Source organism: Mus caroli, unplaced genomic scaffold (genome assembly GCF_978045245.1).
Source record: "Mus caroli unplaced genomic scaffold, Mus_caroli_1 scaffold_6, whole genome shotgun sequence".
NCBI lineage: Eukaryota > Metazoa > Chordata > Mammalia > Rodentia > Muridae > Mus > Mus caroli.
In genome coordinates this window covers 75961326-76033414 of record NW_028227261.1, presented here as the reverse complement: position 1 = coordinate 76033414, position 72089 = coordinate 75961326, and positions in this window count along the sequence as shown.

The window sequence follows — 72089 nt, the reverse complement described above, 5'->3', positions numbered from 1 at the left end:
GCTTGTGCTAGAAGATCAAGAATCCACAAATTGGACCTCATAAAATTGCGAAGCTTCTATAAACTAAAAGATACTGTCAAGACAAAAAGGCCACCAACAGATTGGGAAAAGATTTTTAACAATCCTAAATTGGATAGGGGACTAATATCCAATATATACATAGAACTCAAGAAGCTGGACTCCAGAAATTCAAATAACCCCATTAAAAATGGGGTAAAAAAGAAATATCAACTGAGGAATACTGAAGGGCTGAGAAGCACTTGAAAAAATGTTCAACATCCTTAATCATCAGGGAAATGCAAATCAAAACAACCATGATATTCCACCTCAACACCAGTCAGAATGGCTAAGATCAAAAATTTAGGAGACAGTAGATGCTGGCAAGGATGTGGAGAAAGAGGAACACTCCTCCATGGCTGGTGGGATTGCAAGCTTGTACAACCACTCTGGAAATCAGTCTGGAGGTTCCTCAGAAAATTGGACATAGTAGAACTGGAAGATACAGCAACACCTCTCCTGGGCATATACCCAGAAGATGTTCCAACTGGTAATAAGGACACATGCTCCACTGTGTTCATAACAGCCTTATTTATAATAGTCAGAGCTGGAAAGAACCCAGATGTCCCTCAACAGAGGAATGGATACAGAAAATGTGGTACATTTACACAATGGAATACTACTCAGCTATTAAAAGAATGAATTTATGAAATTCCTAGGCAAATGGATGGACCTGGAGGGCATCATCCTGAGTGAGGTAACCCAATCACAAAAGAAATCACACAATATGTACTCACTAATAAGTGGATATTAGCCCAGAAACTCAGAATACCCAAGATACAATTTGCAAAACACAAGAAAATCTAGAAGAAAGAAGACCAACGCGTGAATATTTCATTCCTCCCTAGAACAGGGAATAAAATACCCGTGGAAAGAGTTACAGAGACAAATTTTGGAGCTGAAATGAAAGGATAAACCATCCAGAGACTTCCCCACCCAGGAGTCCATCCCATAATCAGCCACCAAACGCAGATACTATTGCATATGCCAGCAAGATTTTGCTGAAAGGACCCTAATATAGGTGTCTCATGTGAGGCTATGCCAGTGACTGGCAAATACATAAGTGGATTCTCACAGTCTATTGGATGAAACACAGGGCCTCCCTCCATTGGAGGAGCTAGAGAATGTTCCCAAGGAGCTGAAGGGATCTGCAACCCTATAGGTGGAACAACAATATGAACTAACCAGTATCCCCAGAGCTCATGTCTCTAGCTGCATAGGTAGCAGAAGATGGCCTAATTGGCCATCATTGGGAAGAGAGGCCTCTTGGTCTTGTAAACTTTATATGCCCCAGTACAGGGGAACACCAGGGCCAAGAAGTGGGAGTGTGTGATTAGGGGAGGAGGGAGGGGGGGAGGTATAAGGGGACTTTCAGGATAGCAATTGAAATGTAAATGAAGAAAATATCTAATAAAAAATTGAAAAAGGAAAATATAAATTAAAGGAATCCTGAGAAATAAAAATCTTATGTAAGAAATGAAACATACAGTATGAAAGCATCACCAAGGAAAAAGGTCAAGTAACATATAAAGGCAAACCTATCTGAATTACACTCAAATTCTCTACAGTCTCTAAAACACAGAAGTGCCTGGGATATGTCTTACAGAATCTAAGATATCACAGATGCCAATCCATACTACTACACCCAACAAAAATTAATATTTCAGGACAAAATGAAGTATAAACAATATCTACCTGAAAAGCCAGCCCTACAGAAGATACTAGAAAGAAAACTCCAACCCAAGGAGGTTAGCTACACCCAAAAAGCACAGGAAATAAAATATTTCACACCACCAAAACACCCTGACCCAATACACACTGTACCAAAACAAACATCAGAAGAACAGGAATTAACAATTAGTGGTCTTTAATATCTCTCAACATAATGGACTCAAGTACCCCAATGAAAGGATAGAGAGTATCAGAATGGATGTGAAAATAGGATCCATCTTTCTGTTTCATATAAGAAACACACTTCAACATCAAAGATGTACATAACCAAGGAGTAAAGGGCTGGAAAACATTAGTTTAGATTTTCTAAACAAATGTAACCAAGAAGTATGCTGATGTGCCCATTCTAATATCCAATAAAATAGACTTCAAATAAAAAATAATCAAATCAAATGGAGGACACTTCACACTAATCAGTGGAATAATCACACATGATGACATCTAAATTCTCAATATCTATACTCCAAATGCCAGGATACCCTCATTTATAAAACAAACATTAGTAAAACTTTTATCATACATTGAATCCTACACATTAGTAATGGAAGACTTCAAGACCCCACTTGTGCCAAAGAGCAGGTCATCTAGACTGAAACTAAACAGAGAAACAATGGAACTAACAGACTCAAATGGACCTAACATATGGACCTACAGAACGTTTCACTACAACACAAAAGAATATAACTTCTTTTCAGAACCTCATGGAAGCTTCTCCAAAGTTGACTGTATTTGTGGTCACAAAACAAGTATTAACAGATACAAGCAATTAAAAATAATCCCCTGTATCTTATCTGACCAGCATGGACAAAGCAGGACGTCAACAAAAACAGAAACAACAGAAAGTCTACAGACTCATGGAAACTGAACAAATTTCTACTCAATGACTACTGGGTCAAGGGAGAAATAAGAAAAACAAAATTAATCCTTTCCAGAACTCAATGAATATGAAGGCACAGCATACCCAAACTTATGGAACCCAATGAAAACAGTGCTGAAAGAAAAGTTTGTAGCAGTCTTCACAAAGAAGTTGGAGAGTTTTCATACTAACAATTAAAAAGTACACCTGAAAGTGCTAGAAGAAAAAGAAGTAAACAAATCCAAGGAAGGTAAATTCCAGCAACTAAACTCAGGACTAAATTTGAAACAAAGAATACAATAAATCTGGTATAAGTGATAGTAGGGAATATGCTTGATCACATTAGCACAGGTAATAACAACTCAGGCACTAATATCAACAGTTAATAACCTGGACTTTATAAAGCTTCTATATGGAAAGGCACATCATCAATAGGACCAAATGTCAACCTACAGAATGGAAAAAGATTTTCACCATCATTACATCTGAAATTCAAAATTTATATAGAACAGAAAAAACTCAACATCATCAAACCAAATAACTCAATTTAAAAACATGATATAGATATAGAGAATTCACCACATATGAATCTTTTAAGGGACAAGAAGAACTTATAGAAATGTTCAACATCCATAGTCATCATGAAAAGTCAAATCAAAACAATGGAGAGAATCCATCTTACCCCACAAACAATGAGTAAGCTTTTGGAAAGTCAACAAACCAACCAACAAACAAACAAAAAAAACAGGATAGCAAAAACAATTCTTTTTTTTTATTAGGTATTTTCCTCATTTACATTTTCAATGCTATCCCAAAAGTCCCCCATACGCATCCCCCCAATCTCCTACCCACCCACTCCCCCTGTTTGGCCCTGGGGTTCCCCTGTACTGGGGCATATAAAGTTTGCAAGTCCATGGAGGAGCTAGAGAAATTACCCAAGGAGCTAAAGGGAACTGCAACCCTATAGGTGGAACAACAATATGAACTAACCAGTACCCCGGAGCTCTTGTCTCTAGCTGCATATGTAGCAAAAAAATTCTTAACAATGAAAGAGCAGCTGCAGGAATCCCCATCCCTGATCTCAAGCTTTACTACTGAGCATTAGTGAAAAGAACTGCATGGTATTGGTACAGAGACAGAAATGTTGATCAATGGAATAGAATTGAAGGACCAGAAATAATACTAAATACATAGACACTTGAGCTTTGACAAAGATGCCAAAAACATTCAATAGAAAAAAAAAAAGAAAGCATCTTCAATAAATGGTGCTGTTCAAAAAAAAAATAATAATAATAAAGGACCCAATTTGTCATCTTGCACAAAGCTCAAGTCTAAGTGGATCAAAACCAAACATAAAATCAGAATCTAGTAGATTAGAAAGTGGTAAAGAGCCTTGAATTCATTGGCACAGGGGGGAAATTCCTAAACAGAACTCCAGTGGCTTTTGTTCTAAGATCAAGAATTGATGAATGGGACCTCATGAAACTGGAAAGCTTCTGTAAGGCAAAGGACATAGTCAATAATGCAAATAAGCAAACTACAGATTAGGGAAAAAAATCTTCACTAACCCCACATCTGATTGAGAGCTAATATCTAAAATATATAAAGAATTCAAGAAGCTAACAGCCAAAACCCAAACAACCCAATCAAAAAATGGGATTATAGAAATAAACCAATAATTCACAACAGAGGAATCCCGAATGGCTGAGAAGCACCTAAAGAAATGTTCAAAGATCTTAGTGATCAGAGAAATGCAAATCAAAATGACCCTGAGATTCAGGCTTACACCAATCAGAATGGCTAAAGTTAAAAACTCAGGTGACAGCAGATGCTGATGAAGAGGTTAGGGGGTTGAGGATATCTTCATTGAGACAAGGGAGTGGGGAGGAGGAATGGATTGTGGAACAGTAGGAGGGTGGCTGTGGGGTTGGGGTTATGATAAAATCTGGAACGTAAAAATAGTGAATAAAAAAATTAAAAGAAAAAATTCAATCAACAGCTTAGGCTGAAAAAGATGGAGCATCCATTGTTTGTAGGAGTGTAAATGTGTATACCAGCTTGGAAATCAATTGTATAGTTTTTCAGATAATTAGGAATAATTCTCACTCAATATTTAGCTATACTTTCTAGGCATATAGCCAAAAAAGCTTTATAATATAACAAAGCCTTATTATTTTATTTTTTTCTATTTACTTTACATCCAGAACACTGCACCCAATTTGGTCACTTCCTACAGCAATCTGACCATCTTCTGCCATCCCCTTCTTTGACTATGTTCATAGCAGGTTTATTTGTAATAGCCAGAAACTGGAAATAATCTAGATGTCCCTCAACAAAACAATTAATAAAGAAAATGTGGTACATTTACACAGTGGAGAATTGCTCAGTTATTAATAACAGTGACATTACTAAGTGTGCAAGGAAATGAATAGAAATTTAAAATATCACCTTGAGTGGGATAACCCAGACACAGTATGATAAACATGGTATATACTCACTTATAAGTGGATTTAAATAATAAAATACAGAAAAACCATACTAGAAATCATAGACTTTGAGAAGCAAACTTACATGGAAGACCTTCACTGAGAAGGGGAAATAAATTATATATCAGGATATATGGAGAGAGTTGACTGGTTCAGAGATGGGTTGGAGATGGGAAAAGGAGAGATGAGGTGTAGGGGGAAAGGGAGAGAGTGTTGGGAAATACAATTGAACTGCAGAGCCCTCTCTGGTATGAGTTATACTATTAGATGTAGAAGAATTTTAAGCAAGCAATGTGGCTGCTCTGGGAAGGCAAGACATGCAAAGATATTGTTCATCTGGGATGCATATATACTACATAGCAATAATCCATATGGCTGGAATACAGACATGACTTTATTACATACTTTTGTAGAAATACAAACTTGTACACAATTTGGAAATCACCCCAAACAATGATGCTTAATTGGGAGCAAACAAAGTGATGAGTCAGAGAAAGATGTGACAGTATGAGCCATAAATTGAGTATGCTCACATCTAATGAGAACAGATAGGAAAGAAAGGGTACTTAAGAGCAGTAAGGGAGAAAGGATTGAGTCAGTTTAGTTTGGAAAGTTCAGTTTGTTCCAATTCAGTTCAGTACAGTTGCGCTAAGTTCAGTTTTGTCCAGTCAAGTTCAGTTCAGAACAGTTCAGTTAACTGGAGTTCAGAGAATCAGTCTTTCCAAGCAGATTAATTCAGTCAAAGTTGAAAGATACTAATTTCATCAGTCAGCTTGGATGGGCTCATGAGCCAGAAGAATTGAGTTGAACTAACCAGTCACAGTTCAGAGAGAGAGCTAGAAAGTTTGAGTTTATTCAGTAGTAAGTTATAACTATGGATCAATGACTAAGATCCTTGAAAGATACCTTATATATGTATAAATATTTCGGCTAATAGCTTTGCTTTAATTCTGTTATCTCATGATTCAATTATCCCATTTAAACTAGTCTAAATCATACCACATACCACATGACTAGTTACCTCATATTCTTATGATCATCTTCTTCAGAGTTCAAGGAGAAACATCCCTACATCTGACTCTACCTCAGAAATCTTTCTAGATTGAGCAGTGTCTCAGCTCTTCCTTCTAGCAGAGCACCCAATTGCAGTGCAAGGCAATGTAGTCTAGCATCTCAGCATTTTGCCTGCCCAGCCCAAATTCCACATTCTAGAGGAGGGTCAAAACTCAGAAACAGCATCTGATGCCTACAAGTTGAGGCATGGCCACCTGATGCATTCCCCAGATGGCAACCCACACAGGCCCATACTGGAACTCTGGATTAATCAAGAATCTCTATTTATAGTCTATTGATGCCTCTTTGGAGAACCATTAGTCTTTGTGGCCCTGTGGGAGGAAATATGCCACAGGTTGTGAGTTATTAAGGGCTCATGCCATATTTTGTGCTTACAGTTCAAGTCCTGACTGAATGCTAATGATCTGCTCTACTTGCTATGCCTACCACCGGTTGTTTTCTGCTCTGTCCTCACAGACACTAAACCTCTGGATGTGCAACACCATGTACTGTTCTACAAATTGTCTTGGCTGTGATCTTTCACAAAAACAATGAATACACAATTAGTACAGTATCAAGAATAGTACACTAATTCAAAACAATCTAATCAAAATTTTAATGACATTCTTCACAGATCTCCAAAAAGAAACATCTAAAATTTTATTTGGAAACAGACCACAGCTATAAAAAACAATCCTAAGTATAAACAACACTATATTACCAGGGAAAACTCAAATTATGCTACAAAGCCACAATGACCCAGACATATATGAACATAGAACTATAGTAAAAATGATAAAAATTAAATGCTCATAACTATGACTAATTTTTTACAAAGGAGCTAAAAACAAAATTTGCAGGAAAGCCAAGACAGCTTATTTAAAAACTGAGCTTCTAAACTGCCTCTATTTAAGATCATATTCCCATATTAGTTAAGACACTTATACTATAAGTACAATCACCATGTTTTTAGTATCACACTTTATATTTTAAATATATTGATAAATATGGGTACAGTAAAGTGTGTATCGTGTTCAGATGTCCTTTATTTAGATCTCTCTCTTATTAGTTATGAGGGTATATGTGTGTGTTTGTGTGCACATTATATGCACAGGTGTTAGCAGTGTTATTACATGGGTGTACAAATGCATGTGAAAATGATGTGTGATTCGTCGGTGTTATTCCTCAGGTCTATGCATCTTACTTTGTTTTTTTGTTTTTTGTTTTTGTTTTGTTTTTTTGATATATCACCTACTGGGTCTTGGTAAACAAATTAATCTAATATATGTTTCTTTAACTGTTACCCCTTTAAAACTAATTTGCCTTTGTTTATTTCCATAGAGTGCTTTATATGTGAATTGTTAACAAACCTCTCTCATATTATTCAGAATTGTCTCCTTTGGCATAATAGTGAGTCACACTGCTGTTGCACAACTCTTATCAGTGAGCTTAGCCAATTTTTTTTCAAAGGTGTAACAGAAAAGTTCACAGAGAGCTCCTTTTGCAGTGTATGAAGGAAACCAAGAAACACCTACTTCCTTCTTGAACACCATTTTTAATTTTGTTACAGTAAGCGGCTCTCTTCAGTAATATATTTAAGCTTTCAGTATGTTTCTAAATAATCTAATTTTTATATACTATGCATAAATCGTAGTCCTTTCACCAATGTCTTATTCTGTTTTCTTTTAGCAATGTACAGACAATGATTAATTTCCAAAGACTGTTAAATACAAACCTTACCATGGAGGAAATAAAATGCTGCTCATGAGAGTTGAGGGCTGACAAGTTTACACAGACTTTTAAGATGACACCACATGTAAACCTACAACAAGCACTGTACAGAAAGTGTAGAATGTTGGCTCATATATTCCATTTTACTTTGATGAATGGTATCAAGACCCAGCTGCATTTCAGGTTTTAAAGCTGATACTATTACCTGCAAATACAAGAATGCTAATGCATTTTCAAATAAGAAATCAATATGGAAAAAAACCACAAATATTTTACTCATTGAGTTTTGTAAAGTAAAATATATACAAAGTTTTACTTCATTATTACCTTATGTGGACATACGATGAAATTTTTACTTCTCCATTAGAGGGAAATAGCACCACATGTCATGTGTGTAAGAAGTTGTTTATCTTTTCTAAGAATATATTTATAGTAATGTTAGTGTTGCAAAATTATTGCAAGCACGCTTTAATTATGTATATATGTGTTTGTATATGTATGACTGTGAGGCTTAGCCTGCACCCAGAGACCAAAATACTTAATGAGTACATGAAATTAAACTGGCATTGTATGGTGTGGCAAATGCCTTTAGCCACGGATCCATTTCTCCAGCTACAAATCTTTGTAATTTAATAAGTATCTATTTAACAGAAATCTAATATAAGACCTTATTCCTTATCTGCATTTTTCAAATTAAATACTTAAATCTCCTATTAGTAAACAACCCTAAAGTTGAGCATCCTTTGCTGGAAGTTGTTCAATGGCATAAGAAAATGCCATCTGGCTGTGAAGCTGTGTGCCTTTACCTTCATCACTTAGGAGGTGATGGAGGCAGGTTTCTTTGAGTTTTAGTATTATGTCATTCTTCCTTCCTTGATCATCTCTTGTTCCTCGTTACCTGTCTCTTGAGGTCATTTGCTCTTCTGTCTCATCCCTTTCTAGTTTCATGTCACAAGGACAAGCATGTGATTAACATACAACATTAGTTCAATCTTATTTAGTTTAACCTCATGACATTCAATTCCATCTGCTTCTTTCAAATGACCAAATTCTATTTCTTTTTATGGGTGAATAATGCTTGAGTATATACATAGTTCACATTGTTCTTAATTTGTTCATCTCTTGAAGGCAGTCCAGGTTGGTTCTATAGGTTTGTTTTAAACAGTGTGATAAGACCATCGTAAGGCAAATTTATTGGTGGTAATTGACTTCAAATCTTTATAGGAACTGACCCAGAAGTAGCATAGGTGGATCATAAGTAATACCTATTTTTAAATTTTTGAAGTATTATCCTAGTAATTTCAATACTAAACCTGAATAAAACTTAAAAATGGAAATGTTATGAATTTAGAAATATTAATATATAAACATAATTTAATTGTTCTGTTTTTATTAATTATTTTATTTATTTTTATGCCAAATGTTTCCCCCTCTCAGACCGACTCTCAGAATTCTTCTCCACTTCCCCCTCCTCATCACCTCTGAGAGGGTGCCCCGGTAGTATTCTCTTACCATTTGGCACCAAGACTCTGAAGATTAGATACATTTTTTCCCATTGAGGCCAGACAAGGCAGCCCTCTGTTACATATGTGCTGGGTGGCTGCTGCTCAGAACAGCCTATGTAAGCTATTTGCTGGTGGCTCAGTTTCTGGGAGTACCCAGGAGTCCAGGTTAGTTGATAGTTTGTCTTCCTTTGGGGTTGTCATCGCCTTCAGCTCCTTCAATTTTCCCCTTAATTCTGCTATACAGGTCCTCAACCTCTGTTCAATTCTTGGCTGTGAGTATCTGCATCTGTCCCAGCAGATACATATTTTTTTCTTATTAATGAAAAACATTAAGAAAATTACATGAGTGTTTGATTGGGTAGAAAATGTGTTAGAAGTTAAAGGTGATTGCTGTCAAGACTAGCAAACACAGTTCATTCTCCGGGACATAGAGCGTGAAAAGGGAAAAATCAACTCCACCATGTTAACTTGTGTAAGCTCAATGTATACATCAGAATACATGCACACACATACTACACACATGTATGGATTCATATACCACAGATAACTGTAAATTATTAAATAAATTAAATAAACAAAGAAGTAAAACTAAAGTCATCAACCAGTTAGCAAAAATTAAATTAAGACTAAAATACCATAGAAAGTGTTATAGAAAGAAAATAAGTGTTATAAAAAAGACAGAAAATAATGAAGCTTTGGGGCAACATCATGTACACATGAAGTTTATGAAGATGGTTGACCTTGGAGGATTTTGTGTTTTAGACTGCTTCTGAGCTTAGAGATAATACAAATGATAGCTGATTGTGAGAGATGTCTTCAGTTTACTGTTGTCTTTGCCTATCAGGAGCCTGTACTGTCTGTACTAGGTTATGTCCCTTATGGAGTCAGTATGTTCTCCTAACATCCCAACTTCCCAATTTTTAAGAATTTAATGTTTTAACCAAATTGTAACCCTTTGTTGCATTTTGACAGAGAGAAGTAGTCATAGAACTCATTCTACAGGAAGACCAGATTCAATATTTTTAATATCTGATTTTCACCATGAACCTTACTGCATGGGTGAGGCTGGAAGTAACAAGTTTCCACTGGAGAGTTGGACCTTTCTGCATTTACTGAAACTAACAGAGGAGAAAGTGGGGAAGAGCCTCGAACACATGCGCACAGGGAAAAGTTCCTGAGTAGAACATCAAGGGCTTATGCTCTAAGATCAAAAAATCGACCAATGGGACCTCAAAAATGCAAAGCTTCTGTAAGTCAAAGGACACATTTGTAACAGATGAGTAGGTTGGTATTCGTGTTGGTCCCCTTAGAAATGGAGCAGTGCCTGTCTATGACTCTGCTCCTGACCTTTGGATCCTTTCCCCCTAGTTTTACAGCCTGGTTGGGCCTCAGTAGGAGAAAGGGAGGGGGTATTGTGTGGTAGAGATTTCTTAGGATGAGACTTGGAGGAAGAACAATTTCACTCATTCTCCCGACACAATTTCATTTGTTCATTAAACAAACAAAACTGTTGAGACTAATACTAGGGCTAAAATGTGTTTGTAGAACACTTGGATTGTCTATAAGAGACCCTGGATTCAGTTCAGCACCTTCTGACTGTTCCACATTCCATAGCCTACCCCAGCCCCATCTCCACAAGGATGTCTCCCCCACATCCCACTCCACCAGACTTCCCCACTCCTTAGGTTCTCCAGTCTGTTGAGGGTTAGGTGGATCTTTTCTGAATAAACTCAGACTCGGCAGTCCTCTGCTGTATATGTGTTGGGGGCCTGATATCACCTGACGCATGATGCCTGGTTTATGGTCCAATGTCTGAGAGATCTCAGGGGTCCAGGTAAATTGAGATGGCTGGTCCTCCTACAGGGTGGCCCTCTTCCTCAGCTTCTTCTAGCTGTTTCCTAGTTCAACCACAGGGGTCACGAACTTTTGTCCGTTGGGTGGTTATAAATATCTGGATCTGAATCTTTAAGCTTCTTGTTGAGTCTTTTAGAGGACAGTCATGATAGACCTCTTTTTGTGAGAACACCATAGCCTCAGTAATAGTGTCTGGTCTTGGGTGCCTCCCCTTGAGCTGGATCCCACTTTGGGATTGTTGCTGGATCTCCTTTTTTCCAGGCTTTGGAAATTTCCAGGTTTAGGATTGTCGTAGTCAGGGTTTCTATTCCTGCACAAACATCATGACCAAGAAACAAGTTGGGGAGCAAAGGGTTATTTGGCTTTCACTTCCATACTGCTGTCCATCACCAAGGAAGTCAGGACTGGAACTCAAGCAGGTCAGGAAGCAGGAACTGATGCAGTGGCCATGAAGGGATATTCTTTACTGGCTTGCTTCCACTGGCTGGCTCAGCTTGCTTTCTTATAGAAACAAGACTACCAGCCCAGAGATTGTCCCACCCACAAGGGGCCTTTTCCCCTTGATCATTAATTGAGAAAATGCCTTACAGTTGGATCTCATGGAGGCATTTCCTCAACTGAAGCTCCTTTCTCTGTGATAACTCCAGCTGTGTCAAGTTGACACAACACTAGCCAGTACAAGGATCTATTCTCATTTTTATACATACAAACTGCCAGTTAGACAAGAACCATTTATTGCAGATTCTTTTTCCATTGTATACTTTTGGCTTCTTTGTCAAAGATCAAGTGCCCACATGTGGTTTTGTTTCTGGGTCTTCAAACTTTATCTAAATTTTTATTTTTATTTGTTATATTTGATACATATTGTTCTGACTTTTTATACCCTAGAAATCCTTTGGTTATATATTTTGATCTCCAGTTTATTGTTTTATTGGATTCCTGAGTCTGCAAAAAAGTGGGGTCTCAGAGTCTATATCTGCTTCTTATGGCTTTGGGGTTTCTTTTCCTTCTGTTTGTTTGTTTCATCATAGTTTAATATGATAATTTAGTTTATTTTAGTATATTATATGATTTTATATTATATTAGAAGCGTATTTGTTTTTAAATGAGAGACAGAGATGAGGTCGATCTGGGTGGGTAGAAAGAAAGGGATAAACTGGGAGGAACAGACAGAAGAGAAACAGTAATCCCAATATATTCTGTGAGAAAAAGAATTTTTTTAAAGAAATAATTGTTATATACCTGGTTTTGAAATATAAACAATTTTATCCAATTGGAGTTATGTTTTATACAAGGTGATAAGAAAACACACTTTTATGGATTATCTCTTTGCACACATATAAATATATATAGATTGTTGATTTATTCTTTTAATCTAGCTATTTTATTCTTGCACTAACACATGTAAGACATTTGCATTGATCATTTAATCACCAGCCAGCACTTGCTCACTTAGACTATAACATACCATGATAACCAGACTGAACCAAATATATAGTCAAATATTTCCTAAAGTTTTACAAAGGGATATATGTAATTCCTTTAATTACATGTAAGTCGACATGCTCTACTTAGTTCCTCAGTTATATTGCTTTAATATTCATCTAATTCATTCTATGATATCATTCATTTTATATCATCTTCTTAGCATTTGTTTGTAAAATACACAATTGGATATTAAAACTGGCTTACTCTTTAGTCCCAGGAAGACTAAGACACTCATGTTCTGCTTGAAATGTATTTTCTATGAAACATCCATTTCTGTTTCATATCCTGAGAAGTGCATTCAGATGACATCCCATGTACTGTCCTGATTGTTTTGAACACCTTTATTCAGTGTTACTATTTTTGTGCAGAGTTGTACCAGTGAAATTTCTGTTGCTGTCATTAAAAATCATGATCAAAAGTAACTTGGGGAAGACAGGATTTACTTCATCTTATATTTCTAGGTAAGAGGTCATCACTAAAGGAAATCTATAAAAGAAATATGAGGCAGGGACTGAAGTTGAGGCCCTGAAGAAACAATGCTTCTTAGCTTGCTCCTCTTCACAATTAGCTTATGTTGCTTTCTTATTCAACCAAGGACTCTGCCCTGTAATGGATCCGCTAGAGTGAGCTGAGACTTCCTATATCAATCATTAATCTAAAAAAGCCTACAGACTTGCTTATATGCCAATCGGATGCAAGCTTTCTCCCAGTTGGGGTTCATTGCATTATGACTAGGAGCTTACTTTTAAATTATCACTAGATTTTCCCCTTATGTTGCACAATTATGATAGTCACTTTTAACCCCCAAATTACATGTAACTCTGTCTCTCAGTCTTTTTCTGTATGTATGTATGATGTATGTATGTATGCAGTAGTTTTGTTGCATATATCCCTCTTTTTCTAGAGTATTTCAAAGATATCCCTGATTTACAACTCTGGATATTTATTCGACTAATATGGTTATGACTTCTCCTTCTAGATCCTTTTGATGTGTTTTGCTTTGTTTTGTTTTGTTTACAAAATCAGCATATCTTCAACACCTATAGATTTCATTCTTACCTTTAAACGTACATTGTGAATAAGATTGCATAATATAAATGTAAAAATTTGACATAATGATGTTTAAAAATAACTAATAACTTTGTTTTACATTTATTAAAATTAATCATTAAAGCCAGAAAACGGTAAATTAGTAAATAAAACAAATAACAAAACCAGTATCCTATGTGAGTTATAAGTAAAAAATCTGAACAAAACTGATAATCAAATATTATAAGCAATTCTTCAAAGAACACCCCAAAACTGCATAATAGTAATTCTTCTCAAGTATATGATAAGTATTCTTAAGCTGACAATACACACTAAGCCACTGATATCTGATGCAATAAGATTTTAGTTAGTTGAATTATTGAGAATTTGATAAAATCAAATTTGGCAACAAAGAAACTATGAAAAATCAGGATATCTAAAAACTAGGAGACATTCTTGTGCTTAGTATCCATTTATTTATTTATTTACACTCCCTATTGTCATCTGAAAAGAGGAACAATGAATGGAGAAATCACTACAATCAGATTAATTATAGGCAAGCATGTGATAACACTTCTTTAACCAAAGCTGTGGGGATTCCAGGCTCCTGTGCAGTACCACTCTTATCATGTGAGATGGGTTTCTTCAAGAAAGCAAGTTGATGAAGTCAAAAGGAAGAAATCAGTAGGCAGCATTTGTCCAAGGCTCTGCTTTATATCTTTTCTCCAGGTTCCTACCCTGAGTTTCTGTTCAGGTTTCCACTTAGGATAGATTGTAATGGTAATATAAAATAATCCCTCTTCACCACATTTTACTCACATCATCAGAAAGATAAATAGGACAATTTACCTCAATATTCAATAAAGAAATTGTTTAAGTGAAGAGACTTTGAAAGCTGAATATGAATGCCACTTAGAGTGATTTGTCCATGAAACTGTAGTTTTAATACCAACAAGCATGTGGCCTAGGGTGTGGGACTCATGCTTACAACCAATATTTAGGAGGAATATACAGGATGGCCAGGTGTTAAAAGTTAGCACTCTAAACTTTAAAAGTATTTTGAGCCAGTCAGGGATACTTAAAACTCTGTCTCAAAAAAAAAAAAAATATATATATATATATGTGTGTGTGTGTGTGTGTGTGTGTGTGTGTGTGTGTGTGTGTGTAATATGATTTAGTTCCAAAGAAAGATGAAATCATTGAATTTTCAAGAATATTTGATGGAACTAGGAAATTATAAACAAGTAGTTAACTCAGACCTAAAGGTCAAAACCATATGCTTTCAATATCAAGTACTGAATCTCCTTCAAAACTTTTTTTTTAAATTACCTTAGAGCACAATTGGAAGCAAGGAAACTAAAAAAGTTACTTTCTTCTGAGGGAACAGATTAGAAGTGGACCAAGAGTCTTAAAATACTGGGAACTGAAATGCTTCCGAAAGGATATGAATTGGAGTTATGAAAGTTCAAAGGGATGAAGGGAGAGCTAACTTAAAGGAAAGGGGAATGAAAAGACATGCCAAAGTCAACCATGTTAAAACAAAACTCTAACAAACAAGCATTGAAGAGTAGGGCTGGGTACAACTGCCCTTCCAAAAGAACCTAGTTCACTAGGCAGCATGCACAGGCCAGTTCCCAATCCACTGCAACTCGTCTCAGTCTCAGGAGAGGGATTTGACTCCCTCTCTGGCTAATATATGCACTTGACACACACATGGTGCAAGGTATACATGGACACAAAATATAGATAACATAATAAGTATGCTTTCAATGGAAGTGTAGTAGAAAAATATGAACTGAAAAAGAAAGAATGAGGAGTACTAAAAGTTCGATTAAAGGATTATGGACTGGAGGACAGGGAAATGGAGAAGAGTAATAGGATGTGGTAGAAAGTTGATTACCAGTAAAAAAAGAGAAGTTTTGTTTTGTTTTTTAAAATCCCATGGAAACCTACTAGTTATCAAGTAAAATTTCAAAATACAATCTTATTTAAAAAAATGTTCCAATGGAATAATCTAGATGAGTGGATAACGTCACTAACAACATACAGGATACTAACTGAAAATTGCAAAACAACAAAGGAATTCTCAAGCTGTGACTTGTTAGTTAGAAGGCCCAGAGGACTCGAGAGCAGCATAGGATATTGAAATATCCCTTTGCTATTCAACATAACACCATTGAAAGATCCTACTGCTGGAGGCATCACACACTATGGCTATTTGATATAGAGCCAGCAGTCTCCAAATGACCAGAAAATTTTCTCCCAGCCTAGAAGCATTCATAATGCTGGAAGTTGTCATTAAGGTTACTAGAGGAGAAAAAATACCAATGGATTTACACATCAGTGGACCTTGCATACTGAAAAATGATTTGCCAGGCAACATATTCCTACTGATCCAATAGCACCATTTTTGTTATTGGTAGATAATCACACTGATTTTTTTTAAGACATAACCCATAGGAAAGAATTTCATGTCTATACTGTACAATGAAACTTACTATTGTTATTTTATTAAATAACCATGCTGTCAAATTGTTTTCTAAAGATGTAAGTTTCTCCATATGGACCTTAGCTTCCCAAAATCTTGGTTAGAAGAGCTTTAGCAGTGAGCAGGACCCAATGAAGGGATGAATAGCACTTTTGTAGAGTTGTGAAATAAAGGTCAGTTGATTTAATAATGCTATTGCTCAAAGAATTTAATGAGATGGTTACTCTTGCTAAAGTTTGTTCTGTTATAGAAGTGATCCACATGAGGAATGGTTTAATGAACAGAGTGGAAAAAATACTATCATGATTTCCTTTTGTATGGTGATATGATTATCCTAATGAAACAGCTGTATGTGAGGCAAAAGCAAACAAAACAAAACAAAACCCCTCACATTGACTTAGCTAGGCAGATATGAAAAATCCAGTAGAAATAAAACATTTCACATTATAGATAGCTTCGTTATACACGGTAACAATATTTTCATGACTATAATCAATGAATGATATATAAACTGGCTGCAAAACTAAAGGGAAATTTGATGGCAATTTCATATTGGTTCTGTTAACATTGCTTTTTAATTTATTAAACACAGGTTTGAACTTCGGTTTACAGTAATGAATAGTCATAATGATGGTAGTTGTTCTTATTTCTGTCAAATAGCACTGTGATCTTTATTTCCACTGTAGACTCAAATAGGGTAATAAATTATAAAATATATTCAGTTTAAATAAAAACATAAATGAAATGCCCTTAATGTAAACTGTATCTCAAAAGTCAATACTATCCAAACCTAATCATTTTAGTCAAAAATTATTTCAAATCCACATGGAAATAATACTTGGATATATTGGCTTATTTGCAATATATTGTTAATTAGTTAACTTTTTCTTTCCTTTTCAATTGTATGAAGTAGACAATTTAATATAATAGTAGATTCCCTAGCATGTTCTTATTGCACAACAGCAGTATATAACACAGGTTTCTTTCGAAGTGTTGAAACTTTATAATGCATTATTCAATTCTATGTTCTTGAAATACCTGCATTGGTGTCAGTTTTCCCACTTAGTTTTCATTGTTTTTGCAAAATACATCTATGGATTACTAGCCACCTAGGTCTGGAAAATAGGTATTGTTAAGAATATTCGATTTATGTTACTATTTCTCCAGGAATTTTAACCTTCAGTTACCTCATACTAGTGTTTAAATCTATTACTTTAATTATCCCAAATTGTTCTGTGTGATAAATAGTATTTAGTGAAAAATAAAAGGTGGCAATTTACAGGCATTATGTGTTATAAAATAGCATAAACTTTAATTAGGTTTTATGTGTCTCTCCTGTAGAGAACAATAAGTGTACTTGCTGTGATCATTTTAAGTATGCTATACAAATCTCCCACTCTGGGCTTCTTGATGTACTTCTTGGAAGCCAGTCTTCTTGTTATTGGCCTTTCTTTACTGACAATGGCTTTATTTTGGGATATGCTTTGATGTATTTAATTTTACTTCTGTAAATTCCAAATACTTGGCTGGAATTTAAACTATGCATTGCTCACCCTACATCAATTCTTATTATCTAGCTGACCAAACATTGTAGACATTTTTTAAATTAGTCAAGTATATGCAAATTTATTTATTTATTTATTTATTTATTTATTTATTTATTTATTTTGAAGAAAACCTCTGAATCACCCAGTCAGAAGTTGTCTATAAGTAACAATATGAGCTCTTGACTAATTGCATACAAGTATTCCAGTACCCAAGTCTAATTATGGACATTTTATAAGTTTATGATCCCAATTAAAAATCACTTGCTAAACCCAGTCCACATGAATTTCTATGGAATTCTGCCTCTTGGTAAGGAAAAATGATTCCTCTACATCTTTCTACACTCCAGTTCAACCTTTCCTTGTACCCAATCTGCATTACACTCTGACTGCTCTTCAATTAAGAGAACAGTTATCCTCTAACTGGGACTCAAAGCAAATACTTGGCTGGAATTTAAACTATGCATTGCTCACCCTACATCAGAGAAGATCCTTCTTGCACTAGATAGTAATCAACACAGAATCTTATAATTAGAAGAGGTGCAGAAGGCAAGGTTTGCCAGCATGCAGTATGGACTGAATGTATTTTTACCAGTGATGTCAGTTATGGTACTGTCTTTAGGTGCCTAGGTGCATGGGAAATAATCACAAAAGACTTAACACAGCAGAATATATGCATCTTTACAAAGCAAATGTCTAAAAATAATCAGACACTTAAAATTTAAGAAAGATAATTTGAGGAATTTTATAGTAAATGCTATTATTCTCTGAAAAAATAATATTTAATGAAAATAAAGAAATGCACTCCCTACACACTAATAAAAAAATGCCCTAAATCTGAATCTTATGTAAGTACTTTCTTAGTTGAATTTCTTTCCTTTCAGATAACACTAGCTTGTGCCAAATTGAAAAGAAATTAGCCAGGGCAAAAGAAACAACAAAATATCATGCTTACGTTCAAGCCATTCTCTGTTTTTTAACCTTTTCATTCCCAAGAGCATGCAGCAACATCAACATCACAACATAAAACATTAACAAACTTTTAAAATGCGGTAATATTTACAAATTCAAATACTTCAAAATTCCATCTCATGAAAAATCCAAAGTCTCTTTTAAAATGTACAAGTCTTTTCAAAAATTTAGTCATAATTCATGATAAGTTAAATAGTTTTTACATCCAGAGGGAAGGACCAGGGCAGAGTCAAAATCTGAACAAAGAAAAAACAAACTCTAAACTTGTAAATAACTCAACATCCACTCATCTTGGATTTGGTCACAGTACTCTGAGCTCCACAAAAAGGCTTGTGTCACTTCTCATGCCTTTCCCTCTGCAGTACACACAGATCATCTTCTAGGCTCAGACTGGCTTTACCTCACCCCTGTTGATACTTTCTGTGGACATCTGATTGTACTTACATATCCAAAACACTGGAATTTTCAGCTGTACCTGAACTGCACTCTCATCAGTAAGTAGCATTTCCTGGGTTCTGTTCAGGGATTCCAGCCCTGGCACAGAGTGCCAAGTCTCAGCTGTAGTCCATGAGACCCTCATACCTGACCTGAGACTTAACTACTAACCACTGCAGACATGAATCTCTATATAGACAGAATCAGCTTCAATCAGGAAGGAACCTGGATTCAAGGGTGGAGAAAGATAGAAGCACTAGGATGTCCAACTTACCAAGGATGCAGGAAGCTCTCAGGACACTGAAATGCGGAACACAACAGAGATGCCCAACTTGAAGAGACTACCTGCACTAGGTAGACATGGCCCATTCTAATTTTTAACCCAGAATTGTTCCTATCTAAGGAAACTTCAGGAACAAAATGGAGCAGAGATTGAAGGAAAGGCCATCCAGAAAGTGTCCCACCTTGGAAACCATCCCTAGCTCAAACAGCAAACCTTGACATTATTTTTGATGCCAAGATACCCTTGCAGGCAGGATCCTAATATTGCTATAACCTGAGTGGCTCTGCCATTGCCTGACTGAGACTGATGCAGGCACTCATAGCCAATCACTGTACTAAGCCTGTGAACCTCAATAGGAAAGTCAGGGGAAGGACTGAAGGAGATGAATGGGATTGCAACCACCTAGGAAGAAGACTAGTATCAACTAGCCAGCTTCCAGTAACTAAACCACCAACCAAAGATCATACATGGGCTGGTCCATGGCCTCTGACTCATATATAGCAGAGGACTTCCTTGTCTGGCCTCAGTGAGAGGGGATGCTCTTGTTCCTGTAGAGGCTTGATGCCTCAGAGATAGGGGGTGCTAGAGGGGTGTACTGGCTATTTTTGTGTCAACTTGACACAGCTGGAGTTATCACAGAGAAAGGAGCTTCAGTTGAGGAAATGCCTCCATGAGATCCAACTGTAAGGCATTTTCTCAATTAGTGATCAAGGGGGAAAGGCCCCTTGTGGGTGGGACCATCCCTGGGCTGGTAGTCTTGGGTTCTATAAGAGAGCAGGCTGAGCAAGCCAGGGGAGGCAAGCCAGTAAAGAACATCCCTCCATGGTCTCTGCATCAGCTTCTGCTCCCTGACCTGTCTGAGTTCCAGTCCTGACTTCCTTTGGTGATGAACAGCAGCATGGAAGTGTAAGCCGAATAAACCCTTTCCTCCCCAACTTGCTTCTTGGTCATGATGTTTGTGCAGGAATAGAAACCCTGACTAAGACAAATTGGTACCAGCAGAGTGGGGTATTCCTGTGACAACCTGACCATGTTTTGGGGAGGACTGTGGAAGGACTTTGGAACTTTGGGCTTGAAGATCCATTCGTTGTTAAGAGCTCTGTCAGATGTTGTGTAGGAGCTTGGAAGATAATGCTGAGAACAGTGCAGAAGATGGAGGCCTGGTTTGTGAAATTTCAGAGGGAAAATTAAAGACTCTCTTCAGGGCCATTGCTGTTTTTATTGTGAAGATTTTGTAGTTCTGGTTAGCTGGGGCTGAAGAATCAGCTGTGATTAACAAGATACCAGAACTACTAAAGCAAAAACTTTGCATTACTGGGACTATTGATGCTGGTTAGCTGGAGCTAAGAAATTAGCGGTGATTAAGAAGAGACCAGCATCGTGGGGTGACATCTTCTGGGAAGTGTTTTCTGAAAGCACAAAGAGGCTGTGTTCCAGAGATAGGCAAGGTTGTACTCCTTCTGCAGTGGGACTTGGTAATGTGTAAGGGTCACCCAGGTGGTACTGGTTTTGAAGGCATGAAGGGGTCATGCAGAGGAGCTGAGGCTCGGCACTGTGAGAGGCCATGGAAGGCCATTGGTGAAGGTGCAGCCTCAGTTGCAATTGAAGGCCCAGGACTGAAGGGGTCATGCAGTGTTTTGGAGATGCCAGTACCATGAGATGACCACCAAGAGCAGCAGCAGCAGTGGAGTACAGGCATCTGGAACCCAGAGGACGACGTGTGTGCTACAAAGGGCATGGCTGGAGAAGTGACCCAAGCCCTTGGAGGAGCCCAGACGTTGGACGGTTGGAGATTGATTTTTGCTTTGATTGTGACTGTGCCCTGATATTTTCCCCCTTGAAGGAAGAAACTGTTTTAGTGGAACCCACAGTTAAGAGACTTTTAATTGTAAAAAGACTTTGGATTTTAAAAGAGATGTATATTTTAAACAGATTGAAATTTTAAGAATATGTAAAGACTGTGGGACTTTTAAAGTTATTTAGATCTTGGGGATGAGTAAGAATGTAAGGGTTGAGGCTTACTAGTGATGTGTTTGTGTGTCAAGTTGACAAGGGGTCAATTGTACTGGCTATTTTTGTGTCAACTTGACACAGCTGGAGTTATCACAGAGAAAGGAGCTTCAGTTGAGGAAATGCCTCCATGAGATCCAACTGTAAGGCATTTTCTCAATTAGTGATCAAGGGGGAAAGGCCCCTTGTGGGTGGGACCATCCCTGGGCTGGTAGTCTTGGGTTCTATAAGAGAGCAGGCTGAGCAAGCCAGGGGAGGCAAGCCAGTAAAGAACATCCCTCCATGGCCTCTGCATCAGCTTCTGCTCCCTGACTTGTCTGAGTTCCAGTCCTGACTTCCTTTGGTGATGAACAGCAGCATGGAAGTGTAAGCCGAATAAACCCTTTCCTCCCCAACTTGCTTCTTGGTCATGATGTTTGTGCAGGAATAGAAACCCTGACTAAGACAAGGGGTGAGGTGAGAGAGGGTAAGTGAGTAGGGAGAGGAAGGGGATGGGTATGGGAGGGGAGGTTGTGGATGGGGTACCAGGAAAAATGATAACATTTGCAATGTAAGTAAATAAGATCATTAATAATAATAATAATAATAATAATAATAATAACAGAAGCAATTGCTTTAACACAAGCCTTAAGACGGGCTAAAGAAAAAAGGCAAACATTTTCACTGGCAGCCTATATGCCTTTGTCATAGCTTATTTTCTTGGGCATATTCATAAACAAATGTCTTTGCATACTTCAGAAGAAAAGATTGCATAAAAAATGTGAAATTTGTCAGTTGCTAGAGGCTATATGGCTGTCAGTTGAAGTGGTTATAATAAACTGTCTTGGACTCCGTAATGGCAAAAGCCCCAAAGACTCATTGTAATAATTATGTAGATCAGGTTGTTAAGGCTGCTGCAGTTAGAGAACCCTGCCCCCAAACCATTCTATAACTTTCAACTGGTCCTGACCTCCAACTGTGCTCGATGAATATGTCCCTAACTAAGATCAAGAAAAACTCAAGTTATATTTTGACTTGAATGACTAGGAAAAGAAGGGATGTTGGAAGGTGCCAGACAAGAATGTGCATGCCAATTGTGTTGGAGTGAAATCGGCTAAATGCTGTATGGCACTCAATGTACTTTTTGCCAAAAATATAGGGACCTTGTCTCTCCTCAGTTCTGCCTGCCTGGGCACCAGGAAATACCTCACAACACTTCAGATTATTGCCCAACATGGACTCAGGTAAATGAAAAAAGATATTCTTCCTCTAGGATAATGGAGTTAAGGTACCTGGTGAATTTTGAGAAATGAACTTTGCCAGTGTCAATCCAGGATCATATGGATGCAAACATTTGCTGGTTCTTGTTTACCCTTTGTCAGGATGCATAAACATTTCTATAATGCACAAAAATGCTTAGTGTAGTAACCAAGAAATATTTATGAAAATAATTCTCAGATTTAGCCTCCTTCTACCTCTGGGCTCCAACAATGTCCTTGTCTTCAAGGTGAAATTGTCTAAATGACTAAATTATTTTATGAAGAGAAGCTAATGAATTTCAATGGTGAAGGAGTGTCGAAGACATCCTAATATTGATTCTGTGGTGTGAATATTACTATGCACTCTAATGCAGACCTACAAAAAAAAAAAAAACAAGAATTTTAGGGCCAAAAAAATTACAAAATATTCAGTTTGAAGAGACAAAAATCACAAGGAAATTTAATATTTGAGTCAGATTATGTTGAAAGAGATAAGCAGATTAAGAGATCTCATCTACATTAGGGAAAATTCTTGAATGACTTTAGGTAAAGGCCCACACATTTAAGCTTAGAGCTTGATAAAGCAAAAGGAATTTGCTGCCCGTTAATGCCACAAATGGAAATGAAATTCAAAAAGTCATTTTCCGCCCTAAATTGATAGTTAGACTTGGCAATATAATTCATGTGATTATTTCTCTTCAACCACATGTTGAAATGTTGTTGCTTACACATAATTAACCAGGACTTGTGCATGTATTGGAATAAAAAGTGCCATTGCCAATGTTGTCAACATTTGGGTCCTGTGAACTAGATTTCTTATTGTGTACTCTCTGTGAATTACAATATGTCTTTACTTTTATTTTGAATATTCTTAATGAGGTAAGACCAAATATCAGTATTTAAATAGCACATGCACTTTTCATCTATCAAAATTACATATAGTAAAAGTTGTGTACCTTTGGCTTGACAGTCATCAATTACCAAAAATCCAGAGTATGTTTCTTGTTGGATTTCTCAGTTTTGAAAATATTAACTTATGGGTTCCTTAATTAGCTTTTACTTTTTTAATCTAGGATTAAAACTATTTTTGCACATTAATTTTCTCATTTTACATATATATATATATATATATATATATATATATATATATATATATATATATATGAATATACACACATACATACATATAAAAAATTCATTTAGGTTTAAAATAGATAAACCTCTGCTTATCAAATAATATAACCTTGTAATGCATATATCTAAAAATGTCAATGTCTTCTCATTCTTAAACTTATTTAAACTATAAGAAATCAGGCCCTGAGCCGGGCAGTGATGGCATATGCCTTTAATCCCAGCACTTGAGAGGCAGAGGCAGGCGAATTTCTGAGTTTGAGGATAGCCTGGTCTACAGAGTGAGTTCCAGGACAGCCAGGGCTACACAGAGAAACCCTGTCTCAAACAAAACAAAACAAAACAAAACAAAACAAAAAAAAAACAAAAAACAAAAAAAACAAAAACAAAAAAAGGAAGAAAGAGAGAGAGAGAGAAGAAAGAAAGAAAAGAAAAGAAAAGAAAAGAAAAGAAAAGAAAAGAAAAGAAAAGAAAAGAAAAGAAAAGAAAAGAAAAGAAAAGAAAAGAAAGGAAAAGAAAAGAAGAAAAGAAACAAAAGGTCAGGCCCTATGCCTTAATTCTCGTCTTTCAACACTCCTTGGGTGATTTTTGATCTATATACTAGCTTATCATTCACAGCCTTGGGAATATAGCTCTTATTAATTTTATTCCTTTCTCTGTTCAAGACTATGTATTTGTCATTCTAACATTTTTTTCAATTTTAAATCATAAAAGAAATTTATATTAGAAAGCATAGAATCCATCAGTTCAGAATCTGATAGATACAACAATTAAGCAGTTTCTACTTGCTGTCTTCACTTTATATTGTACATTAACTGAAATGTCCATTTACTATTACAACATAAATCAATTACTTGCCTGCAAATAGAGTCTGCTTTACTGCTGAGCATCCTTATGCTAAATATCATGTCCAATCTTTTCATGAGTTTCACTGAAGTTTGGTGCAGAGTAAATACCAATGATCTAGAAGAAGGTAACATTTCAAATAAACTAGATGTGAAAACGACTACAGGAATAAAAATATCATTAAAGAAACATGAAAACACTTCCAACAGAGTAAGAATGTTACACAGGAATTTATGAAAGATTGTCTCAACTCAAAGTACCTGGAAAATCCTTTCCATTAGCAAGATATTTCACACAACCTTCTCTTTTGTAAATTTGGCAGGAATATAATTACCAGAGCCTAAGGCAGGCCAAACTATCATCATGTTCTAGGATATTTGTCAGTTTTATATCTCTGTTTTGAAAATCTTTTAGAACTTTTAGAGAATAATCTAGAATGTTTTATGAAAGCAGATGTTCAAATGGTGCAGATTTTAATTTTTAATAATTTTTTTCTGATTGAAGATGATACTTCTCCAAAGTATAGATTAGCTAAAATATTTTCTTTGTTTTTTTCATTGAATTTTGCTTTTTAAAAATTCAGTTATTGCATAGATCATACCTACTTATCCTAGAACCCACCCAACCCATCTTCCAGTCTCCTTCATGTACTCTATTATTAAAAATAATAATAATGGTAACAACCTGAGTCTAATTAGTGCTGATATGTGTCCCTAAGGGTCAGACCAACCAGCGGGGCTTGACCACTTCTTCAAAGGAAAATGACTATACTTTCATCAGCAGCCATCAACTGCCAATAGTTCTCCCTTAGGAGTGAGGCCTGGAAGGTACTAAATCCATTGGAATATTAGATAAATCTTCCATAGTAGATGAGTATTATATCATGCAATGGTGAACAAGAACACTGATATCAGTTCTCCTCTAATAGACTGCAGTGTCTCTCAGAATTATTAAAGCCAGACAATGATGAGAATTTTCCTTGTCTTTTCCATTAATTTAACAATGTCCTGCAAACAGAGTTTTTATAGAGAGTTATCACAAGCAGCCAAGAGGAGTGGCAATGTAGTATGCTATTTTGAGAGCTTTTGGAGACTCCATGACAAATAATTTGTAGGGATATATCCTACATTTGGCAGTGAACTTTCCTTTCAACAAGCCATGGCTTCAGAGAATAGTACTGTACATGAATAATAACTCTGGAAAATTCATATTTTAATAGCTTGCAAGATAATGGAATTTCACAGGGATTTTTTATACACACTTAGCTTTGTCTCAAATAGTTCCAGTTTCATCTGCTCTTACATTCTCTGTCCCATCCCGGATCATTCTTTTAAACTCCTATATTATTTAACATCATCTGTGTCTGATATTCTCTCTAATTGTATATTTACCTCTGTTTAAAAGTCAATTTCCAGATAGAATTTTCACACAATTTTCATTTTGATTATACCTTCTCCTATGCCTTTATATCCCGTTTTCACTTTCCTCCTCAATCTTTGAACCCCTCTGTTCCCACTATTCCCAATGTAAACTCTCCTCCCACATTTGTGCTTTATGATCAATTCTTAATTATTCAGTTTTCAGTTTTGTTCTCAGTAACATGCAAATCAGGGGTTCAAAACTATAACTTACATATGAGAAAGAACATGTTACATTTGTTTTTCTGAGCTTGGATGACTTGAGTATAACACTTTTTCAATTCCATCCATTTATCTAAGTTTCATGATTGCTTTTACATCTATGTAATAGTTCATTGTGTATATATAACAGGTTTTTCTTATTCATTCATCAGTTGATGGGCATGTCAGTTGAAAATGTTTTTAACTTTTGTTAGTAATTCAATGAACATGGATATACTAGCATCTTTTATATAAGATGTAAAATTCTTTGAATATAGGCCCAGGGAAAGTATAGCTGGGTCAAATGATAGTTGAGTTGTCTTCTTCTTCTTCTTCTTCTTCTTCTTCTTCTTCTTCTTCTTCTTCTTCTTCTTCTTCTTCTTCTTCTTCTTCTTCTTCTTCTTCTTTTCTTTTTTTCATCATGTTGACTGATTTTTCAAGTTGGAAGAAGACTGTAATGAGATCTTTCTGAGTCTATTTCTTTAGAAAAAATAATGAAACTAGAAAATATACAAAATCTAAATGTTCTTTAAGATAGCTTTTAAGTCTATCTGTCTGTCTGTCTGTCTGTCTGTCTGTCTACCTGTCTATCTATTAGTGATCTGCTGCATGTAAACCTGCATGCCAGAGAAGCTCCTCAGATCCCCTTACGGCTGTAAGCCACACCCATGTTTATATAGAAAATTGAACTCAAGACCTGTGGAAGCACAGCCAGTGCTCTTAACTGCTGAGCTATCTCCAGCCACCTAAAATAGTTTTAAAGTATTAGGAGGTAAAGTGATGTCTCACCTTTAAGAGCACATTACTTTAGCAGAAGATCCAAGTTTAATTACTAGCAACACTACCAGGAACTCTAGCTCCAGTATATCTGATATACTCTTCTCACCTCCTTAGTTAAACACAGCAATACACACACACACACACACACACTCTCACACACACACACACACACTCACAACACACACACATACACAGACAGACAATGGGGTAGAAAAAATGTGGAGGGAACACTCTGTTGAGTCCATTTAATGTAAATGTAACTGGTATTCATATGTGTGTTATATAGCAATATATCAATATACCAATATGTGTGTGTGTGTGTGCATGTGTGCGTGTGTGCGTGTGTGTGTGTGTGTGTGTGTATGAATCTATATGTGTAATGCTACTACTAATATTTTATAACATCATGGGACTTATCCTTGGGAATGACTGAATGTTCCATTCTCAGATGCTATTAATTGCCTTTATCTCATTACTGTAGAATTAGGTGCTATAAAATTTCTCCTGACAATGTCAGACTGCCAACTCTTGTTGATGTTGTGCTGGTTTTGGTTAGACAATTGTGATCTTGGGAATTCATGGGTGTAGCTTATCTATCTCACAGCAGCAGCTAAGTTCTCTGGCTCTTATACTCTTTCTTTCCTTTCTTTCTTATTTTTAAATTTTATTTTAATTAGGTGTTTTCTTCATTTACATTTCCAAAGCTATCCCAAAAGTCCCTCATACCCTCCCCCCCAAGTCGCCTACCCACCCACTCCCACTTCTTGGCCCTGGTGTTCCCCTGTACTGAGGCATAAAAAGTTTGCAAGACCAATGGGCCTCTCTTTCCACTGATGGTAGACTAGGCCATCTTCTGATACATATGCAGCTAGAGACACGAGCACCAAGGGGTACTTGTTAGCTCATATTGTCTTAGGTGTAGTGATGCTAAGCACTGCACTATTATCTGTTCTATGCATTTTCACTAACTGTGGATTTCTGTAATAGTTAGTCTCTGCTTCAAATGAGGCTTATTTTATGAAGTGTGTGAGATTACACTTATCATGGGTATAAGGATAAGTGTTTAGAATACAGTTAGAGACATTTTACTAATTTAGAAAAATTACAGTAGCTGGATCTTCTTTGGGGTCTGTGATCTAATCAGCCAATATTAATTGACTACGTTTATAATAAAAGATATGGTACCCCCTTTCCCTCATTGAAAAATACCTAAGTCCAATTAGATAACTATTTCTAACTGTTTGATATGTAACCCTATTGCATCCTTAGGTATATCATTCTATGTATATCATGACATGTTTTGTAGGTGTCACAGGTGGGTAGGACTATTGATTAATTTTTAGAGTAATGCATACACACAATAAGCACATACCCACACATGTGACTTCATAGAATCTAAGATTTTTGGTGCTTCATAAATTATATTTAAAAATAATATCAAATTTATCTTCTGAAGTCAGTCAAGGTCCAGGCACTATTATGAATACTCTAAAGAATCTTAGAGACTTTGAGAAACATTATTTCATTGTCATGGAAACAGAGTGATGCCCCATGGTTACCTCAGAAAATCTACCTGATGCAACATTGTAATTTTTTTTTTTTTTTGCTGTTAATTCTATGAAAAATAAAGGAATTTAAAATTTCTTAACTTCAAAGAGTGGTTCAATTTGTATTCCCTGCATATCAAAATATGAAGAAAATTGATGAAAAAGATAATTCACAGAACAGAAGTCATCATTATACCAATATTTTCTCATTAGAAAATACCTGACTTGCCATTTAAGGCTGAGCATAGAAAATAAATCGAGAGCTGTTTCAAGAATGAAAGGAAAGCTAAAATCAGGGACTAGACTAGGCTGCCCACTTTCTCCCTACTATTCAACCTTGTACTTGAAGTCCTAGCCAGAGCAATTCGACAACAAAAGGAGATCAAGGGGATACAAATTGGAAAGGGCCGGGCGTGGTGGCGCACACCTTTAATCCCAGCACTCGGGAGGCAGAGGCAGGCGGATTTCTGAGTTCGAGGCCAGCCTGGTCTACAAAGTGAGTTCCAGGACAGCCAGGGCTACACAGAGAAACCCTGTCTCGAAAAAAAAAAAAAATTGGAAAGGAAGAAGTCAAAATATCACTTTTTGCAGATGATATGATAATATATATAAGTGACCCTAAAAATTCCACCAGATAACTCCTAAACCTGATAAACAGGTTCAATGAAATATCTGGATATAAAATTAACTCAAACAAGTCAATGCCCTTTCTCTACACAGAGGATAAATAGGCTGAGAAAGAAATTAGGGAAACAACACCATTCTCAATAGTCACAAATAATATAAAATACCTTGGCATGACTCTAGCTAAGGAAGAGAAACATCTGTATGATAAGAACTTTGAGTCTCTAAAGAAAGAAATTAAAGTTCTCAGATGTAAAGATCTTCCATGCTGATGGATTGGCAGGATCAATATAGTAAAAATGGCTATCTTGCCAAAAGCAATCTACAAATTCAATGCAATCCCCATCAAAATTCCTACTCAATTCTTCAACGAATTGGAAAGGGCAATCTCCAAATTCATCTGGAATAACAAAAAACCTAGGATAGCAAAAACTCTTCTCAAGGATAAAAGAACCTCTGGTGGAATCACCATGCCTGACCTAAAGCTTTACTACAGAGCAATTGTTATAAAAACTGCATGGTACTGGTACATGGTACTGGTACAGACAAGTAGACCAATGGAATAGAATTGAAGACCCAGAAATGAACCCACACAGCTACTGTCACTTGATCTTTGACAAGGGAGCTAAAACCATCCAGTGGAAGAAAGACAGCATTTTCAACAAATGGTGCTGGCACAACTGGTTGTTATCATGTAGAAGAATGCGAATTGATCCATTCCTATCTCCTTGAACTAAGGTCAAATCTAAGTGGATCAAGGAACTTCACATAAAACCAGAGACACTGAAAGTTATAGAGGAGAAAGTGGGGAAAAGCCTTGAAGATATAAGCACAGGGGAATAATTCCTGAACAAAACAGCAATGGCTTGCACGGTAAGATCAAGAATTGACAAATGGGACCTCATGAAACTGCAAAGCTTCTGCAAGGCAAAAGATACTGTCAATAAGACAAAAAGGACCACCAACAGATTGGGAAAGGATCTTTACCTATCCTAAATCAGATAGGGGACTAATATTCAATATATATAAAGAACTCAAGAAGGTGGACTCCAGAAAATCAAATAACCCCATTAAAAAATGGGGCTCAGAACTGAACAAAGAATTCTCACCTGAGGAATACAGAATGGCTGAGAAGCACCTGAAAAAATGTTCAGCATCCTTAATCATAAGGGAAATGCAAATCAAAACAACCCTGAGATTCCACCTCACACCATTCAGAATGGCTAAGATCAAAAACTCAGGTGACAGCAGATGCTGGCGAGGATGTGGAGAAAGAGGAACACTCCTCCATTGTTGGTGGGATTGCAAGCTTGTACAACCACTCTGGAAATCAGTCTGGCGGTTCCTTAGAAAATTGGACATAGAACTACACCGGAGGATCCAGCAATACCTCTCCTGGGCATATATCCAGAAGATGTTCCAACCGGTAAGAAGGACACATGCTCCACTATGTTCATAGCAGCCTTATTTATAATAGCCGGAAGCTGGAAAGAACCCAGATGCCCCTCAACAGAGGAATGAATACAGAAAATGTGGTACATTTACACAATGGAGTACTACTAAGCTATTAAAAAGAATGAATTTATGAAATTCCTAGGCAAATGGACGGACTTGGAGGGCATCATCCTGAGTGAGGTAACCCAATCACAAAGGAACTCGCACAATATGTACTCACTGATAAGTGGATATTAGCCCAAAACTTAGGATACCCAAGATATATAATACAATCTGCTAAGCTCATGAAACTCAAGAAGAATGAAGACCAAAGTGGGGTCACTGTACCCCTTCTTAGAATTGGGAACAAAACATCCATGGAAGGAGTTACAGAAACAAAGATTGGAGCTGTGAGGAAAGGATGGACCATCTAGAGACTGCCATACCCAGGGATCCATCCCATAATCAGTTTCCAAACGCTGACACCATTGCATACACTAGCAAGGTATTGCTGAAAGGACACTAATATAGCTGTCTCTTGTGAGACTATGCCGGTGCCTAGCAAACACAGAAGTGGATGTTCACAGTCAGCTAGTGGATGGATCACAGGGCTCCCAATGGAGGAGCTGGAGAAAGTACCCAAGGAGCTAAAGGGACCTGCAACCCTATAGGTGGTACAACATTGTGAACTATCCAGTACCCCGGAGCTCTTGACTCTAGCTGCATATGTATCAAAAGATGGCCTAGTCGGCCATCACTGGAAAGAGAGGCCCATTGAACACACAAACTTTATATGCCCCAGTACAGGGGAACGCCAGGGCCAAAAAAAAAAAAAAAAAAAGGGAATGGGTGGGTAGGGAAATGGGGGAGAGGGGGGAGGCTGTGGGGAACTTTTGGGATAGCGTTGGAAATGTAATTGAGGAAAATACGTAATAAAATATATTAAAAAAAAACAAGAAAAGTCACATTTGCTGAAAGGGTTTTTTGAGATCCTATTCACAAGCAGGGCATGTTATCTATTTCCAGACTCCAGAATGGCACACGTGTACCTGCGCCAAAATACACCAAATAAGAACAAATTAAAGTTTTGCTTCCATTATATATGAAAAATACATACATACATACATACATATAAATATGTATTAATTTATTTATGTATATGAGAGACCAAACCGTGGGAAACTAGGTCCCGCAGTTACTCTCACCCTAAAGATCCGACTGACCCTTTGAAGGGAATTATGTCACCCCCTCCTTCATTGCCTCTAACTGGCATCTGAGACTGCCAACTTCACTCCCTCCTTCACTTGGAGCCTAGAACTGCTTAGATTAAGGCAGCTTCACCTCCTCTTCCATGTCTCTGTTTGGTGCCTGGGACTGCTTATGGCACTCCAAAATAAACTGCAAAATGTTTGAAGGCCACCCGGGACAGTTTTAGGGCCGACATTCCAAGATAAGTTGCAAGAAGCCTGTAATCAGCATCCGCTCCAGATGTCCATCCCTTTCACTGTGTTTTATTATACCCCCTTGGCCCCTCCCCAATTTTCTCTCACTGTGGGCTTAAAACCTGCCTCTTTGCCTTCATTAAACAGACCTTGACAACTCCTTGCTTGGTCTCGCTTCCCTTTCTCTGCTCATCAACCCACGGAATAACTAAGTCCTGCTGGATGGGATATGTATATGTGTGTGTGTGTGTGTGTGTGTGTGTGTGTGTGTGTGTGACTGGGAATATTACCTATTGCTATGGAGCTCCATTATACAATAACCTTATACAGCCAATGAAATACTGCCTAAAGATCCTTGTGTGGGGAGGGATCTTTAAAAAAAAAAAACATGAAAATATGTCAACAATATCTAGATGAGTATGTAGTATAGATGACCTTTTGGCTTCTTATATTAAAATGAGTTTTTAATATGTTAAAACACTAATCAATAATAATGTTGACACCTGACAGACCATTGTTATATATAAATAGTGTATGTGAAGTGAAAGGAAAGACTTTTTCTTAATAAAGTAGGTTTCCAGATAGACCACCATGTACCTATTAGGGTAAAGAAAAAATACCATTTCTGAACTTTTATTTCTTTAATGTGAAACTGTAATCATCACATAGTATTTCAGAGTCACATGCTCTAAATATGCAACAAAATTCCTTTTGCGGGGAGGAGAGGAAAATCCCCTTGGAATGGATTGAGGTAAATAGATAATAATCATATTAAATTTTCTCTTTTTTTTGTTTCTACTTTCTGTCTTATATTCTTTACCAAGGTGAAATATGTATTGGAAATAACTTTAAATATAGTATAATGAGAGAATTTTGTTTTAAAAAATTGAAAGACAAAAAGTTAACCCAAAAGAAATGAAGTATTTGTGAAGCGTATAAAATATATATTTAAACATTTCATCGAGATAACCAATTCACACATGATTGGAATATATGAGAACTTATAATTGATCCTACAAATTTCATTGCTCATATTTCTCTTTTAATTTTGAAGAAATTATCATCAAAGGAAATAATAACACAGGGCATATTACCAAAAGGGCAGTAGAAAATCTTATCTAAAGTTTGCACAGAATATCAAGTTGTATCTGAAAATAAATAAATGAAAATATATAAAAATAAAAATTTAATGTCTTAGTAATAATACAGGAGATAATTTAAAAGCCAATCCTGTATTATATCCCTTAAGGTAGTAATAACAAGCACTAAAATATAATTAATGGTTATTGAAAAAGGTAACCTACTATTCTAAACTTTCCTAACACTGCATTAAGTCATGCATTCCTTCAAATAACAAATGTAGAATACAGATTATATATCTCTTTTACTATATCTAATTTACATATACCAACACTTAGATAGAAAGGATATATCATGATGTAACTGCCAGGTGACTAAGGAGAGAACTCTTTGAAATGTAATCTAGGTTATTATGTAAAGAAACACAGAGTTGAGTTGGCAGAAAGAACAGAGGAATTTGACCTTTTAGATTCTAAAAGGTACATTAGAGGGAAAGGAGCAAGTGAATTGTTTACTGAATGGAAGACAGGGTAAATAAATATGTCTCTTCACTTGTAAAAATCATTCTGACTGATTTTAATTGAACACAGATTTTGGGTTTTACCTTCAAAGTATTCTGATTATGCTGTCTCTTACCAGGTCCCATTCTGATCCTTATCTATCCATAAGTATGCATTCTATCTGCCTTCATTGAAAAAAATATTTTCCCTGAAACCTAGACTCTTATACTTTACATAACTTCTTTTGTTATACATATTGTGGCATGTCTATCAAATGCTTCAAAGCTAATGTGTACCTGTAAGTGAATACATAACATGTTCCTCAATTTGAGATCAGGGTTTCCCTGCACCATCCATTTATCTGAGAATGTCATGATTTCACATTTTTAACAGCTTGTAACTAAGTAACAGAATGTATAACAATGAAGAGAAATTTAGAACTACATTGAGGTCAACATCATTTCATTATAAATATTTACTTTGTATTTGCTAGACTATAATATGAATATGATTTTATATAAAACACAAATATTATGTCTGGTTGTTTCAAAACATAAATATTATCACATTATTTAGTCATTTTTTCAAATGTCTTAAATATAAGGAAACAAAAAAATCAACAATATACTTAGTGAACTACAAAAAATTTTATTCTATCACAAAATCATAAATGCTTATAGAATATTCCAGAAGTCATTTCTTTCTCATTCTTAAGTTTACTCATCAATATATCATTTCGGTTCACTAAAATAATGTTGAAGGCATAGTTTATTATATTTCTTCCAGAGATACTGTTTGTTCAGTCACTGCTCCTGTTTTCTATGGGAATTACTGTATAAAATAAAAGCAACTGCTTGCTTGTGATCCACAAATGGTACAGCGCATTGCCATTGACTCACAGGGTCTGCTACAGATATTGAATTATCTTTGTTGCAGATACAGATCTTATCTTGAAAATATGAGAGAGTTATTTGAAAACATAGAGTCAATATCCACTATAGACATTACAATTCAGCAGGAGACTGGGGCAGAGAATATGATCCTTAAAAATACCTTTTTCAGGTTATAGTAAGATATTCTATGACATCACTTGAGAATACTAGTTTATTATTCCTCAGAACAATATTAACTCTTGTTTTACAAATACAGCTGAAACGTTGGGAAAACTATTTCCATTAGATCTGCATGGACTTAATGAGGTAAATAACAAACAGGAGTTGAAGGATTAAAATTTATTTCATCATGTGTGCCCTCTTTGCCTCCTAGGGAGGAGAGAACACATATATTAAGTGGTGGATGTTCGCTCTTGATTGGAATATCAGTCTAAGAGTTTACAAAGCTTTTTCAGCATCTAATGATATCATCATTTGATTGTTTTTCTTTCAGTGTGTTTGTATAGTGTAGATTACATTGATGGATTTCCTTATATTGAACCATCAACACATCCTTGGGATGAAACATACTTGATCATGGTGAATGATCATTCTTGGATTTGGTTTGCAAACATTTTATTGAGTACTTTTGCATCAATATTCATGAGGGAAATTGGTCTGAAGTTCTATTTTTGGTTGGGTCTTTGTGTGATTTAGGTATTAGTGTGACTGTGTCTTCATAGAATATATTAGGCAGTGTTTCTTCTGTTTATATTTTATGAAATACTTTGAGAAGTATTGATATTAGGCCTTTTTTGAAGGTCTGATAGAATCCTGCACTAAATCTGATCCTGAGGATTTTTTGGTTGGGAGAATTTTAATGACTGCTTCTATTCCCTTAGAGGTTATGGTATTGTTTAGATGGTTTGTCTGATCCTGATTTAACTTTGGTACCTGTTATCTGTCTAGAGAATCATCCATTTCATCTAGATTTTCCAATTTTGTTGAGTATAGGCTTTTGTAATAGTATCTGATTTTTTTTTTGAATTTCCTAAGTCTGTTGTTATGTCTTCATTTTAATTTCTAATTTTGTTAATTTGGATACTGTTTCTGTGCCCTCTGGTTAGTCTGGATAAGGATTTATCTACCTTGTAGATTTTCTCAAAGAAACAGACTCTGGTTTTTTGTTTGTCTGTTTGTTTGTTACTTTTTGATTCTTTGCATAGTTCTCTGTTTTTACTTAGTTGATTTCAGCTCTGACTTTAATTATTTCCTGCTGTTTACCCCTCTTGGATGTATTTGCTTAATTTTGTTGTAGAGCTTCAGATGTGCTATTAAGCTGCTAGTGTATTCTCTCTCCAGATTTTTTTTTAAATGGAAGTGCTCAGAGCTATGTCCTCTGTAGGACTGGATTGGTGGAAATATAGCGTTTACATTTGGTTTTGTCATGGAATATGTTGGTTTCTTCCTCTAGGGTAATTGAGAGTTTTGCTGAATGTAGTAGTCTGGGCTGGCAATTTTTTTCTCTTAGTGTCTGTATGACATCTGCCCAAGATCTTCTGGCTTTTAGAATCTCTGTTCTGTCTGTTGTAATTCTGATGGGTCTGCCTTTATATGTTACTTCATCTTTTTTCTCTACCTCTTTCAATATTCTTTCTTTGTTCTGTGCATTTGGTGTTTTAATTATTATGTGACAGGAGGAATTTCTTTTATGGTCTCATCTGTTTGGTGTTCTGTCGACTTTTTGAATGCTTATGAGCATCTCTTTCTTTAGGTTAAAAAGTTTTCTTCTATAATTTCATTTAAGATGTTAGCTGGCCCTTTGAGTTGGAAATCTTCACTGTCTTCTACACCGATTATTCTTAGATTCGGTCTTTTCATTGTATCGTGGATTTCTTGAATGTTTTGAGTTAGAAGCTTTTTGGTTTTTGTATTTTCTTTTGACTGTTGTGTCAATGTCTTCTTAGGTATCTTCTATGCCTGAGATTCTCTCTTCTATCTCTTCATTTGTCACTCCTGATCTCTTTCCAATGTTTTTGATCTCCAAGTTTGTCTCCCTTTGAGTTTTCTTTAATGTTTCTATTTCCATTTTTTGATCCCATATATATTTTTTAATTCCTTTACCTGTTTGATTGTGTTTTCCTGTATTTCTTTAAGAGATTTGTTTCCTCTTTAAGGGCTTCTACTTATTTACCAATGTTCTTCTGTACTTTTTTAAGTGAGTTATTTATGTCCTTCTTAAATTCCTCTATCATTTTCATGAGATGGTATTTTAGCCCTGAATCTTGCTTTTCAGGTATGTTAGGGTATTTGGGGCTTGGTCTGGTGGGAGAACTGTGTTCTGAGGTTTTCAAGAAGCATTGATTTGGTTTTTTGTTTGTTTCTTTTGTTTTTTGTTTTGCTTGTGTTCTTTTTAAATTTTATTTATTATTTATTTTCTTTATTTACATTTCAAATGTTATCTCCTTTCCTGGTTTCCCCTCCAAAAACTCTCCCTCTATCGTCTTCCCCCTCCCCCGGTTCTCCAACCCACCCACTCCCACTTTCTGGCCCTGGCATTACCCCACAATGGGGCATAGAGCCTTCATAGTTCAAAGGGCCTCTTCTCCCATTGTTGTCCAACTAGGCCATCCTCTGCTACATATGCAGCTAGAGCCATAAGTCCTACTATGTGTGCTCTTTGGTTGGTGTTTTAGTCCCTTGGATCTCTGGGGATACTGGCTAGTTCATATTGTTGTTCACCTATGGGGCTGCAACCCCCTTCAGCAGCTTGGGTCCATTCTCTAGTGCTTGTCTCTCACCACCTGGTTATCTCTAGTGCTAACTACTCTTGCTGTCTCTGACTGGAGCCTGTCCCTCCTGTGATCCTGGTTGTATAAGAACTTGTTGGAGTTACTGTGATGCTGTGATTCTGGGATCCTGTGATTCTGAGATCCTGTGATGATTATGAAATCCTGGGTGTGTCAGAGCTTCTAGGAGTCATGCTGCCTCTAGGGATCCTGCAATCCTAGTGTGACCCTGCTCCTAAGATCTTATCATGTCAGATTTCTGGGAGTCAAGCTTTCTCTGGGAGTTGCATGAGTGTATGCTTTTATATTTGCAAATTTGCATGTTTCCATACCTATGTTTTTACATACTTATATATTTGCATATTCACATGTTTGCATATTTACATATTATCCACATATTTTCATATTTACACATATACACATACAAATGCACACACACACACACACATATATATATGCATACATACATATGGTTTAATTATGTAATGGAAATATATATTTCCATAATAAAACACCAACTTATTTAAACAACTTTTATAGTTTTTCTAAAATACTTAGTATTTTAAACTGACTTCTTAAGAAACAACATTGAAAATAGTATGTTAAATCCAAGTTTTCATTTAAGGATAAAGAAAATTTACATGAATCATTACTAAACTATTGTTTTGCTTTGTAAGACAAGTAGAAGTAATAAAAAGGAAATAATGTAATGTACTAAATATTCTATGTTTTTTAGGTGTCCTTTTTATAATGCTTGTAAAATTATTTAATTGATGGAACTGAAAATGTAAATAGAAGTATATCTAAATTAGACAGAAATTTCAAGCAGGAGGCAATGAAGATGATTCTGAATCAGTCTGAATCACATTTGCTGCTGAGCTTGACCTCAGGACCGACTTATTGGAAGGAAATAATCAACTGCTTTGAGACAACTTCTGTCTTTGATATATAGTGCTTCAAAATTCTTGTTAGGATGTGTGAGCCCAAGGAAAGGGAGAGAGCTAATCTACAGCAATGTATTCAGTCCTGCAACGTCTCTTTTTCAGCAAATGGAGATGTGATTGGTAAGTTATTTTATTTTATTTTATTTTGGATATGAAAATATAGTTATAACATGCACAGTTAGAGGAATCACTATATTATACTGGACAACAAATTGCTTTGTATTTCCCTAGGGAAGGCCACCTCTCCTGTTTCCAAGCTTTTCTCAGTTCCCTATAGTGCTTTGTGTTTGGTTAAGGCTTCCTGGGCTTTGTTTCCTCTGTCCAATTTGGCATGTTCTTTGGTGTTAAATTTTTTCAGTTCCTCTTTGTATATTTTTTGAGGCTTTATTGTGAATCTTCTGATAACACTAGAAAGCGCTATCACACATCAAAAACAAACAAACAAACAAACAAACAAAACCAAACAAATCTACTGGCTTTTACATATTCTTGACCCTTAGGTGGAAGAGCATTTTGTAGATGTATCCATTGGAAATCAGCTCCACTATTCTTTTCTTTATTTTTTATTAATTAGGTATTTTCTTCATTTACATTTCCCAATGCTACCCCATAAGTCCCCCAACCCCCCCCCCCACTCCCCTCCACCCCCACTCCCACTTCTTGGCCCTGGCATTCCCCTGTACTGCAGCTTCACTATTCTACATTTTGATTGGTTGTGGTTTTCTGGAGTGGTGACTGTTGATTTTACTATCAACTTTTTACAAACACAATCACCTGGGCATAGAGACTCTCAGCTGAAAAACTTACGATAGAGGAAATCTACTATGAATACCTGTGAAGCTTCCATTAGAAGACAAAATAAAGGGTGTAGTAGTTGAAAGACTATTCTCTTGTCAGGAAAGTCTTGGCCAGTTATTGTACCTTTGTGAAAACTAAAACTGAATGTTTGACATTTGGCCAAGTTGCCAACTTTGAGCTGGGATTATCTTAAGCACCTAGCCTTGAGGTTGGATTAGCAGAGCAGCAATCTTTCATCAAACAGAAGTTTTATATGTATATATATATATATATATATATATATATATATATATATACATATAAATATATTGTATTTAAATGATTTATATTAAATATATGTGTAAACCTTGATAAATAACTTTTTAACCATATTGCTAAAATGATATTTAAGTGGTGCTACTTTAAACAGCCTGGTCAAGGTTCTTCAGATTGTTGTGCATGACTTGCATGTTTGTCCAATTATGGTACTATGTCTCCTATAGCCAACAATCATGGGTCTAGGAATCAAGAGATAAAAATAAGCAATGTACCATTCATCATTACCTCTCATGACACACTAAGAAAACTTGCTTCTTCTTCTTCTCTTAACCTTATGATCTTCAGGACTAGAAGTTTTTATTCCATATGGAGAAATGAATCTGCCAGAAGGCAAAACAAACATTTCATCAAACTTGAAGTTAAGACTTGCTTCTGGCTATTTTCAGCTCATGATGCCCTATGTCAACTGGCTAAGGAAAAGGTAACAATGTTAGGAGCTGGGATTGATCGAAAATACCAGGGCAAAAATGTGCTGTTTCTCCACACTATAAATGAGTAGAATTATTTCTTTAGTGTAGGAGGTCTTTTTTGGGGCACCTGTGGTTTTACCATGGTTCTTGATTAAAGTCAGTGAGAAATTACAACAATTTAACTGAAGATTGATGCTAAAATTACAAACCTTTCAGTAATTAAAATACAGATAACACCAACAGGTAAATTAAAGTGAGTCCTGACTCACTAAAATCTTTTCTTGATAGTGGAGGAAAATAGAACACTTAGATGAGAAAGATAGTTATAAATAATACCTAAGTACATGTAAACAGATATGGGGACAAGAATTAATTATATAAATATTTTGTCCTATTTATAATTATATTGTTGTGTTCACTTTAAGTAGATGACTGAGATTTTCTTTATTCCATTATTCATAATGTAATGTAATATTACATAATGAGAGTGGTTAAATGCTAAAATTTATGTTATGACCTTTAAGTTTGGAAAAAATTAAAGACTATACAAACTCAGAAAATGATTTATCCAAGCACAATGAATACTACAAGATTGAATTTCAACCATCAGATGCTGATACTTGGTGCAACTAAATTCAATGTTTAATCTGCTATTGATTAGGAATTATATATTTGTTCATATATTTGTGTGTTTATATATTTGTTATGAGCTTGTATTTTTGTTTGCTTTTCATTTTGAAATAAAGGCGACTTCTTGGTACTATAATATATTTGAAATATGTCTTTTATTTTCAGTCTTTATAGATTATAGTTAAAATATTTAAGATTTTTGAAACACTGATGTATTTAAAGATTTGAGAGATCTTTCTAAATGAACTATATATTAAATATGAAATAAACATGAGTCTTAAGGCATATAGCTATGTTTTAAGATTTAGTTTGTAAATTGTTTTGTTTTCTTTTTGTTTTTGTTTTTAATTGTGCTAAGTGTAGTTATTCATGCCTGCATAATACTTTGCTTTTTCAGTGCCATGCTTGTTTATTAAGTGGAAAAATCAAACTTGTATTTTGATAATTAGTTTTAATGTCACCTAGCACCTGAACTTTTGGTTGAAAAGTTGATTGATCCTGTTGCTTCTGTTGCTGATTCCTCTACTGATACCTAAAACTGCTTATTTGCTTACTTTCATTTTTGAACAAGAAACAGTGGCTCTTTAGGAATATCCTAGGTTTTCTGTCTAATTTGGGGCTTCAGGGGCACCCAGTGCTCTGGATTAGCAACTTCATGGCTTTCAGAATGTTGAGAATGAGATGACAGTTGTTACCATTTTAACATGAAATATTTTTTAATTACATGTATAAATATATGTATATACACTTCCAAGCAAGCACTCATGCAAATATTTATATATTTATTAGTTTTCTCTAGATGAAGAGAATCAATAGTTAGAATATATGTGTGTCTTTGTGTGTATATGTATATAAACATATATATGAATGTGTATATTTATACATGAATAAATATTTTTTTTAATTTTCTTTATTTGCTTTTCAAATTTTATCCCCTTTCCTTGTTTCCCCTCCAAAAACCCGAAGCCAACACCCTCCCTCTGCTCAACAACCCACCCACTCCTGCTTCCCTGTCCTGGCATTCCCCTACACTGGGGCATCCAGTGTTCACAGGACCTAGAGCCTCGCCTCTAATTGATGTCCCACAAGGCCATCCTCTGCTACCCATGCATCTGGAACCATGGGTCCTTCCATGTGTACACTTTGGTTTGTGAGTTACTCTCTGGGAGCTCTGGGGGTACTGTTTGTTCATATTGTTGTTCCTCCTATGGGGTTACAAAACCCTTCAGCTCCATGGATCCTTTCTCTAGCTACTCCATTGGGGACCCTGTGATCAATCCAATGGTTGGCTGTGAGCGTACTCTTCTGTATTTGTCAGGCACTGGCAGAGCCTCTCAGGAGAGAGGTATATCAGGCTCCTGTCAGCAAGCATTTGTCATCCAATAGGGCCTGGGTTTGGTAACTCCATATGGGATGTATCCCCAGCTGGGCAGTCTCTAAATAGCCTTTCCTTCAGTTTCTGCTCCACACCTTGTCTCTGTATCTCTTCCCATGGATATTTGATCCCCCTTCTAAGAAGGACCGAAGTGTCCACACTTTGGTCTTCCCTCTTCTTGAGCTTCATGTGGTCCTTGAATCGTATTTTGGGTATTCCAAGTTTCTGGTCTATATAAATATTTTAATTATTGATTCTGATACTCTAGAGAAACATAACATAATAGTCACATACAATATCTTCTGAAAATAAAAATTCAAATTAAAAAGAAATATAAATAGAAAAACACAATATTAAAATATTTTATTTGCCATATATTAAAAATAGGTTTATTTTTCTATAGTATAAAGTTGTCCAATGTTGAAATACTATTAATATAATTAGGTTAGTTGTAACTCAAATAAGATAATCTGATTTCTAATATTTGTATTTTATGTTTACTGAGCTTCTTTGTTTTTTAATATTTCACATCTTCATTTATAAAACAACCTAAAGAAAACAAAACAAAGAGTTCTGGTAGTTCATTTTTTGTTTGTTTGGTTTTTTTTTTTTTTGAGCTAGAGAATTTAATACTCAGGTTCTGAAACCTATCACTTAGAGCACTTTTAGAGTGTTACCTAGCCCATGACAGTAAGTGTGTAACCTGATATTATGCTTAAAGTACTGCACTTCAGACCTATCAAGTAGCAACTATTCTTCTCACCCTACACTATTTTTTGTCACATATGCTCTTTCTGGAAATACCACTCAGACAACATAAAGACAGTAAAGCTGTGTTTGTTTTGGATGACTGAAGAGTGAAAACCCATCATGACAAATTCTTAGCAGCACATCAAAGGGAAGAAAGGGAATTACTTTTCTGGTTTGGAGTCTGAGTTATCACAAGTGTTTCAGTGTCCTTTGGGATTACAGAGATTTAATACTTCTTCCACGGGAAGAATCAAAAGTAAAGATTTTGAGACTGTGATTGTTTGAAAATGCTTGGCCCAGTAGCAAGTGACACTATAAGGAGGTTTGGCCTTGTTGGAGTAGGTGTGGCCCTTTTGGAGGAAGTGTGTGACTATGAGGGTGTCCAATGAGACACTTCCCCTAATAAAGTAGGAGCCAGTCTTGTCCTAGCAACCTTCAGATGAAGAAGTAGAACTCACAGCTCCTCCTTCACCATGCCTAACTATATGCTGCCATGTTCCTGCCTGGAGGAAAGTGGACTGACTGAATCTCTGAATCTGTAAGCCAGGCCCAATTATTGTTGTTCTGATAATGGTTGCCTTGGTCATAGTGTCTGCTCATAGCATAAAACCCTAAGTAAGGTAGAATGTAATAGGTAATAGCCATTGATGACAAACACTGAAAAACAAAACAATCTGGTCTTCTAAATGTGTTTTTTTTTCCTACTTCCCCAAAATTAGAGAAAAGAAAGTCTAAAAGTTTTCATTTTTCTTTTGTACAAAACTTACAAGTATGTTTAGTCCATTTATTTATTTATTTGTTTGTTTGTTTGTTTGTTTATTTTTGGCACAGAGAGAAATCTTGCTGATGATCCCTCTATTGGATTTTTTTCAAAGGAGAGCTATGTATTTGCAAGTATCTATTTACTAGCCATTTAATACTTTGAAGTAAAGACAATACGTCTTATTTTTCATTTGCATTAAAATATTGTTATTGAAGTGTAGTGAAGTAGAAGTTTCCTAAAATGTATAAAACTGATCCTAATAAGGTCTACTACTGAGAGATGAGACACAGAGTCTCAACTGGTTATCTCTTGTCACCAAGTGGGGCTTCCTGTATGGGGACGGGTTACATTCAATTGTGTTGGTAGGCTAAGGGATCCCAGAGAAATCCCTGAAAAACACAGGCCTTTCCTAATTCAGTGGGTTCCTCTCCACAAACTGGCAGTAGGACCTCATTACTCACACACCTCAATGCTCACACAACTCATTGAATATAGTGAAGTAAGACTGCTACATACATGAAGGTTTCGCCCCTATATTAAAATAATTGTCATGCTTTCCCTATGATCTTCTGGTGTCATAATAATCTCGTAGTTCTTCTAGACTGTTTGCTATCTTTGTACATAAAGACCAAAATATATTATTTATTTTACTTTAAAACTTTTTTCATTCTTGCCAACTAATCTCTTATATTTCTAATACATAAGATGTAAGTCTTTATTTTATGAAATATTCACTCTTGTGTGTATTTTAATTATATTCAGCTCTGTATGTTTTAATTATCTTTGCTTAATGCTTTCAAAACAAAAGTCAGTTGTCAACAAAAGAAAATAAAAGATCATTTATTCTGAATAAAATATAAGCTTTCATGGCACTGAGATATAGATACTGGTTGCTCATATGTGGTCAAATATGGAAATGCTTACATTACCTTTTAGGGTCATAGAACAAAAGAAGTCACAAACTAAGTCATTTTTCAAATACATTATGGTACATCAATGATAGGTTACAGTGTTATGAAATTTCTGTTTTAGATGGTGTATAATACCACGTTATAATTTTTGTGTTGGTGAAAGCTAATATCCAATTAAAACACCCTAATTATTTGACCTCACTGTTGTTGGATATTAGAAGTGAGATTCAGGGAATGAGGAATGAATGGATATTAAGTGGACTCAAATAGCTCAAAATAATTTGACTGTGAATTTTCATCATTCCAGCTTCCCATAATCGCAGATCTCAGTTAATGGATCAGCCTTGCAGAATCTTGAAAATTTGTAATATATAACATTTTTGTCCAAGAAGTACAAACTACAATGCAACAAAGCATGCTATGTTTTTACCAGACTGGCATTTAAACACAGGGATCTTCTCTTTCCCAAATATTATGTTTGCATTTTTTTGTATTTTGATTTATTCTAAAATTTGGAAACTATTAATCAAATTCTTGTGTACTTAGAATAAATTTATTGTAGGTATCAGTTGCTATATCAATTTATTATTTTCCTCATAGGCTTCTATTTTGATCAAGTTGCTCCATTTGAGGACTTTGTTTTAAGATGGGCTATGGAACTTTGGGAAGCTACAAGGGGCAGGATCTTAAAGGTTTAACCCACCCTTACTTCTGGTCATCTGATTCCTGCTTAAGGGCAAAGTGAAGAGCTCTTCAACCCTGGACTGCTTCATCATTCCTTCTTCCTCATTAAGAAATGAATGGGACCAACTACTTTACCACTGCCTTTTATGATACCTTTAAAACATATACTTTTGGAAATTTTTATACCTTCCCCTCATTTAATAAAATTATCTGTAATTTTCACCTTTGTCTTAAAGCTATCTTGTGTTCCCAAATCACACCTTTTAATGAGATAAATTACAGTCAAGAGATTGTATAGCAAAATACTTAACTGTTTGAATTACTACCATTATGTGGTTTCAAATACTGATTATCCATCTTACATATTACTAACTGCTCCATCCCTTATCTCACTGTTAATGAGAAGATACTAGTGATGCACCTAAGAATGGTTTATGCAATGTATAGGACTTGCTATACATTGCTGAGTAAGTTTTAGCCAAATTCAAAATGGTTTAGTTTCCTCATATTTGCTTAGGTAATATGTTCCTTCTTATGTGTTAATATGAAGAATGATGTCATTGGCTTTCCATTAAATTCAATTCTACATGGGTATTTTGTAATATGTTTACTTGATAACCTTATATGAATTACTCATTCTTTATGGAGAATCCCCCTTTTTTTTAATGACTAACTTCTTTTCAAATTAATGGCCTCTCAATTTTTAGTTATTATTATTACACAAACAGACACACATGACATGCATACATAATTACAAACTCATAAACATATATATATAAACAATAACTGAATGTGTGTGTATGTATGTCATGTGTCTGTATATGTCTGTGTGTGTGTGTGTGTGTGTGTGTTTAGGGATGATTATTTAGTAGTGGATAAAGGATGTAATGGATTTGTTTTCTCATTCCTAAGGAGGGCTAGTTTTCATTATTTTCATAGTGATTGAATGGCTACTGCTTTTCATCTTAAGATGAGACCCTGAGAAAATACCTCCATCCACATTAGCAATCAATTTGTGCTATTATTGTTCGGATCTTGCTTCAGCAACCATGCTTTTGAAATTCCATGCAAGTTAAATTCTCAAATCTTTCAACTCAAAATTTTCAAACTAGAGACTTTGTGTATCTGTCTTTACTGATTTATTAAATCATTCTTAGAAAAAAATCTTGATTATATCATGTAGTTCTTACTAGCCTATTTCAATGGAAGCTTACACTACTGGAAAAAAACACTCTGGCCACTGACTTCCTTTGCAATTTTGTGTGAAATTCAGTGATTTTATTTTTTATTTATGTGTTCTTTCTTTGTGACCCTCAATAACTCACATTTATCTTTGATGGTTTTCTGTTTGCAAATATAAGCATCTACCCTCTCTGAGGTTATGAGGTAAAAATATGGAATGAAGATTCCTGGAGATTCTGATATCCCGCTAGAAGACCTTCAAGTATAAAACTATTTTGGTTGACAGTTTTATAAGTGTCTAAGGAAGCTTTCTTTCCTGTATAATATCGCATAGATTGAAAACAGACAAAAAATCAAAGAATCTAACTATCAACTAGTAATCTATGAAATAAATAAATCTGCATATATTACAAAGAAATGTAATTATTCCAGATTATTCTTCTCTTTTTTTAATTAACCTCTTTTATTAGGTATTTTCCTCATTTACATTTCCAATGCTATCCAAATAGTCCCCAATACACTCCCCCCCCCCACTTCCCTAACCACCCACTCCCACACCTTGGCCCTGGCGTTCCCCTGTACAGGGGCATATAAAGTTTGCAAGTCCTATGGGCCTCTCTCAAGGCCATTGACTTGCTTGAGTTAATTTTATATCCAGCTACTTCATTGAAGCTGTTTATCAGGCTTAGGAGTTCTCTGGTGGAATTTTTTATTCTTCACTTTTAAAAATACTGTTTTTGATCTAAAATTGAGATCAGCACATTTCAAATGGAGACATTCAAATAAATTCTCAAATATAATTTAAGCTACCCATTATGATTTCTAATAAATTAAAGATTATAATATTTTAATATAATTTATTGTTGAATGTAGAGTGGCTATGCCTCTAATTTCATTGTAAAACTACAAAAGCAGACTCTGAAGATTTTATTTATATATATTTACTCATACACATAGATATATACATGCATATGTGTGCATATATATAATAAAAATAAAATAATAAAAAGAAACAAATAAAAAGAAACTACCAGCTTGAGAGTGAGGCAGTGACTTGGAATGGGTTTTAGGGAAAGAAGAAGATAGTTATTGGAGAGATGAAACTGGACAAGGTGATAAGCTATATTTAAATTTCAAACATTAAAAGGGAAAGTGTCTTTGAAATCCTCATGAATATTTAAATATTTAAGACATTCCTAAGGTCAGAGTTTAAAGAACCAGTACTGTCCTGAATATAATCCCATTCTTCAACTAGTTGGTGACTTTCAAAGTCAGTTGCAATTTTAATTCAGCCACCTGCAGTTTTGTTGCTTATCAGATCTTACTGTATTTTAGTTATCACAATTATTTTCATGTTTGTCACTGGAGATTTATCGTTCCTGACTTTAATAACTAGAATTTAATAGTTATTTTTATTGCAATCAATTGTGTGCATGAGAAAGTAGAGGAAAAATTGTTTACTGACTCAGTCTGCCAAGTTAGCTGCCAGTGGACATAATAATTTATCTTAATTTTTACCACCCAGTGAGACTTCATCTTAGTTTCTCCATTGATGGCAGTTTTCTACATCAATGCAATTTGATTGAAAAGAAAAGCTTAAGAAAATAGAATTATCTGCTATCAGATGTAGGATTGGTAAAGATATTTTCCTAATCTATTGGTTTCCATTTTGTTCTATTGACAGTGTCCTCTGCCTTACAGAAGTTTTGCAATTTTATGAGGTTTCATTTGTCGATTCTTGATCTTAGAGCATAAGACATTGGTGTTCTGCTCAGGAAAATTTCCCCTCTGCCCATGTGTTCAGGTTTTCCCCCACTTTCTCCTCTATTAGTTTCAGTGAATCTGGTTTTATGTGGAGGTCCTTGATCCACTTGTACTTGAGCTTTGTACAAGGGGATAAGAATGGATTTATTTTCATTCTTCTGCATGCTGACCTCCAGTTTAAGCAGCACCTTTTGTTGAAAATCCTGTCTTTTTTCCACTGGATGGTTTTAGCTTCTTTGTCAAAGAATAAAGAACTCAAGAAGTTAAACTCCAGAGAATCAAATAGACCTATTAAAAATGGGGTAAAAAGCTAACCAAAGAATTCTCAACTGAGGAATCTCAAATGGCTGAGAATCACTTAAAGAAACATTCAACATCCTTAGTCATCAGGGAAATGCAAATCAAAACAACCCTGAGATTCTACCTCACACCAGTTACAAAAGCTAAGATCAAAAACTCAGGTGAGAGCAGATGCTGGTGAGGAAGTGGAGAAAGAGGAATACTCCTCCATTGTTGGTGAGAGTGCAAGCTGGTACAACCATTCTGGAAATCAGTCTGGCAGTTCCTCAGAAAATTGGACATAGTATTACCTGAGGACCTAGTTATACCACTCATGTGCATATACCCAGAAGATTCTCCAACATATAACAAGTACACATGCTCCACTATGTCCATAGCAGCCTTATTTATAATAGCCAGAAGCTGGAAAGAACCCTGATGTCCTTCAACAGAGGAATGGATACAGAAAGTGTGATACGTTTACACAATGGAGTACTACACAATTATTAAAGAGGATGAATTCATGAAATTCTCATGGAAATGGATGGAACTTGAAAATATCATCCTGAATGAAGTATCCCAATCACAAAAGAACACTCATGGTATGCACTCACTGAGAAGTGGATATTAGCCCAAAAGTTCAGAATACCCAAGATACAATTCACAGACCATATGAAGCTCAAGAAGCAGGACCAAAGTGTGGGTACTTCGGTGCTTCTTAGAAGGGGTAAAATAATATTCATGGGAGCAAAACAGAGACAAAATGTGGAGCAGAGACTGAAGTAAAGGGCATCAAGAGACTATCCTACCTGAGGATCCATCCCACATTCAGTCACCAGAACTCAGATACTGTTGTGGATGCCAAGAAGTACATGCTGACAGGAGCCTGGTATAGCTGTCTCCTGAGAGGGTCTGCAGGAGACTGATGTGGATGGTTGTAGCAAACCATTGGACTGAGCCCAGGAACCCCAATGGAGGAGTTAGAGAAAGGACTGAGGGAAGTTTAAGGGGTTTGCAGCCCATTAGAAGGAACAACATTATCTACCAATCAGAACCCCCACCCCCACCCCAAAGAGCTCCTAGGGACTAAATCACAAAATAAGGAAAGGCAAAATAAGGGATGCAGGAGTGGTTGGGTGTGGGAACACCCTGATAGAAGCAGAGAAGTGGGATTATATAGGGGGCTTCTGGGAAGTGGGAAAAGGGATAACATTTGAAATATAAATAAAGAATATATCCAATAACAAAAAAGAAAATAGAATTACATTTACAGAAGTGCTTTCTTTAATAGAGATATAACAGCATATCAAAAAAGGGGATTTATAAATATTATGAAATTATTTTCCATTAAATAAATATACTTATTTTAAGTAGAAATTATGACTTGATCACTAGTCCAAACTCCTTTCAGAAATAAAATTTCTAGGTAATGTGAAACTTTGAAGTACAATGGGAAATCTTACCATACTGATAATAAATGCAGATGAGCTGATGTGCCTCTGAGTTTAACTTTCTCAGTTCTCCACATGGATGCAGACCAATGGCACCAACCCTGCATGAGGTACTGATAAGCTTTCAACATTTTCTACCCATGACTCAAAGGATATAAAAAAGATTAAATCATTAAATAAAAGACTGAAATGTTTTGGAGATCCCTGTTTACTTAAAATTCATACAAGATGTTGGCAATCAATACATGCTTTATGAAGTAAGGAGAAGGCTAGAGTAATGAAGAATCCCAGGTTTCCAGAGTTTGGCATCCACACTCACTAGGATCCTCCTTGTTACTGTGAACAAGATCTGTGAATGAAATGTAGAATCACATCCATGATTGTCATTTTGTATATGAAAATAGTTTTGTAATAGTTGTTTTCATATATAGTTTATAAATAGATGTTTTAAAACTAACTCATAAAGCACAGGGGTCCACATAAGGTTTCCATTTATTTGCCATTATTTTTTTATTCTCTCAAACTCCCACTTCCCTTTCACCTTCCCATCTGCCTTTCCCTCTGTAGTCTTTAAGTCCCAGTCTTCCATACACTTTTTGGTATTTTAGTATGTTGTCTTCCTTATGCCCCTCCCCTAGGGGCTCTTTTCCTGAAAGTCATCTTGGGTAAGCTTTTAATATATGTGTGTGTGTGTGTGTGTGTGTGTGTGTGTATGTATGTGTGTGCATGAAACCTTTATATATGTTTTGTTCCACATGCCTATTCATATTTAAAAATTAGAGCTCAGACCTCCATAGGAGAAAACGTGGTATTATTCTTTCTGTGCCTGGATTACCTGGCATAAAATGTTTCTAGGTCCATTTATTTTCTTGTAAATTTCATCATATTTACAGATGAATAAAATCTTGTTTCATTGTGTATATGCATTGCATTCTCACTAATGACTCTGTGTCCTTGTTATTGTGAGAAGACACAAGATAAATAAAACTAGCAAGTGTCTCAGTTGTAAGCAGGAGGGTCTTGACTGTATATACTCAGGAGCATTTAAGCTAGGTTAGGTGGAAATTCTTTTGTTTGCTAGAAGATCCCACACTGTGTTTTTTACTGGTATATATTTGCTCTAACTGTGAATAAGTGTTTTTTTTTTTTTTCCCCAATGTCTTCACTTGTGTTGTTTGTTTTCTTGATTACAATAACTTAAAATCATTTAAATTAGATTTTATTTTATGTGTATGACTCTTGTGCCTGTACCACATCAAAATTCAATGTCTAGAGTTGCAGATTTTTGTGAACAGCATGTGGGTGCTGTAAATCATATGCAAGTTCTCTGGGACAGAAGCTAATGCTCTGAATCACAATCACAATACCAACTCTCTTGCCCTTAGATCATTTTTTTTTTAATTATTAGGTATTTTCCTCATTTACATTTCCAATGCTATCCAAAAAGTCCCCAATACACTCCCCCCACCCCCACTCCCCTACCCACCCACTCCCACTTTTTGGCCCTGGTGTTCCCCTGTACTGGGGCATATAAAGTTTGCAAGTCCAATGGGCCTCTTTTTCCAGTGATGGCCGACTAGGCCATCTTTTGATACATATGCAGCTAGAGTCAAGAGCTCTGGGGTACTGGTTAGTTCATGATGTTGTTCCACCTATAGGGTTGCAGATCCCTTTAGCTCCTTGGGTACTTTCTCTAGCTCCTCCATTGGGGTCCCTGTGATCCATCCAATAGCTGACTGTGAGCATCCACTTCTGTGTTTGCTAGGCCCCAACATTGTCTCACAAGAGACAGCTATATCTGGGTCCTTTCAGCAAAATCTTGCTAGTGTATGCAATGGTGTCAGCGTTTGGAAGCTGATTATGGGATGGATCCCTGGATATGGCAGTCTTTAGATGGTCCATCCTTTTGTCACAGCTCCAAACTTTATCTCTGTAACTCTTTCCATGGGCGTTTTGTTCCCAATTCTAAGAAGGGGCACAGTGTCCACACTTTGGTCTTCGTTCTTCTTGAGTTTCATGCGTTTAACAAATTGTATCTCCTATCTTGGGTATCCTAAGTTTTGGGGCTAATATCCACTTAATGGAATGGATTGAACCTCAAAGTTTTGATTCTCATATTGATGGCTAGAAATCCAAAAGAATATTTAGTGTATTTTTTGGCCATTTGTATTTTGCTTAAAAAGTTCAAATTTAGTTACTTACTTGATTAACAACTTTGTTTGCTCAGTGCTTATTTTTTCTAGTGGTTAGCCCTTTTTTCTGAGATATAGATGGCAAATAATTTATCCCATTGGTCCATATTTTCTGTTGATTATTGATATTGTGCCATGGAGAGGTTTTTGAGATTTGTACATTCTCTACTGTCAGTTCCTGAAGTTGTTTCTTGTACTTCTATTCTATTCTTCTATTAATTATATTAATATATTAGTTGCCTAGGCTTATATCTAGGTATATTTATCTTTAGTGCTTTCTACATTTTTCATATTTTACTTGAGGACTTTGATTCTTTCTTTAATATCACATATTTATCTTTCCACTTTCTGATATATTCTTCAATTTCTATTTTCAAAGATTTGATATTCTTGTTATATAGGTCATACGCTTGCTTGGGTAGAGTTACCCCAAGATATTTTATATTATTTGTGGTTTTGAGAGTTAATTTTGTATCCAGCTTCTTTGCTGAAGGTGTTTGTCAACTTTAGGAGTTCCCTGATTTAAAAAAAAATGTTGTTACTTACAAACAGTATCATATTATCTGCAAATAGAGACACTGCTTTTTCACTTCCAATTTATATCCCCTTGATTACTTTAGCTGTCTTATTGCTCTAATTAAAATCTCAAGTAGTATATTGAATATATACAGGGAACATAGAGATATTTTCCTTCTCCAGGATTTTAGAAATTGCTTTATGTTTCTACCCAATTAATATGATGTTGGTTATACTATTTCTGTATATTGCCATTATTATATTTTTGCTTTCAGTTCTTTAATATGTCAGATTACATTGGCAGATTTCCATATGTTGAATGATGCCTGTGTCTCTGAATAAAGCCTATTTGATCACAGTAGAAAATGTTTTTGATGTGTTCTTGGATTTGGCTTGCAAGTATTTTATTGAGTATTGTTGTGTCAAAGTTCAGAAGGAAGCTTGGTCTACAATTTTCTTTCTTGGTTATATCTTTGTGTGGTTCACATTTGAGTGTGTCTGCGGGCTCATAAGATGAACTTGGCAGTTTTCCATCTGTTTCCATTTTGTGAAATATTGATATTAGCTTTTATTTGATGGTTGTGTGAAATTTGTCACTAAAATCTTGAGACCCTGGGTTTGGCTTGTCAATCAGTCTTTCTGTCCACACTTCCATCTATTTATTTATTTATCTATTTATTTTGGTTGGGGCACTTTTAATAACTACTTTTATTTACATAGGAATTTTAGGACTGTTTGTCATCCATTTCATTTAAATTCTCAAGGATTTGGAGTAGAGATTTTTTTAAGTAAGACCTAGGGCTTCTGTGGATTTCCTTGGTGTCTGTGGTTATGTCCCCCTTTTAATTTCTGATTTCATTAAATAGGATATTCTTTCTCTGCCTTTTAGTTAGCTTCTCTATAGATTTGTCTATTTTGGTGATTTTCTCTATGAAACATCGCTTTGTTTCACCGATTCTTTGTGTTTTTCTCTGTTTCTATTTTATTGATTTCAGCCCTGAGTATGGTTGTTTCTTGCCATCTATTCCTCTTGGGTGTATTTGCTTCATTTTGTTCTAGACATTTCAGGTATGCTGCTAAGTTGATTCTATGAGATCTAAGTGATTTTTTTTTTTATGAAGGCACATAGTTCTATGAACATTCCTCTTTGTACAGCATTCCATATGCCCCTATAAGTTTAGGTATGCTGTGCCTTCATTTTCATTGAATTTTAGAAAGTCTAATTCCTTTGTTTATTTATTCCTTGACTCAGTGGTCATGGAGTAGAATTTTGTTCAGTTTCCATGAGTTTGTAAACTTTCTGTTGTTTTTCTTTTTGTTGTCATCCAGCTTTAATCCATTTAAATTTTCTTGTATCTGTTGATCCATGCTTTGTGTCTGAGTATATGGCCAATTTTGGAGAAGATTTCACCAGGTGATTAGGAGGTACATTCTTTGTGTTATGTTGAAATGTTCTGTAGCTATGTAGACATTTGAGTTATAATGTCTGTTAGTTCTATTGTTTATCCTCTTAGTTTTTGACATGATGACATGTTCATTGGTGACAATGGCATGTTGAGTCTCCTACAATTAATGTGCAGAGTTCCATGTGTGATTTAAGCTTTAGGTCTGATAATTTTACAAATATGGTACCTTTGGATTGTGGCTTAGATATTTAGAACTGAGATGGCATCTTGGTGTATTTTTCCTTTGACTAACATGAAGTATCCTGCTACATATCTTTTGACTGATTTTCTTTAGAAGTCTATTTTATTACATATTAACTGTAACTATGCCAACTTGTTTATTGGGTCTGATATCTTCGATAACTGTTTTTCTCGTACTTTACTGTTAGGTAATAATCTATCCTTATTTAAATCCCCCAGCATCTGAGGAATTTAGCAACTGCAAATCATCTGTGTAGTCCCTTCTGACTTTTAAAGTCTCTGTTGAGAATTTGTGTGTAATTCTGATAGCTCTCCCTTTATATATTACATTTTTCACCCTTGCAGCTTTTATTATTCTTTCTTTGTTTTATACATTCAGTATTTTGATTATTATTTGAAGGTAGGATAATATATTTTAGTTCAATCTATTTCATGTTCTGTAAGTTTCTTGTATGTTTGTGGGCATTGTGTACTTTGGGTTAGAGAAATTTTCTTCTAGGATTTTGTTGAAAGTATTTTCTGGGCCTTTTGAGTTGAGAATATTCTCCTTCTTCTACTCCTATAATTTTTAGATTTGGTCTTTTAATAGTGTTCCAAATTTCTTGGGTGCTTGTGTCAAAACCTTTTTAAATATAGCATTTTTATGTGTATCAATTCTTTTTATAGTATCCTTTCTGTTTGATATTTTCTCTACTATCTCTTGCATTCTGTTGGTGATGCTTGCATCTGTAGTTTCTGTTCTCTTACCTTGGTTTTCTATCCCTAGGATTCCCTCAGTTTGTGTTTTCTTTATTGCTTCTATTTCCATTTTCAAGTCTTAAACAGTTTTCTTTATTTTTTTTTCACCTGTTTGATTTTATTTTCCTATAATTCTTTAAGGCCATATTTAGTTCCTCATGAAAGGCCTCTATCGTCTTCATAGAATTAGATTTAAAGTCATTTTCTTGTCTTATAGCTGTGTTTGTATATCCAGTGCTTGCTGTCATAGGATATCTGGGCTCTGCTGATACCAAATTGACCTGGTTCTAAAATATATTCTATGACAACCTTTATCCATCTGCTTTTCCCTCTGCCAGCAGGTGTCAAAGAATGTAGGCAGAGTTTTAGGCCTGAGAATGGAGCACAGAGGACCTTGTACACTTTATAGCTGTATGCTTTAGGGATATTTGGCAAGCAGATAATTGGGGGCTGGGTCTTATCTGGTTGTCCCTGTTGCTGGCAAGCCACCAGCAATGCCTTCAGAGCTCTGGGACAGAAAATAGAACACAAGGGGCAGGGTGTAGTTCATGTTTGCCAGGATTGCCCCAGGTGGTAGTAAGCAACAGACTGTGATCCAATAGATGCAGTCCTGAAATGTGGAATTTAAAGGACAGCGGGTTGACTTCAGTATCTGAAGGAAAGGTGAAGAAAGACAGTGTCAACTTAACTTGTTATATTGTTTCCTGACATACAACTACAACACTTCAGGACTTCTGAATGGAATCTGCCAAGAAGCTGTAGTCTTGGAAGAGGATTTGCTGTATGAATTGAGAACTGGACTGCCATCAGGTAGCCCAATAGCAACCTGTTTACTGTAAATTGCTAAATATATGAGATTTTTCTCTGTGTTTGATGTAAATTAAATAAATGCACATTTTATATCATTTCTTTACTTATAGGTTGATTTTTAGTAATGAGACTTATTTAGTTGTATCAAGAGCTTATACTGTTGTTTATTGGTTGTATCATAGCAATTATATACTATTGATGGAAAAGCATTATCCAATGAAGAGAAGAGGGTATATAAGATGAAATCAGTGACTATATCTGACAAATGTGTTAAGAATTATCAAATCTTATATTAACTATATGTAGGAGGTATGAAAATGATATTCACTGGTTTTTGAAAGATGGTTTTATCTTAAAGAAGATAATTCTGATTCATAAACAATACAGAGTATTGTAAATATTATACTCAGAAGATATTTAAAATTTTAGAGGAATGAGATGAAATTCACACATTCTGTGTCAGATTGACTTTATTTGCATCAGTCAGGCACAGTGAGTTCTAAAGCAGCTGTGCTGAATGTGTTCTCACTGCACCATTTGAAACTATACAAACAGCTTTGCCTATAAGTAGTTGCTCCACTGATTTTCATCATTGGGAAAAGAAGAGTAAACCTTTGACTTCCCGTTCAATTTCCTTTTCTTTCACATAATTAAATTGAATATTTATGAACACTTTCCAAAATTAAAAGAGGAACAGAAGTACGAAAGTGAAAATTATATTTCTTAGTATACTACAGTTGAGGGAAATGAGTATACATTTTATCAGATTTTGCTCTAACAAAATTATTGTCAGAATATATTATATTAGCTAAGAAATGTTTACATGCAATTACAATTCTGTCTAAAATAAATACATATCAAAACAGTGGAAAGAGATGCTATGAAAATTAACTTTAGAACTGTATATTATGAGATTTTATTTATTTGATTCATTTTTTTCTACTATAGGAAACTTAAATGTTGGATCAACATAGAAATAGAAAATACTTCATTTGTCTTTAGCAAAGGTTGCAATCTAAAATATCTCCTGGGTGAAACGTGGATTTACCACTCTTTTGGTTCACTCAAGATTAGATATGGAAAAACTAAGTTTCTCTACAAAAGAATTGGGAAGCAGAGTGCGGGGAGGATATAGCGGACTTTCGGGATAGCATTTGAAATGCAAATGCAGAAAATATCTAATAATAAAAAATAATAAGTACAATATTAGTAAACATATATACATGCTTTGACATACTCTCCTAATAAAGTTATAACTGTATGATTGTTACTTTCAGGAAACATCAATATGCTCAATAATTGAAAATAGTCCTTAAATAAAAAGTAATGAGAGAAATATAGTTCAGTCTTATGAAAATAAAGATTTTTAAATCTAGATATTTTTCTTTTATCAAAATATCAGTTTTGAGGAACTCAGGATCTAAAAACTGTACTAAACTCATACTGTCAGGGCATTTTCACTTATAAAAATGTTTTATGATCATACATATAGTTTAAAGGAAAAGCAAATACATTTTTATATCTTTTACATATTGGATGTTTAATTTTTAATTATTAGAAATTTTATAGAAATCATTTCATTTAATCTAAATTATAAATCTAAGTATCATTAAAATTAAAATATAAATATTACTTATTATTTCTTTCAAAGGTAATGTAAATATATATTAATAAACTGAATATACTGAAAGACACATCTGTAAAGAAGTTAAATATGTCATTAAATAATTGAATCAAATCCATATAAAACACACATGCACAAATTTAATAGTCCCTAGGTTACAGAAAGTCTGCACATATTCTAAACATCATTATTGAAACCTAAAGTATTCTAGAACTTTAATAATACTATTGTAGTGGTAAATAAAACTTTGAATTGAAAATGTTTATCTTAAAACTTACAAAATGATATGACGCCTCCAACACATATACAGCAGAGGACTGCTGGGTCTGAATTTAGTCAGAGAAGATTCACCTAAGTCTTGCGAGCCATGGGGCCCTAGGGAGCAGGGAGGTCTGGGGTGGGTGTGGGTTGGGGACATCTTCTGGGAGAAAAGGTGAAGAGGTCTAGGATGTGGACCAGGATGGGGAAGAAGTCTGAATTATACAACATTTAAAGAATAAATAAAAAAGTATATCATTAAAATATATCATATTATCACAAATAGTACTGATTTGAAAATCAAAATTATGTATATAATTATTCTCAATCACATAGCTAGACATTAATTTTGAATCATATTAATGGAGATAACTCATTTAAAAAGTAAAGAATGAATGAAAGAACTACTACATTTTTAATCATTCTGAAAAACATAGCAAAAGCAGCAACAATAAAAAACAAGGGGTTTGCAACTCCATAGAAAGAAGAATTATGAACTAACCAGATCCCCCCGCCCCCAGAGCTCCCAGGGACTAATCCACAAATCAAAGAGTACACATGAAGAGACTCGTAGTTCCAGCCACATATGTAGCAGCAGATGGCCTGGTTGGGCATCAATGGAAGAAGAAGCCCTTGGTCCTGTGAAGGTTCTATGCTCCAGTTTGGGGGAGGACAAGGGCGGGGAGGCTGGAATAGGTGGGTGGGTGTTGGAACACCATTATAGAAGGGAAAGGGGGGATGAGATAGGAGGGTTTGCAGGTGAGAACTGAGAAAGGGGATAACATTTGAAATGTAAATAAAGTAAAAAGGTCAATAAAAAATTACTGTTTTTCAACCCATGAGTTTTAAAAGCAAGGCACACAAATGTTTGCTTGTTCGATTGAAATGCTATTTTTTAAGCTTTTCATATGATGCAAAGTTCATTCAAATTTAGTGTATGGAAGTAGAATAGAGTATATCTCTTTTGTCAGGTAATACATAAAAATAGTAAGAAATAATATGGAACATGAAGGAAGAAAGTTTATGTATAAACATCTTAGAAAGAACTGTAGAAAAAAAGATAAAAAGAAGCCAGTAATGAAGTAGAGAAATCAATAATCTTTGGGCAAAGCCAAACTTGTTAGAATATAAATGCAGTGTAACAAGTTTAAGACTTTCTGGAACAAAATGCAAAATAAAGAAGTGCAAAATTTAAATAAGTGAGAACATTAACGGTGTATTTAATCTTTAATATTTTAAATGCTTTGGAGAAACATTTTTTTCATAATTTTGCATGCTGCTCAATAAGTACTAAGTCTTATACACTGTGACTAGACTGGATCATTCGTTTTGTAATTACTGTGACTTGCTGGCGCTTTGTGGCACTTGAACACATTTCATTCAGTCTGCCACACAGCTTGGTAAAAGAATCAGTAAGATTGGACAAATTGTCTGGGAAACTTTCACATTTTCACCTTTATGGATTTGCATATTGAGAAAAATCACCCGTTCTAAGGCCTGCTCTGCATTCAGTTTCATAAGAGTCCAAATTCCTTGGCAGTGCATTTTGGGTTATTAAAACTTTCATCATTGTGGCTGTGAATTCAAATAAAATGCCAAATTTATTGTATAAAATAATTTGATTTAAATGTCACACTATTGGTTTTAAGTATCAAGCACTAAAAAAATAAACTAAGGGTCTAGCACAAGTGACTTTAAGTATAATTATGCTTTTAAGATTATAAATTAATATTGTTAAAACAAAAATCAGAGGCTAGCAAGATGATTTAGATAAAACATTTGAGTATGACTCATAAATCTGAATTTAATCTCCAGGAGTCACATCGTTTAAGGAAAGAACCAACTCACACAAATTGTCTTCAGATCACTACATGTGTGCTATGATATGCCAGTGGGCACATGAATGTGTGCACATGCATGCATATACACACAAACACACACACACACAAACACACACACTGAATTTTTTGAAATATTAAAATATACTTTAAGTATATATATATATATATATATATATATATATATATATATATTTCTAGCATTTATGAAAAGGCAATGATAGTGCCTCTCAGAGGCTTGCTGACTGTCCAGGCTAGTATCAGATAAGCTCTAAGTCTGGTAAGTGACCATGTCCTAGCTGAGTGCCCATGCTCATATTTACACATTCACACATATAAGAGACACAATATTAAAAGAAGAAATGTAATGGCAAGTTTCATTACATTACTTTTTATCAGATGAATAATACTCCATTGTGTAAATATGCAACATGTAGGATTTTATATACATTTTGCTTGTTGGATTTACTTTTCTTTTTTGTTTTTGTTTTGTTTTGTTTTGTTTGTTTGTTTGTTTTGAGAGAAGCTGTCCTGGAACTCACTTTGTAGACCAGGCTGGCCTCGAACTTGGAAATCTGCCTGCCTCTGCCTCCCAAGTGCTGGGATTAAAGGCGTGCGCCACCACTACTCAGCTAGATTTTCTTTATTTCTTTTTTTTTTTTTTCTTAATACACATTCTATGCAGTGAAGTCATACCTTGGACTTACTTCATTTTTTATTCTTTAGAACTGTATATTTTATGAAACTATGATCATAGCCACGTCTCACCCCCTTCATTTTCCTTCAGGCTTTTCCCCACGTGGTTATTTTTCAGTTTTCCTATCTGCTTCCTCTCTGATTTGTAACCCGCTAAACCCATTCAATGTCATTAATTCCTTCATGTGTGCTGGGACTCTTGATTGGAGTATAGATAATCTATCATTGGCCACACTCCTCAAACTAATTTCTTCCTCCTCCAACAGCAATCTGCTACTTATTGCTTCTTAATGGTGGCAACTTTTTGACAGGTGTCATCTTCTTCCGTTGTTTTCCAGATAACCTCAGCTGCCAAGGGTTCTTGAGTGTAATCCTCATGTCATATCATATCCAGAAAATCTCATTTCACAGACTTTACCAATCCTTTGCCCCTTACATTATTCCTACATCTTCAACATCAATTTTCCATTAAACCTGACAGGAATGTAAGGTATTGACAAAGATATCCCACTTAGTTCAGCGCATTCAAAGTCTGTATGGATTGACTTTCTGTTCTCAATACATATAATTAATATAATGATCCATATCCAATATTTTATAAACAGAGTTAAGACTAATTTAATACTTTTTCATTTTTATATGAAACTAAGTTTGTGTTTTCACAAACCCAACTTCAAAATCGTAGGTATTTATTTAGTATTATTTTTAGAAAGTAATAAAATGAAGGTTACTGAAGAGCATAAATATTTTCTGTATTTATCAAGGAATACTTTTCATCAAATGAAAAGTTGTTTTGTCCCATGTATGCAAAGTAAGTATGTTATACAATATTTAATTTCATTTTTAAGGTGGTCAGAGTAACTAAAATTTCTTATGAAAACATACATTTATGACATATTATTATATGTGCTGAAAGGAGGAAATTATTTTAGTTTATCTGCAACTTGTCCTTTACATTCAAGCTATGATCAGAGAAACGGGCCATGTTAAAAGGTAAGGAAAATTATATTACAAAGAAAATTATACAACTCTCACTTATTCACAAATATACCCATCTAAATCTTTGTTTGCAATTGAGTTAATAGTTTAGTTATTGCTTCCGATTGTGTCCTGTGATTACTTAGACAAATTCTTCTCCATATATTTATTCTATATCTGAATACTTTGATATTTTGTACACGAGTGAACTATCACACACATCTGAGAATAAATTATAAACATCTCTATTATAGTGTCAATTTCTCTTATATTCTGTGTTTGACTTGGTTGTCATGATCTTGACAGGATGTGTATTGCTGATCTTCAATTCTGAAAACATTCCTAAACATTCACATGATTCTTCATCAAGTATTATTTGATATTTAATCTAAAATAAACTATTACATCCATTTCTTGTATTCATGAAAGTACTAAATCTCATTTCTAATTTGTTTGTGTCAACTTCATTTCTCATCTACATTTTGCACTTTTGTATTTCACTTTTGTGTGCATTAATTCAATCCAAATTTTCTCTTTCACCAAGCAGAATTCGATTTTGGGGCGACTCATAAGTATGACCATATTTGTCTCAAATTTAAGAGGAAGTTTACCATCATTTAATATCATAATGGTCAATCTCACATTAATTTATAGGAGCAATTCAAAGCACCCCTGCAGCCTATGAGGTAAACACATGGAGTTTCTTAGTTGGATTCTTGGGGCTCATATACCAATGATTATATTTTCAAAGAAAACTATGAAACTTAATTCCATAAAAATAAACCCTATAAATCATAAAAATATTTTAAAAAGCACAAAGTTTTGTTAAGAACAGTGTTAAAATGGTAATTTGAGATCATTATAATTTTGTTCCAAATATCTCAATTCACTTCTTGTATTTATAATTGTACTTTTGGTTTTCAGTCATGTATAATTTCTTGATGAGCCTCATGGGAAGATACAGTGATAATATATTAAATTAAAATTGTCCATCACAAAAGTTTCTAAATATTAAGAGAATCATTTAATGCTTATTTCATCAACTTTTTAATTTTAATGAAGTTTTACTTCTTACTGAACTACCCCCAGTGTTTAAGTTTTGTTTAGGTTCTTCACTCAGAATGCTGAAGTGCAGGAGTTCTGTTTCTTATAGGACTTGAGTTAAACACAAGCTTTTTAGATAAAAGGTATAGATCTGTCAGTGAGCTTTCATGGAGCCTTGATCTCTCTGTAGTGTCTACTCTAAATTTACTACACATTACTGAAAGCTTCTCATAATATTTCAAAGATTATTTTAGGACAGCAAATATAGCCTTTTATTAGTCAAGAAAGTTTGTCAGATTTTCAGTTGTTTTATGCAGATTTTCAGTTGTTATCTGCATTAAGTAAAAAGTTTATTCTCTGTTATCAGAGTGTTATCAAATACCCACATCATAAACATATATAGTAATGAAACTTTATTTAGTATGCAGACAAAAAAGATTGACATATTTATGAAACTCAAAAATAAGAAACAAAGCACAAAGTATGATTTATGACTTTAAGAACAATAACCAGAAGCTAGATGCCAATTACTAAATTGTGCAACCCATAAGAGTTTGGTCTTGGGAATCAATTGTCATTTCCAAACGGAGAGACATAGTACCTCAGGGAACATTCATTGCTCACAAAACAGCTACTTGCAAAATGACACTTTCAAAACAATACCGGCTATTCTACCCCACCTATATTCTATGTTCTCCTCCACGTACTACCTACTCTAATGACATGGGATTTCAAAATGGAATTAATAATGATTTAGATTTCTTAATATAAATTGATTCATAACTAAAACTCAAAACATAAATGTGTTCATATTTGGATTCTCAGTACACAATGAACATATACTATTTTTATATATGTACACATATGCAATGTTTAAATCAAGTTAAAGTTGTCAGTCTTATCCCATATTTACCATTTCTTTATGGGAAAGTTTTCAACATCACTCCTTTCAGCTTTTGAAATGTATTATATATTTGAGGTTAAAATGAAGTATTTATAATTTAATTTACTATCTTTACTCTCTATATAACATGTTTTGCTTACTATTTCCTCTGTATTCACTCTTTTCTCAATTCTACCCTAATTAATTAAGCTCTTATCCTTCCTACCTGTCCTTTTTCTATGTTCATGAATTTTGGTTTTGACCTGTGACTCATTTAGTTTCTGTTTTTGCTGCAGATGATCCTCATTTCGGTACTCAATCTGCAAGAAATGGAGTTCTGGTTACAGATAACCAAGGATTTGGCGAGAAATGACAAACAAATATGAACACAAGGGAGTGCCATATCTGGATGTATTTTCTCAAAGCAAGCACCAGTCTTATAATACAGAAGATAAACAAGAAAGCTAGGTGAATACATCCATCAAGGTACATTGGTTCTTAATACAAAACAAAGAAAATCCACTCATGAAAAGATGGTGGGATCCAGGCTGTGTTTACAACTGAGAATAGGAACAACCCTTAATTAAGATCAGCTAAAGACAGGAGCCATGTGAACGCTCTGATGCAATGCTAGTCTATTGTTAAACCCACCACCATGGGCCCTTAAGTGAATACCTTCTTATGCTATTACTCTGGGCTTAGTGAAAAACCTGCACATATGAATAATACTACAATCCACCTATTTCCTAGGCCATTGTGGATTCCTGTGTTTGGGTGTGACTCAGCTATTGTCCTAAGTAATTACTATGTAGACTAGCCCTGAGCTTTTCTAGCTCTATTCAAGTAAATTGTAATGCCTAATTAGTTTCACTGTTTCTACTAGAAGTGAATTTGAGTGTTACTGTATAGGTAACATTCTTACTGAATTCCAAGCTCAGGGTCCTCTTCAAGGACTATCTAGGACATTGGAACACTGGCAAAGGCTTAGCTATATGTCAAAGTCAATCCTTAATGGAACTTATAACAAAACAATACTGAAAGACAGCACACAGATACATACACCAGACTAACAGGGGGACAGGTTTGGAGTGTACATGCTATGGGAATGCCAGGGTTCCAGGAGGCTAACTTTCTGAGAAACTCTTTGCCTCCAGATTGGTTCTAGGTTTCTAAACTTGTCAAGCATACTTCACTGGAGTGGATGTAGCCCTTATCCATTTTTTTTTAATGTAAGGTTGGTAAATAACCCAATCCTTGGGTTGATGGTGTTGTTGTTGTTGCTGTTGTTAATGATGATTGTTTGTTTTTTCATTAGATATTTCCTTTATTTACATTTCAAATGTTATCCCTTTTCCTGGTTTCCCCTCTTAAAATCCCCTATCACCTCTCCCCTCCCCTGCTCCCCAACCCACCCACTGACATTCCTGGTCCTGGCATTCCCCTATACTAGGGCCTGGAGCCTTCACAAAACCAAGGGCCTCTCTTTCCATTGATGAACACCTAGGTCATTCTCTGCTAAAATATAGCTAGAATCACAACTTCCATCATGTGTTTTCTTTGAATGGTGGTATAGTTCCAAGGACCTATGAGGGTACTGGTTAGTTCATATTGATGTGGGGCTCCACTCTGCTTCATCTCCCTTGGTATTTCTCTGGATCCTTCATTGGGGACCTTGTGGTCCATCAAATGTATGACAGTGAGCATCGACTTCTGTATTTGCCAGGAACTGGCAGAGCCTTACATGAGACAGGTATATCAGGCTCCTGTCAGCAGGCTCTTGCTGCCATCTGCCTAGTGTCTGTGTTTGGTGGTTGTTTAGGGGTGGATTCTCAATTGAGGCAGTCTCTGAATGGTCATTCTTTCAGGTATTTTGTTCCCCATTCTAAGAAGGAATGAAGTATCCACACTTTGGTCTTCCTTCTTCTTGAGTTTCATGTGTTTTGCAAATTGTATCTTAGGTAATGCTAATATCCCCTTATCAGTGAGTGCATATCATGTGTGTTCTTTTGTGATTGGGTTACCTCACTCAGGATGATATACTCTGAAAAAGTATAACACAAAAACCAAAAAAACTAGGCCTTTAGGCCCAGGGTTTAGAATGTGACCTTTGTGACTCAATGCTCTAAGTCTAAGTCTTGCTAATCATAAAACAGATAGCAACATTCCTCTACCCACATGCTTCCTGGGTTCAGGAAGTATTCTTTCAAAGAAAGTCACCCTGACACACCCTAACCACTCCTCAAACCCGCTATGCAAATGTGCTATTGTTAGAGACTCAAAGAAACTATCTTGACTCTCACTTTCTCTTGACTCTTAGCTGGTATTTTTGGTATTTTTCAACAATGCCCTCCCCACCCTCTTTAGTTGTTGTTTCTTCCTTTGAATACTCCCTTACCCAGCTACTCAGCACCCACGGTCCTCTAACCCTGCATGCTGTATAACTGTGTGTCCTAGAGCACTCTTGGAATGAAAGTCCTCTTGCAGTTTGCATCAAAACCTTTCTCTTGAGTGATTTGGGGTGTCCCCTGTCCTGAGTCAGAACGTAGGGGACTCCTCATATTGTGGGTCTTTCAACTCCTGATATATCCATTTGCCTAAGAATTTTATAAATCCATTGTTTTTAATAGCTGAGTAGTACTCCATTATGTAAATGTACCACACTTTCTGTATCCATTCTTCTGTTGAGGGACACCTGGGTTTTTCCAGGTTCTGGCTATTATAAATAAAGCTGCTATGAACATAGTGGAGCATGTGTCCTTATTACAAGATGGAATATCTTCTGGGTATATGCCGAGGAGACGTATTGCTGGATCTACTGGTAGTACTATGTCCAATTTTCTGAGGAAACACCAAACTGATTTCCAGAATGTTTGTATCTGCTTGTAATCCCACCAGCAATAGAGGAGTAGTCCTCTTTCTCCACATCCTTGCTAGCATCTGCTATCACCTGAATTTTTGATCTCAGCCATTCTGACTGGTGTAAGGTGTAATCTCAGGGTTGTTTTGATTTTCGTTTCCTTGATAATTAAGGATATTGAACATTTTTTTTTCAGGTGCTTCTCAGCCATTATGTATTCCTCAGTAGAGAATTCTTTGTTCAGTTCTGTACTGAATTTTTAAAAATAGGATTATTAGATTTTCTGGAGTCCAGCTTCTTGAGTTCTTTGAATATATTGGATATTAGTCCCATATCAGATTAGGATTGGTAAAGATCCTGTCCCAATCAGTTGGTGGCCTTTTTGTCTTATTGACAGTGTCTTTTGCCTTATAGAAGCTTTATAATTTTATGAGGTCCCATTTGTCAATACTCAATATTGCCACACAATATTTAATATAGAACATATAGAATATGTAATATAGAACATCGCTGTTCTAATCTGGAATTTTCCCCCTGTGCCCACATCTTTGAGGCTTTTTCCTACTTTCTCCTCTATAAGTTTAAGTGTCTCTGGTTTTATATGGAGTTCCTTGATCCACTTAGACTTGAGCTTTGTACAAAGAGATAAGAATGGATCAATTCGCATTCTTCTACATGATAACTGCCAACGTCACAACACAATTTTTTGAAAATGCTATCTTTTTTCTGCTGGATGGTTTTAGCTCCCTTGTCAAAGATCAAGTGAACATAGGTGTGTGGGTTCATTTCGGGGTCTTCAATTATATTCCATTGATCTACCTGTCTCTCACTCTACGAGTACCATGCAGTTTTTATCACAATTGCTCTGTAGTATATAGCTTGATGTCAGGCATGTTGATTCCACCAGAGGTTCTTTTATGGTTGACAATAGGTTTTGCTATCCTAGGTTTTTTGTTATACCAGATGAAGGGAGACAACTCTTGAAATAGATATCCTAGGAAAGAATTCAGGAACCATAGATGCAAGCATCAGCAACAGAATACAAGTGATGGGAGGGAGAATATCAGGTGCAGAAGATTCCATAGAAAATATGGAAACAACAATCAAAGAAAATGCAAAATGCAAAAAGATCCTAATTCTTAACATCCAGGAATTCTGGGACACAATTAGAAGACCAACCCTAAGGATTATATGTATAGATGAGAATGAAGATTTTCAACTTAAAGGACCAGTAAATATCTTCAACAAATTTATAGAAGAAAACTTCCCTAACCTAAAGAAAGAGGTGCTCATGAACATACAAGAAGCCTACAGAACTCCAAATAGACTGGACCAGAAAAGAAATTCCTCCTGATGATAATCAGAACAACAAATGTACTAAATAAGGTTAGAATATTAAAAGCAATAATGGAAACATGTCAAATAACATATAAAGGCAAACCTATTAGAATTATACCAGAGTTCTCACCAGAGAGTATGAAAGCCAAAAGATCCTGGACAGATGGTATACAGACCCTAAAAGAGCACAAATGCCAGCCCAGGACACTATACCCAGCAAAACGGTCAATTACCATAGATGGAGGAACCAAAGTATTCCATGACAAAACCAAATTCACACAATATCTGTCCACAAATCCAGCCATTCAAAGGATAATAAAGGGAAAACTGCAACACAAGGTGGGAAATGACACCCAAGAAAAAGCAATAACATAATCCTTCAACAAACCTAAAAGAAGATAGCCTCAAGAACAGAATCCCAACTCTACCAACAAAAATAACAAGAAGTAACAATTACTTTTCCTTAATATCTCTTAACATCAATGGACTCAATTTCCCAATAAAAAGACATAGACTAACACACTGGATACATAAATAGGACCCAACATTTGCTGCTTACAGGAAACCCACCTCAGGGACAAAGACAGAAACTACCTCAGAGTAAAAGGCTGGAAAAAAATTTTCCAAGCAAACAGTCTGAAGAAACAAGCTGGAGTAGCCATTCTAATATTGAATAAAATCAACTTCCAACCCAAAGTTATCAAAAAAGACAAGGAGGGAACTTCATACTCATCAAACATAAAATCTTCTAAGATGAGGAATTCTCAATAAGTATCAACTGGAGCCTGGAGAGGCTAAAAGTAGTGATATTTTCTTTATTTCTGAAGCTATGAGTGACAAACACTTCTGTAGTAAAGACTCATAGAGCTTCTTTGCCATTCATGTCTGGCTGGTTACAGATGCAATCCTTTGTAGATTCAGTGCAGTGGGTTCCATTTTGGATGGCTTTATTTTTTTTTTTTCTAGATGATGGAATGTGGTTGCTCTTATCTATATATTCTGGCTCTTACATTCTTTTTACTACTTCTTTGGTGCTCACTGAGTCTTTAAGGAGATGGTATATGTTCATTATTTAAGGAGGAAAATTCTTTTATTGATTCCCATGACCTTGTACAACTATGATCTTCAGCAATATCCACCATACATTGGATGCCGAGATGCATCTGATTGAAACTGAAATCTGTAATTGCTTACCTCTCTATATATGTTATTCCATTATATATAGGAATACTATACACACACATATATGTGTATGCATATGCATATAAACAGATTATATACCAAAATATATTTCAATAGACATATAATGATATTGATATATTATATATGAATATATGTAATATGTGAGTGTACTACATATAATTTGAATAAATGTAAAATAATATGATTCGTTAAGGCTTTATCAAATTTTCTGTGTTAATTTTCTCTCTTCTCTACCTATTTTCTTATATTTATTGTACCCCATTATCCCAAGTATTCCCCATTGTCTCCCTGTTTTCCCAATGTTACCCTTACTTATTCTATATTCTGCTATTCTCCTTTCTAACCATACCCTTCTTGAGCTCCTTTTACTCTCTCTAGTCCTTTAGTTACTTTGTGTTGTATACTCTTCTCTGAAAATTTGGAACTCTGAAAATATCTAGAAGAAACCATACAAGGTGTTAACAATGATGCAGATGTAGGAAAAACTTTCTATTTAGAACATTTGTGAAGGAATTAAAGTCAACAATTTTCAAGTGGAACTGCATAAAATTAGAAATCTTCTATATAGGTAATAAACCATCATTTGTGTGAAAATAAGAATCCGACTGTTTGTACAGAATCTTTGCCAGCTATATACCCAAGAACAATTAATATTAAGAATATATAAATAACTCAATAAAAGCACAAAAACAATTCATTCAAACACTTCAAAAATTAAATTCATAAGCCGGGCATGGTGGCACATGCCTTTAATCCCAGCACTCAGGAGGCAGAGGCAGGTGGATTTCTGAGTTCGAGGCCAGTCTGGTCTACAAAGTGAGTTCCAGGACAGCCAGAGCTACACAGCGAAACACTGTCTTGAAAAAACAAAAACAAAAACAAAAAAATCATAATGCCTCTTTTATGCATTTTTCCATTGAGTAACATCTAGGTTGTTTCCAGTTATTGGCTATTACAAATGAAGCTGGTATGAACTTAGTTGAGCAAGTTTCCCTCTCGTATTACAGAACAGATTTTGTATTTATGTCCAGGAGTCAAATAGCTAAGTCCTGGGGTAGTACTATTCCCAATTTTCTCAATCCACCAAATTGATTTGAAAACTAATTATACAAGTTTGAACACCCACCAGCAGTGAAGGCATGGCCGATATATTCCATAATCCACCAGCATATGCTGTCCCTTGAGTTTTTGATCTAAGCCATTCTGTCGGGTATAAGATGGAATTTCAGGATCATTTTAATTTGCCCTCCCTTGGTGACTAAGAATGTGAATATATCTTTAAATGCTTCTTTGTCATTTGAGATTACTCTCTTGAGCATTTTGTTTAGCTCTGTGTCTCAGATTTAAATTGGTTTTGTTGGTGTCTAAGTTTGTGAGCTCTTTTGTATAATTTGACTATGAGATGTAGTATTGGTAAAGATTTCCCAGGCTGCCATTTTGTCCTATTGATGGTGTTCTTAATCTTTTAAAAGCTGTTCAGTTCCTTGTGGTCCAATTTATTAATTTTTCACCTTAGTGCTTTAGCTATTTTTGTTTTGTGCAGAAATTTGTTTCCATGTCAATCTGTTGAGGGGAGGTTCTCAACTTCTCTTCTATTATGGTGTCCAGATTCATGTTGATGTTCTTGATTCTCTTGGCATTGACATTTGTGAGGTGTGATAGATATGGATCTATTTGTATTCTTCTACATTCAGACATCCAGTTAGACAAGTACCATTGTTGAAAATGCTTTGAATTTTTCATTGTATTATTTTTGCTTCTTTGTCAAGTAGCATGTGAATGAATGGAACTAGATAATATCAGTCAGGTAACTCATACCCACAAAAACATGTATGCCATATACTCACTTGAAGTAGACATTAGCCATAAAGTGCGCAAGGTAGGATATATGAATCTTAGAAGGGAAAACAAAATAGTCACTGGGTATTGAAGGAACTGGGTAGGGAAAGGGTGAAATCAAGATTGGAATGGGGATCAGATGTGAGGAGAGGGGAACCTGTTGAGGGCTGGGCAAGAGATTGGAAATCAGTGGGGATCAACTCTTGGCCTAGCTGAAGATATGGGACTGGGCAGGGGACTCCAGGGAGACTATTGGAGTAAAGTATGGTGATATTTCTAAAGTGGGCATTATGGAGACAGAAGTGGCCATCCATTATAGCCAGACAAATTTTCGGTGGAGCAAAGGAGGCTTCAACTCACCCACAAAATGTTCAACCTAAAGTTTGTCTTGTCTACAATATGCACAGTGATAACATTGGAGCAGAGATTGCGGGAACACCCAATCAATAACTGACCCAACTTGAGACAAACCCATGTGAGAAAGCCAAGCCCAAACACTATTCATGATGGTCTGTTATACTCAGACAAGTACCTAGCATAATAATTCTGAGAGGCTTCACCCAGCAGCAGATGAAAACAGAAGGAGTGATCCACAGCCAAACATCATGCAGTGCTCAAGGAGTCTTGTGGGAGAGGGAGAGAATAGAAATGAGTGGGACAAAGGGGTCAAGCAGAGTACAAAAAGACACACAGCCAGCTAGCCTGGGTCCATGGGGTCCCAACAGGGATTTAACCACCAACCAAAGAGCATGTAGGAGCTGAACATCGACACCATATATATTTGTAGCAGATGTGCAACTTGGTCTTCACATGGGTTCCATAACAATTGGAGAGGGACTTTGTCTCTGTTCCATGACATTGTATCCCGTTCCCTTAGCTGGACTGCCTGGTTGGGCCTCATTGGGAGATGGTGAGTTTAGTCCTGCTGTAACTTGATGTCCCAGGGTAGGATGGTACCCAAGGAGACTTTCCCTTCTTTCAGGTGAAGGAGAGAGAGGGAGTATTAGGAGGGTTTAGTAAGCATGTGTCTGAGAGAAAAGAAAAATGGGGGTTGTGCAATCATGATGTAAAGTGCATAAATAAATTATTGAAAAAAGAATTAAATATGTCTTATGAGGTATTACGTACCTGTGCCAATTTTTATTACTTCATTATCTCAGTTACCATCCTTCCTTAATACTCATTGATCTGTGATGTCTTGCAATCTTCTACTTCTAAACAACTTACTACCCCAAATATAACTTTTCTATATCTTCTTTCATCTGATGTTCTACTGACATCAGTACTTTAATGTCCTGATCTCCCAATTATCTATTGCTAATTTCTTGGGGTTTATAGGAAATGCAGAAATAAAATATAAAGGTCAAAGATGAAGGGGTATATAATTCATTTGTTTTTCATTTCTTGGACACATGATTCAGTATAATTTTCCCAATCACATTTTCTTGTTTGTGATTTCTACAATTCATTTTTAGTAACTAGATAAAAGTCCTTTGTGTATGTGTAATGCATACATTCATTATTCACTAATCAATTGTTGGACTGATAGGCAGCTTTCTTTCTTAGTAATTGTGAATAAAGTACCAATATATATATATATATATATATATTTAAGCAACATTTTTATGGAAGAAAATAGAATAGTTTCAGGATACTCCAAAGACTGAACAGCTGGGTTATATAAAATTTCTCTTCCTAATTTTTTGAGGAATGTTTATACTGATTTCCATAGTGGCTGCTTCTGATTCTACTCCCAAAACAGAAGGTAAACTTATTTTATTTCCTCTCACTTAACAGCATTTATTGTCATTTGATTTCTTGATGATACCTATTATATCCTGTGTAAGATGCAATCTCAAATTAGTTTTAATAATCATTTCCCTGATGTTTCAGGATGTTGAACATTTTAAAAACAGTGTTTCCTAGTCATTGATATTTCTTATTTA